Here is a 72,089-nt window from a genome sequence, read left to right as displayed (position 1 = left end):
TTTTTTACTTTTCAATGTAAAGTCACTTGTTCGAGTATTTCTTCTATTAAGGTCTAAGTGAACCTTACAAATTCATTTCACCTATTGATTGACATGACATAACTAACTAACTACGTCGATCCCATCATCTGTACGTGATAACAAGTAACTATGAGATTGCTCCAAAGACTTAGCGGGTGTTTGGTATGATGGAATCGAAAAAGGAGAAAGAAAATGGGAAAGACTTCCCTTGTTTGTTTGCATTGAAGAAAGGGAATGAGAAAGGAGAAGGAAAAATCAATTTCATTCTACCCATTCTCTACAAATTGTAAAGAATGGGTGAGAATGGAAAAATATATATATATTTTTTTCAAAATGTTATATGTAATAAATGCATTATTATTTAAAATTTTATTTTTTTTATATATTCATTCTCTATGGTTACCAAATAACGAAATCTACTTACTTTCTAAATACTCATTCTCTTTCTCACTATTTCTATTCTCTATTACATTTTCATTCTCTATGATTTCTTCTTACCAAACACCCCCTTAATTCTTTGACATCTGGGTGTCATGCCATGGTCCATCGCATAATATAATGACATCGCAAATACAGTTTATTTTGATTTTGTCGGTGAACTTGTTATTATCAACATTTATAAACCAGTTATATTAAATTAAAATTTAAAGTTATAATATTTTATTATACTAAAGCACAGTTAGGCGGTTGCCCTCAATAACTTTGAAATTGCTAGTGTAAGTGCTATGAGGTTTTAAGGTGAATATCGCTCAATCTTTCTTGATGCCTCCGACCCAAAATTTGAATGCCCTCTTCAAAACAATAAAATGATGATAAAGAAATTGATAAGCTAAAACTGATTACTGAAATTTATAAGAAAGAAGTTTGAGATCAGACATCAATGGTGGATCTGTGTTTTGTGTTCATGAGAGAACAAGGAAGACAACAGTAACTTTGGACGCTTTTCCACTTTGGCCCCCTTTCCCAACTATTTTATTAAAACGTTTTATAATTATCTAGAGTTATAAATTTTGTCCTTTTAACTTTTTAGTATATTTATTCAATGCCTTCAAATTCAATAATCATAAATATATAGAGAGATAATAATATGTGGTTGTCATGTATCTAAATTTGTGTATACAACTTCTTCATCTTAGTTTTATAATTCATAAAACATAAATTCTAATAATTTATTTAAGTATTAAAAAATTAATATGTAATGTATTTTATCTCTATATCTAAATATATAACAACCACGTATTTATTTTTCTAATATATATATATATATAGGGGTTGGTTATTGTAAAACAAATTGAACAAGATCTTGACACTTTGATTATAGTAAAATTGATGCACGAAGATTCACAAAACACACGTATATATGTTAATGCACGATGATTTTCATTATGAACAATGATTTTAAGTGAAGTGTTTAACTTTAATGCTTGTTTTATTTTACTTGGAACCTATATATATATATATATATATATAAAATGCATTTACTAGTACATGACCCATCTATCATAACATGATGCTAAAGTCTAAACCTCTAAAAACTAAATGTGTCGTTCGTTTACAGAAATTAATAAGGGTAAATTCAAAGTGTTTCTTTTAGGGCATCAAAAATCTCATGACTCGCCCTGTCTATAACTTATCGCATTCGTGTTACCATCTTTGTTATCGTGCCCCCAGTATTAAAAAATCATGGATCCGCCACTGGTTGCTCTAATAACTTATCGACTAATCACAACTCTCGATTTCTTAATTTTGACTTTTGTTTTCAATTTTGACTGTAATTTACACTTTTAACCCGATTATTTTATTATAATAAACAAATATAATAATAGCTAATATATATCCAAGTTATATTTTTTACCCGATAATTTTAATATAATAAACAAATATAATAATAACTAATATATATTTGATTAAATAATTGCTAATATTTATCTAATAAAATAATAACTAATATATATCCAATAATATGTTCTATCATATATATATATATAATTAATTAATTAAAGATAAATTAAAGTTAATGTAAATATATTAAGATTTTAATAGTAATTTTACTATTTTAATTTTAATATATACTAAAATACAGTTGAACTAATGACTTATTAACCAATCATATCGTTCGATTTATGTCATCATTTAGTTTTTTACATAATTTTATTTAATTAATAAAAAACAAAAAACTAATATAGTTAATTTTACAATGTTATTTAAATTGGTTTCTATCTACAAAGTCCGGTTTTCAGATACGAACAATTGTACATTGCAGCATCTCGTGTTAAGTCGAGAAGGGCTTTAAGGTGTTAATATGTGACAAAGATGAAAAAACAAAAAACACTACAGCAAATTTCTTCCATAAAGAAATATCTTCAACTTTGAACTTATAACCTTTTATGAGTTACATGTATTAATATCTAATATTAATAATGTCGTAAGTCTCGTGTCCAGTGTTGGATACGGATATAAAATCTAGTGTTTTAACTATTGAAGAATGCCAATTCGAAATAACTAAAGATTGTTTTAAACTTCGTCACCTTCTGTTAGCTGTGTCACCTCAATGTTACATCTAAACTACTCGTAATACATTTATGCCTACTATGACACGTACGTCATTTTATGTATCATTTTCCTTTTACTTTAACGATTAACACAATAGCTAAAAAAAATATAATCGCTAAATAATTAATGATCATAAAAAAAAATAACACTAAATAAAAAAAGTTAGCATTACATTTATTGGAGAAAAAGAAGGTACATCAACATGAACGATATTTCGGTAAGAGGTTACAAATGTGTTCAATTAAAGCGATGTTGTACTTTACCACGTTTAACTTTCAAAGACTCCTCTTTTATCCTTTTTATACAAGTAATCAAGAACAACGGGCACTTGTATCAGATCGAAACCTCTGTTGGACCAATTGTCACCCGGGACCCACCCGCTCTCCTGCACCTCGTCGCCATACCAACCACCACAACCAACGAGGTCGTGCCACGTATACTTGATTAACCTGGAAAAAAAAAAACAAGTCTACTAAACAAATATATACTTGTAGATTGTGGTATAAGTATTTATGGGGAGCAACTCCTTTAACTATGATACCCCATTGTCAAAAATGGGGAGCACAGCTTACGACTACCAAGACGCAAAAAGGGATTCGTATTCCTAGTTTACGACAATCCTCTCGCCTACAAACATAACAACTTGCTTAACATATTGCCACGTATTGACTTGTTCAAAGTGAGCTACATACTCATTGCCATATATGTGACAACTGCAATGAAACACGATTAAATTTTAGGACATTTAAAACTCACTCATAATAATCTAACAAAATACGATTACCAATTGACATCCAATATAATAAGACCCAATGTTTAAAGACCATGATTGCAATAACTAAGTAGGCTTTCCTCAAGCAGGAGCCCAGTAAGTTCAAAGCCCATTGCTTTTAAAGTACAAAAAAGTAAATGGGAGGTCGGTTCCTTGAGACTTGAGTTGCATAAAAATACTTACTACGTCACCATTATGATTTTTTTTTTTTTACAAATCCCGAGTTTGAATTCTGATAACACATTTAAAAGTTTGTTTTCCCATGTTCTTAGATGAGTATAGCGTCATAATTTTAATTGTTTATTTTCTTTTACTTTTAAATAATTGTTCGGATCTAGAAAAACACCATAGTTTCATTTAAGTTTGAGTCTTGAACTCAGGTTTCTTATCTCTTGTTATCCCACCTAAATGTGATGGCCTATCTCAATTTTAAGTTTTTTATTGTTATAATCTTTGTGGGACGGATGGAGCCAGACATGGTTCTTAAAATAACAATAATTAGTAATAATAATAATAATAACTCAAAAAAAGTAGATTACATAATGTTCAATACACCTTTAGAGTACTGTCAGAGGTATACGAATTCGGATGTCAACAACACATCAATTCCTCCATCTCACCCAGAGACACACTACTTTTACTTCCGTTATCCATCATCCACATCTTCGATGATCCCTATAAACATTTCTTATTAAACTATGAGAATGTCAAAAGAAACAAAAAGTGGTCCTCATTTTCACTTATTAATAATCAACCAAGTATCGGAAAACTTACTTTTATATCTCTCTACTATCTTTCAAGAATTAAAAACAACCTTTTGTGTAGCTTTAATTTTTTCTTAGACGTTTGGGAATTGCATTTGTAAACAATGTCTCATTTTCGTTTTACAAATTTGTGTTTGTACAGCGGATTGGACGTAAGGGTTTGAAGTGTTAGAAATGGTTCGTTGGCGATTCCCTGCTGGTAGGAGTGTTTCTCCCTTGTACGCCGGTTAGATAAATGTTGTTCTATGTTTAGGGTTTTTGCTGAGATGGTGCCTCTCTTTAGCTTTATAGTTTTCCCCCTTTTATAGTGATCTCCTTTGTGAAGGAGTCTTCTGTCTTCTTTATCTTTAGCAACGATCTCTATTATTTAAGGAAATGATATGGTGATATCTCTTCAGTGCTTATCTTCTTTCCCCAGGCTGTGTAGAGTCTAGGTGTAGCCTGGGTGAAGTCTATTCGTTGTACCCTGCGTGCAGTCAGCGTCTCTCTAGGTGCTGGAGGTCTAGGTGGGTACATCATCAAGCCTCCCAGACTAACAATATGACATGCCAAGGTTATGTTGTTAGTTTTGATGTGCGAAATCTAGCTTTAAATTTATAAACACGATTTACCGAAATACTGATTACTACACACTCATAGGCAGTGTACCTGATCGCATGCAGTATAGTTAAAACTGGTAAGCCGAGATCGTTCGCAAGGACTTAAATAAGCAATTGTAAACATTAAATGATTCAAGTAGAAAAGTGGGGGTTTTGTGGCCGGGTTGCCACGTTGCAAGTGGTTAGCAAAATTTGTTAGTAATCCTGGAGGATTAATCGAAAGAAGATTTTGTTGTTTAAAACAATAATTAAAAGGTCACCCATCTTGATTTCGCTCAACAGAATGTTAGGATTGCACTTTTGATGAAGTTCAGATTCAATTTAGTGATTTAATGACCGAGACTCAAATCTATTGCCAACCCCATACCCGTCAAGTTAATAACTTATTTTATTCTCTTGTAATAACTAGTTTCATTATTAAGACCGGTACCCCGAGACGCCTTTTTATAACTTCCCTAGTTAAACAATGGTTTTGGTCATTTTAGATAACAATTTCGTCTATCGATTGTACCCAACCGTCAACCCGTTAATTCTTATCAAATATTGATTCCCCTCTACTGTACCCGTCATAGAACCAATTGCTTCTAACTAAGCAATCAAAATAACTTATACCCAAATCCTAGTCGTCACTAAGCAATGAGCACAAATCATCCACAATCAATAATTGAATAACAAAGAATTAATAGATTAAGTTCACGACAAAACGTTAAATCAAATCACTTGAATTAATAAATATTGTGCAATCCCTACATAAAGTCTCACTCCATCAAGATGGATGAAAAAGCAATTAGTCACTCATATTAGATATGAAATAACAAATCAAAACGAAAGAATTCATTGTTACCGAATACAAATGATTGAAAAACGAATAACGAAATGATTCCGAACGAGTCTTTGATCCTCCACAATGATGAAAAATAAGATAAACCCTAGGAAAAGCTCTTAAAATCGTCTGAAAAGTGAAAGATAGGTTTTTGGAATGTTTATTGCAGTTATTTATATGCTGACTAAATTCAGTAGATTCGGCATGATACTGTGTCGCAGTCCCAAACTGCGTCGCAGTGTCATCTTTGACTTCCCTTGACTTTGACTGGCCTTCTGTCGTATATACACAAACTGCGTCGCAGTTTGCCTATGCTGCGAAGCAGTTTTAACCTCGACTTGAAATATTGCGACGCATGCCCATACTGCGGCGCAGTGTTCTGTTGACTTGCGTTGACCATTTTGACCAGCTTTGACTTTCTTCGATTCTTTACCTACGAGCCACGTGAAACATCCGTAAACACCCATTTTGCTCCAGAAACTTCGTTTTCTGCAAAATATCGCTTAGGTACCTGTTTTCCACCTGAAACACTAACAAATACCATAAACGCACCAAATGTATACGAAAATGACTCGTAATCCTCACTAATCGACACTTTAAGCTATGGGAAATGGACATAAAATACGACATATCAAGTCTCTTGCTCAAAAAGGTATCTTGCATTCTTGGGTGTGAATCTGGTCGTGTCCATAGTCTTACAGGGGTAATTATGCATAAGGATTTATCTTTGAGGGTACTTTTTCTCAATTTGGATGGTAGTGCGGTGCTTATCTCGATATAAGTTCAACGGTGGATTTTAAGTGTATCTGTGTTGGTTTATAGTCCCTATAGGCGGCTGGCTTTTTTATTTTGATATTTCCATAATGGAGTGGGGTTGTCGAAAAAAGAGGAGTGTGTTTTGTAAACATGGTCGGATAAAAACCATCGGTCGAAAATTCAAAATTGGGGCTGGTTCATATGTGGATATGATAAAGATTCGTCGGTTGGAATCAAATCTGAAATTGTTGAAGCAGCGCTTGCGTGATGTGAGTCAGAACCCAACACCAGTTGTTGAGGATGAGAAGTCGGTTGATCTACAAGATCTGAAGCGTTCACTAGACATAAAAGATCTTCAACTGCAAGTCGCTCGTGATGGGATGTTGGAGAGGGAAAATCGTCTTCAGGTATTGCAGTCGAAGTTATCTTCTCTTCAGGCTAAATATCGGAAAGTGTTGACTGAAGTCGTTCCGTTCGTTCATCATTTGACCAAGGTGAATCCCCACTCTGGAAAATCTCTCGTTGACCAAGTTGCTCGTGAAGATTTTGATGTGTACAAGTTATGCCTAGATTCTTCATCTGGCACACAGTAATGGCTATTTTTGGCCGTGTTGTAAAAATCGTGTAATGAAGGGTTTGTTTACCCGTTCCTTTTTATTATCTTTTGGTAGGCGTCCCCACCAATTTGTTGTTTCTTGTAACATGTCTGTTTTGTTATATTAGTGCACTTTGATTGAAATAGAATGTTTGTGTATTCGTTCAAAGAGAATGAAGATGAACCTTCTTTTCCAAAAATGAATATTAAATATTATAGTTTTTTTTTCCTAACAATAGAACTTACGCAGGTTCGTCGCATTCCATGTTCTACTAACCGGTTTGTCGTCTGTGGTAGAGAGTTTGTAGGCACCATTTCCGATGACTGTATCGATCTTGTATGGTCCTTCCCAGGTTGGCCCCATCTTTCCTTGATACTCCACCTGACTTGCACTGTTTAGCCTGAGGATAAAGTCGCCAACTTTAAAACTGCTTGGGTGAACTCTTTTGTTGTAATATTTCTCAATCCTTTGCATATATGTAGCTTCCCTTATCGATGCAATTTCTCACCTTTCTTCTAGGAGATCTAGGTTGACACGCATTTCTGTGTCATTGTTTTCTTCTGTGACCCTGTCATCCGGCATGTAGAGACTTGTATTTCTGCTGGTAGGACATCTTCTGATCCAAATGCTAGGGAAAATGGAGTTTCACCATTGCTTTGTTTTGGCGTTGTTCGGTGTGCCCAGAGTACCAAGGGTAACTCGTCCACCCAGCCGTTGTGTGTGCGCCCTAGCCTTTTTTCCATCCCTTTTACAATTTGCTTGCTAATTGCTTCGACTTGCCCATTGCCTTTTTTCCATCCCTTTTCCATCCCTTTTACAATATACAGATGTAAAGGATTGCTTTATTTTCAATCTTTCACACATATCATGGAATGTACCTTTTGCGAATTGTTTTCTATTATCCGAGACGATTATTTGTGGTAGCCCAAATTGGTATATGATATATTCCCAGACAAACTTTTCAATTGCTTTTCCATCAATGGTGGCTACTGGTTTTGCTTCTACCCACTTAGTGAAATAATCAATTGCTACAATTAAGAATTTTACCTTTCATGGTGCCTTAGGTAGCGGTCCTTCAATGTCAATACCCCATTTCTGAAAAGGCCACGCAGATGTTACCGATGTCATGTCATTCTTTGGTAACCTGGGGACGTTTGCATGTAGCGGGCATGCCTTGCAATTTTGTAGTAACGTAGTTGCGTCTCTGTGCATTGTTGGCCAAAAGTACCCTAGGCGTAATGCTTTTGTTGCTACCGACCTGGGTCCTGCGTGTAACCCGCAGATGCCTTCGTGTATCTCAAAAAAAATCATTTCCGCTTGTTTGGGTCCTACACAGAGGAGCCAAGGGCTTAGGAATGCTTTTTTGTAGAGGTTTCCTTCCATCAACTTGTATTGTGGTGCTTTTATTCTGATTTTTCTTGCTTCATATTCGTCTTCTGTAAGTATTCCACTGACTAGGTATTCTACTATTGGGGTCATCCAATTTTTCCCTTCTTTTTTGACCAAGTCATATACTTTCTTCTCCTGTATAGATCTTTCTTTGAGTACTTCTATTAATACCTTTTTCCCTAGGTGTGCAAATGTTAGGGAGGCCAGTTTGCTAAGTGCATTTGTTTTCTTGTTTTGGTTTCTTCATATGTGCTCGATGCTGAAACTTCCAAATTTCTCGATTAACTCCCTTGTTTTACCCAAGTATAGCTTTATCACTTCTCCTTTTGCTTCGTATTCTCCTTTCACCTGGTTAGCCACTAGCTAGGAATCTACAAAAGCCTTGATGCTTCTGATCTTCATACTTTTAGCCAGGTTTAACCCTGCTATCAATGCTTCATATTCTGCTTCGTTATTTGTTCTGTCAAATTCAAACTTCAAGGCATATGTGTATTCTTGGTTATCTGGACTGACAAGTCTTATTCCGGCCCCGCAGCCTTCTGAACTTGAGGCTCCATCCGTATATAACTCCCAGGTTTCAGAATCCACTTCTCCGGTTACTACGAATGATGTTGAATGGGTTGTCGTGTTTCCTTCTTCTTTTATTTATGTAATAAAATCTACGAGTACTTGTCCTTTGATTGCATGTTTTGCCCTATACTCGATATCATATGCTCCAAGCTCGATTGCCCATTTTGCCATTCTTCCCGATTTCTCTGGTTTTGTCAATATTTGCCTTAGTGGCTTGCCTGAGAGTACCACTATTGGGTGGCCTTGAAAGTACCTGCGCAGCCTTCTTGCTGCATGTACAGGGGCTAGTACGAGCTTCTCCATTTCTGGGTAATTTATTTCTGCTCCTTAAAGGATCCGACTTACGAAATAGATCGACACTTGCTTTCTTTCTCTTTCTATGAGCAATACTGCACTAACACATTCTGTTGAGGCAGCGAGGTATATGAAAAGGGTTTCTCCTTTCTTGGGTGACGTTAATGTGGGTAGTTCTGCTATGTGCTTTTTCATTTGCTCGAATGCCTCGTTAGCCTCTTTCCTCCATTCGAATCCTTTCTTTATCCCACAGCTCTTCAGCGTTCTAAAAAATGGTAGTTGTCTATCTGCTTCTTTTGAGAGGAAACGGCTTAACGCTGCAAGTTTGCCATTGAGGCTTTGCACTTCTTTGACTGTTTTTGGGGCTGGGAGTTCAAGTATTATATTTACCTTTGATAGTTTGCTTGAATGCCCTTGTTTGTGACATAATAACCTAGGAACTTCCCAGCCTCCATTCCGAATGAACATTTCTTGGGGTTAAGTTTAATGTTTATTTGTCTAAGAGTGTTGAAGGTTTCTTGGATATCTGTGAGTAACTCCTCCTCCGTTCTGCTTTTGATGACCATATCGTTTACATAGACTTCTAAGTTTCGCCCGATTTGCTTGTGGAAAGCTTTGTCTACGAGTCTCTGGTAGGTTGCTCTTGCGTTTTTTAAACTGAATGGCATCTTTGTGTAGCAGAACGTTCCTTTACTTGTGTGGAAAGATGTTTTTTCCTCGTCTTCTTTTGCCATTTGTATTTGATGGTACCCCTTATATGCATCTAGGAAGCATTTCCATTTGTGATCTGCTATGGATTCGACCTTCCAGTCTATTTCTGGCAATGGGTAGCAGCCTTTCGGGCATGCTTTATTTATGTCTGTGAAATCCACGCACATCCTCCAGCCTCCGTCCCCCTTTTTTACCATTACCGGGTTCGCGATCCACATAGGGTATGTGGTTTCTCTTATTATCCCTACTTTTACTAGTTCGTCTACTTCCTTGCATGCTGCTTCATCTCTTTCATTTGACAAGCTCCGCTTCTTTTGTCTTACTGGTTCCATGTTCTTCCTTTCGTTCAACCTGTGTTCCGTAATAAATGTACTTCCACCCAGGGTTAATGTTCTGGGTACTCCTGTCATATCCGCATATTCCCAAGCGAAGATGTCGATATTTTGTTGTAATAATTTTTGCATTCTCTTCTTGAAACCTTCTGATAGTCCTCCTCCTATAGTCACTGTTTGATCGGGGAAGGCTGGGTTTACCAGTACCTTGTCACTGTCCTGTGCATGATTGGATTGGTTGTGTTGCTCTTCTTCCTCAAATTCATTCTTCGCCTTCTTGACTTCATTTATTTGCTTTATTTGGTCGTAGGTTGACTTTATCATTCCCACACCCATTTTTGTCTGGAATAGGATCATGGCATGAACCGTAGAGGGTACCATTTCCATTCTTTGAATTGCTGGCTTCCCAAGAGGAGGTTGTGTGGTGATGGTGCTCGTACCACGGTGAAGTCTAGGGTTTCCGTTCGACAAAATGGTGGATCCCCAGTGTAACGTCTAGATCTATTTCCCCTAGGGGTCATACATGATCTCCGGCGAATCCTGCTAACAGGCCTGCGGGTTTCGTCATTCTTGCCCTGATTGCCTTTGGTAATTGCAGGAAACAATGCTCATATATAATATCACACTCGCTTCCGTATCGATGTATACCCTTCGTATAGAGATGTTAAATATTTGAGCATGTATTATTAATGGATCTTTACTTGCCTTTGCTTTTCCTAAAGCGGGAAAACACAAATCTCTTGACGGGATTTGTGAGTCTTCTGGATCTTTTCGTTTAATGGATGTTTGATCATTTTCTGTTGCGACGTACATTTTGGGAATCAAGTTTTACCACGAGGAATCGGGATGAGGGAAAAGAAAAATTTTTGTGAGTTCTATATTGGTAACGGATGGCGCCAATTGTTTGTACAACGGATTGGACGTAAGGGTTTGAAGTGTTAGAAATGGTTCGTTGGCGGTTCCCCGCTGGTAGGAGTGTTCCTCTCTTGTACGCCGGTTAGATAAATGTTGTTCTACGTTTAGGGTTCTGTCGAGATGGTGCCTCTCTTTAACTTTAGGGTTTCCCCCCTTTTATAGTGATCTCCTTTGTGAAGGAGTCTTTTCACGCGTCTTCTGTCTTCCTTATCTTTAGCAACGATCTCCATTATTTAAGGAAATGATATGGTGATATCTCTTCTGTGCTTATATTCTTTCCCCAGGCTATGTAGAGTCTGGGTGTAGCCTGGGTGAAGTCTATTCGTTGTACCCTGCGTGCAGTCAGCATCTTTCTGGATGCTGGAGGTCTAGGTGGGTACATCATCAATTTGTAAGTACTATACACTCTCCAAATTGTACACTTTATTTTCGCCGAAACCATTAAAACCTCTGTGTCTACAACTACTACAAACCGCTGCATAACACGGATAACCTTTTATCTAAAATATACATAAAATCCTCTATTATTATTACCTCGATCGATAAAATTTTAGATAGTGAAAAGAAAAGGGTAAGAAACTTCTTCCATCTCTTTCTTTTCATTAAACAGAAGATATGGAGTTGGGCATAATTTCTATATAAAGCAAATGAATTTAAGGTGTACAAATTTCCCATATGGCATATCCTCAAATGAATAGACTGAAGTGTCCTTGTACCTTTATGGAATGTCACATTCTAGGATACAGGTCATCCTATTCGAACTTTCTTTAATCATGATATGTGTGTCTTATTTTAAATTTCTCACATTTACATCTAAATAACATAATTTAGGGATTCGGTATCAGAACCTTACACGACTAATCTTGCTTACATATTTAATTTTGCACCTAGCTAGTTCTAGACTTCTAGTGGTGTATGACAAAGTTTGATAGTATAGATATCACCACCCATTTTTCAATTCATTTAGGTGCCTAAAGAAACTTTTGAGTTCAAGTTGTTGAACAAGAGTTTAAGTTTTGAAATATTTACGAGTATATAAACAATTGAATTCATGATGCAAACATGGATTGAATGCTTACATGACAAAAAAAAAACCATGTCGGAATCTTGGCGTAGCTTCGTTGCGGGATCAAGCGTGGATTTTCCGTGTGGTTGTGAACACGGTAGCTAGGATTAGGAAGATACAATGTTCCTTTTGTTTTCTTTTCAAGTGTATGTGAGGTGATTTGAGGTATTAATTAATACTCGTATATTTCATTACCAATCATACGGTGAAATTTAAAACAAATAAATTTTGCATTCAAATCCATGTTAACAAAATGTTCTCATGAATAAAGACAAGTTTTTTACGGCATAGGTTTCCTCCTCTGAAATTAAAGTTGGGTACATAAAAAGACATGCCAATATACCGTTAAAATAAAATTAATATATGTCATTTCTTAATCAAACACTGCAATAATTGTACTTCAACTAATTAATTACTTTATTTCATATACACTAGTATTATTATTATAACGAAAAAGATTATTATCCCGTACAACTACATTAATATCCAATAATGTTCGATGCTAGAGTTATATATGCATTCTCAGAATATAAAATTAGCTAGTAATGATTAAGTCGATCAACATATAATATTCAAAATAATTTACTAATTATATTAGCTATGAGTTGAGTATTTTAAAATAAATATTAAAGTAAAACAAATAAGACAAGATTTTAATCCTAAGATCATGATTAAATTTATGCACAAATTCACAAAGCAATTAATGTACGATGATTTTCATAATGCACGATGATTTTCAGAAGAACGAGAAAGCTCTCAATTATGTATCAAATAATACATGAATTTTTCTCACATTTTTTTTTCTTTCAAAAGAGAGATGCACAGTGATGATATGGCTAAAAATTGTGTCTTCTGAGTTATTCGAAGATCACGAGACATATTTCTACTCAGATGTGAATAATTGCACTATTGTTTAGCCAAAACACCTTATTTTTACCTATGTATGTACATAAACTTGTTACAAAAAAAAGGCCCAAATGATGGATTAACCAAAAACCCATTTGGACAGAAAGAAAATTAAAGCCTGGAAGGCTAAGATTAGAAACAAAATTAAACATAGTAACAAAAAAAAAAAAAAAAAAAAAAAACCTTGATAATTAGCTAAGCTAGGTAGGCTTAATGCCAAAATGTTCTTGGTCTCTTGGAGTTTGTTGAAGGAGGACTAATCTGAGGCACTGTGAAACAATTTCCATTATCTGATGTCCATTTTTTGCTTGCTTTTGCACCACTATTTGTATTCATCTTATTAAAATTGTCATAATTTTTATCTTGACCAAATATTAGTGATGAACCATTTATAGTTTGATCTCCAAATCCGATATATGAACTGGGTTCGAATTGTTGAACCGGATAACCACCACCATACCGCGACAACGCTTGTAGTGATTGAGCTACCTGAGGAGATGCTTGAGGGACCCATATACCCATAGATTCAGGTGACAAAGAATTGTTGAAGCTTCCATCTACTATATCATTATCCCATATTGGATCCTTGTCACCAACTAGTTTCTGTAATCAAGTTAACAAGAAAGTATTTAGTACTTATTAATCTCAATAAATAAAACTCTCTACCTCTTAGTAGAAGCAAATACCGTCTGCATCTCATCTCTCTCATATACTTTTTTACAGGAATTAGGTTATGTTGTTGTTATTGTCTCAGTAAATAAAAGATAGTAACTTTAGTTACTACAGTAATAAATTTGCTGTAAGTTTGTAACAGAAAACTCTTACCTTAATTTATTAAGTGGGAATGAAATCAATTTAATAAATCAGTGGGCTTGTTTGGCCTAGCTTGTTTTAAAGCTTATTATTTTGTTAAATTTGGTGTTTTTTCTATAAGATCCTTCTTAATATTTTTTAGTAACTTTTTTGTCAATTAGTCTATCGTAACTTAGATTTTAAAAACTAAAGTTATTTAACAGAAAGTGAGTCAAAAGAAATAAGCTTAAGTAAAACGAACTGGACCAAAATGATAAGTTGGGCCAAATACTCCTGCTAACAAGTAACAACAATGATGTAACTTATCATAATTACACATGTTCTTTTAACAATAAAATCATGTTATATGAAAAACTAGATTTAGTATGATAACAAAAGATGTTTCTATGATTATATACTACTTATGGAGAAATTATTATTTTTATGAACAACAAAATTGAGACACATATATATTTCTAATGATCAAATGATTAGCAAAAACGTACTTAGATAAATAAATCTGGAAAAAAAAAAAAGTTATATATATATATATATATATATATATAGGAGTGTGTTGCTATAAACGTTTATAATAACATAATAAAAAAAAGAAGAAAAAAGTAAAAGCGACAAAAACCTTGGAAGAAGCTGGAGATGGATCAAGAAAATCTTCAACATGCCAACCGGGTAACATATCAATCAAGTACTCGGATATACTACTAGTATCCGACCCATGACCCGACCCGTTTGATTCTAGTTGAGAGTTTGTAGTTTCACTAGTAGTATAATTATTTTTTGCTCAGGATTGGAGAAGAAAGTGGTTTCTCTTGGTGTTCAGGAACGACACCGTTTATAGTAGTATTAGTGTCTAAGGTGACCAAAGGAGGAGTTGAAGAAGAATAAAGAGAAGCTTTTGGAGATAACTTAACACCCGTGAGAAGAAACCGATTATGTTTTTGAGTATGTTGGTTGACTTTATGTATTGCACCATCACAATCTTTACATAAAATTGCTCTATCTTGTTGACAAAACAAGAAAGCTTTTTTGTCTTGACAAATATCACAAATTGGTGTTTCTTTTAGTGTAGGGTGGTGTAGGGAAAACCGCGGGTGTTTACCCGCGAGTTTGTTGGCATGGTGTACGCGTTCATCGCAGACGGAGCACAGAGCGGCTTCGTCTGCAGAACAGTACACCGACGCCTCGTTTTGGCTACAAACATCACATTGGATCTTCATGAATTGTGGTGCTCAACGGTGGTTAATAGGTGGTATGTAAAGAGGGATGGGTTGCTAAAATTAGAAATGGAGGAATGGAGGATGGGGTAAGAGTGATATAAAAATGGAAATGGGTGAGAATGAAAGTTGGAAATCCAATATAATGGGGGTGAGGTGGAAGTGGAACCAAAAGTCATAAGAAAACTGTTAAGTTTTTGTGTATTTAATTTAACTAGATCTTTATAATCTTTTTATAGTATTATTTTAGTGTTATTGTTATTAAACAAACATGTGCAAAGATGGGGTGGGCCATATTTATATCTCGGCCGGGTATTTACGTGTAAACGAGGTATGTCATCCGGGTGTTATTCCGGGATACATTACATTTATTAACGATTTAATAAAAAAAAATATTATTCAAGAGATAAGGTGCCATAAACTTTTGAAGAAAACATGTATTATTCAAATCATTAAAAACTGACAATTGTCAGTTAAAAATGAATTGTAAAAGTTTTGTGTGAAAGTCATTCGCATAAAAGTTTAGTGCTAAAAGTGTAAGAGACTTAATTGTTGTGGTGAAAATAAAAGAAAATCAAAAAGTATAAATATTTAGTACTAAAAGTATAAGGGGTTAAAATGTTGTGGTGAAAATAAAATGAACAGAAAGATTATTATTCTTTACAAGTTTTCCCGTACATTTCTTTTTAATATATGTGTTTAAAAGGTTGTTGCTAAAGTATAAGATGTTAAAATATTGTAGTTAAAATAAAAGATTATCAAAAAGTATAAACATTTAGTGATAAAAGTGTAAGGAGTTAAGATATTGTGGTGAAAATAAAAAGATTAAAAAGTTTACTAAGAATTATTAAAGTTTTGTTCTAAAAGTGTAAAGAGTGAAACTATTGTGGTAAAAATAAAAAATAAAATAAAAAATATACTATTCTATACACGTTTTCCCGTACCTTAAAATAAAAGAAAATTAAAAACTATGAAAGTTTAGTGCTAAAAATTAGAGTTAAAATATTATGGTGAAAATAAAAGGAATACAAAGTTTACTAAAAATATTATAATTTACTGCTAAAAGTGTAAAGATTGAAAATTTTGTGTTGAAAATAATAAGAATAAAAAATTTACTAAAAATTATTATAGCTTAGTGCTAAAAGTGTAAAGATTGAAACTTCTGTGGTGAAAGTAAAAAGACTAAAAAGTATACTATTACTAAAAAAATATTATAGTTTAGTGCTAAAAGTGTAAAGATTGAAAGTTTTGTGGTGAAAGTAAAAAGAAGTATACTATTACTAAAAAATATTATAGTTTGGTGCTAAAAGTGTAAAGATTGAAAGTTTTGTGGTGAAAATATAAAAAATATAATATTCTTTACACGCTAAAAAGTTTACTAAAAAGTATTATAGTTTAGTGTTAAAAGTGTAAAGATTGAAACTTCTGTGGTGAAAGTAAAAGAATAAAAAGTATACTATTACTAAAAAATATTATAATTTAGTGCTAAATGTGTAAAGATTGAAAGTTTTGTGGTGAAAATAATTAGAACAAAAAGTTTACTAAAAAGTATTATAGTTTAGTCTTAAAAATGTAAAGATTGAAACTTATGTGGTGAAAATAAAAAAAAAATAAAAAATATACTATTCTTTACACGCTAAAAAGTTTACTAAAATTATAGTTTAGTGTTAAAAGTGTAAAGATTGAAACTTCTGTGGTGAAAGTAAAAAGAAATATACTATTACTAAAAAATAATATAGTTTAGTGCTAAAAGTGTAAATATTAAAAGTTGTGTGGTGAAAATTAATAGAACAAAAAATAGACTAAAAGGTATTATAATTTAGTGCTAAAATTGTAAAGATTAAAACTTATGTAGTGAAAATAAAAATATAAAAAATATACTATTTTTTACACGCTTTTCGATACTTCGTTTTTAATATATATATATTATAATATAATTTCTTTCTTTCTTTTTCATATTAAATTAAACATCAAAGTTATAGGTTTAATTTGTGATATCTCGAGATGCAAAGTCTTTCATTTGTTTTTTAGACTACTAAAACAAAAAACAAAAGCTCATTAACAATATAAATCTTGCTTTGCATCGTATAATTTGGCTTGATAACTAGAGTTAACTACGGGAATTAATAATATTCATTATTTAATTATAAATGTATGGCTAATATTGTTACGAGGATGTCCATCCATGTTGATTAAATATTTAAATCTTACTTATGCTTATATAAATTTAGAATTAATTCAATGACACTTCAGACAGACACAAAGTTATAGTATATCTTTATTGTCGATTTAAAGAAAAATCTTAATTACAATTAGGTTATTGACTTCTTGTAGTTTTCTAAATGTCATAAATCTCGCAAATACGATTGTAGCCTCGAAGATTTTGACAGGCTAGGAAGCATCGCAAGTTGTGTTGTGCCCTGCAATATCTTTACAGGACATGCGACACGGGTTATGCAATATTCATCAAACTTATCATATTTTTTAATCCAAACTTCTTAAATTATTGCAGCCCAATTACCGGCTAATACAGGTTGCAAAGTCTATCTAAATTCCAAATATCTTTTAATGATATGACAATTATTTTAATCTTAAATCAAGTTAAAGACAAACTTGTAAACAATAACTTTCTACCTACTCATGTATCTTAAGATTAGCTCCTTGAAAACATGTTTTTTTTTTCACATTTTCACATTTACATTTTCCAAATTTTAAAAACTCAAAATTTCTCTTACCCACTCCACTCAGCTCGTCCCAAGCCCAATACCTTTTAATTGTTTTTTAATGATATAGAGAATAAAAATAAAATTTCTAATTTGAATACGTTTTCAAAACTTTCATTTTCTTTTTAGAAAAAAATCCTTCTTTTTTTAGAAATTTAGAAATAAAAAATTAAAAATATTTTCTACAACTAAATGCAACCTATATTTTTTCCTCCTTCCAATCCCATGGCCAATCTCTCGTCCCCTGCACTATGATTTGGTCATGTAATTAGTCTCAAGGTGGTGCACGCTAGTTGTACTTGCTCTGACCAACATGTATTCATCGCCTCACATCCTATATTATAAATTACACATTTAGGGATCGTTTACTTTTCAGAATATATAGGGAATCCAAACATGATTAGAAGAAAAAAAACTTTAAATTTCATTTTACCAAATTATTGTACCTTCTTGGAAGTAAACGACTTTTTATTGCCAATAATGGTTATTGGTTAACCCAGCTGGTTAAAGACAATCTCAATTTTACCCCTAAGGTCTTGATTTTTAGGGATGACAAACCTTGAGGTTTTTTCTTCGAATACTTGTAACAGCTCATGCTCAATATTTTGTTGTCTAGGATAAATGCAAGATTTTACCATTATACAGTAAGATTTTCATGATGTCATATCTCAACTGAATATTTGGAAAAAAAAAACCTTTATTGCAACTTCGAAGACGGTTTTAGCTTTTACTTTGTGTTGAACATTTAATGGATCAACGGGATGATATAATCGCTTGTTAGAGTTACGTTAGTGTGAATGTTGGAGTTATTTTCAAGTCAAACTTAAAAGTTCGTTACACGTGGAAGGGTATGTGTATTCAGTTAGAAATCACACTGCATGTGTCGCACACAACAACGTATAGTACGCTTCGATCAACACTCATCAAGACAGACTGTTTCCCCATACGTGTGCAATTATATGTCGTTTAAACCATCAACTTTAGTAGATATATATACAACTATATACAAGCACGAGAACAAAAAAGATGAGAGCATGTCTTGCGTTATATATATATATATATGGTGATACTCGAACTCTATTCAAAGATTAATTTAATAATATATATACAAATTACATATATGACGATGTGTTTTGGATCCCTAGCTAAATCAACTAAAAAATAATTGTGTTATTTATTTTTTATTGAATATTATATCTAGAAGTGGCCAGTAACTTTTTGCGCATGTTTAATTTCATTTAAAAGATCGACGAGAAAAACTTTAAGTCAAAATGAACAAAAATCATATGGCTTAACTCGACTTTTTGAAATATTGAAAGAAACGTATGACATTCCAAACAATTAACAAATGATTTATTGAATAAAAGTGGTAATTAAATACTGAAAAGTAACTACTTCGTGTTTTCAGATTTCCCATACTATTCTATTAGCCGGCCTGTATACCAACAAAAGCAAAGGGAAATGATCCTTATACAACAATTTTTAGCTATACACAACCTTATACAATACAATCATATAAGACATACATTGTTGTGTATGCCAAAAACATGTTGTGTAAGGATCTAATTAAAATATAAACATATCCACTTTCCATGTTTACTAGTAACTTTAGAATCGTTTTCCATATCTTGTACGGAGTATGAGATTTTTTTATACACGGAAGGTTTATTAGAGTGTTTGTAGTATTATCTTTTATTATATTAAAACATAGTTTTTCTATTAACTTATTGATCAATCATAACTCTTGATTTCTTAATGTTGAATTTTGTTTTTAATTTTGATTTTAACTTACATTTTTTTCTTTGTCGTCATAAATTTACATTTTCTACCAAATAATTTTAATATAATAAATTAATAATAATAGCTAATATATATCTAATAAAATAATAGCTAATATTTATCCAATAGAATAATAACTAATATATATTTAACTAAATAATCTATATATATATATATATATCTTTATCTTAATCTTAATCTTAATCTTAATATTAATCTTAATATATACTATAAGACAGATGAACTAATGACTTATTAACTAATCAAATCGCTCAATTTCATCAAATTGACTTTCGCTTATGTCATCATTTAGATTAATTATAAACAAAAAATCCTAATAATCATTATCTAAATGTATTATTATATTAGTATTTATATTATTTTATAAAAAAAAGTCTCATTAATTTACACTTTTTTGTTTTGCATCAATAATTTACACTTTTTAACAATGAATACTTAATTTATATTTATTTCTAACCATCAACTTGAGAAATTTTTTTAAAATTTATAATCATTTAATTAGTTAAAAAAAATTCTCAATATATTAAATATTGTTTACAAAAAATTATTTCAAAGCCTACTAACTTATTAAAAAATATTAGATTAGATTGTTATAAATTATAAATATTAAATATTAATATATAGTTTAATATTTAATATAAACACAATTTGAACTCTAAATACATATCCAAAACATAATAATAGATGACGATATATAACATCCTTACCCTAAACACAATAAAAATCAAAAAACATGAAACAGTCACAGAACAAAACACGATTTACAACACAGGGACTTGAATACTAAGAGGGTGTTTGGGGTTGAGTTTTGAAATAGATTTTTGGATTATTGCGTTTGGAAGTTGTAGATAATCAGTTTATAGTGTTTGGCACAAAGGTTTAAAAAAATGACTATTAGCGTTTAGAAGATCACAAAACGCAGAAACTTTAGAAGTAACCCCCACCTTACTTCAGGAAAACGTAGATTCTCTATAGCCACTTTCCTTCCTTTATTCACACCAATACTCATGAAAGGCCTTATCTACCCTTCAAATAAATTAGTAAATACGAGCATGGTACCCGCGCAATGCGGCGGTGGTGGGGAAGACAATCTGGTGGTGGCGTTGATAGGGTTTTACTTTGTTAGAGACGAAAATGGTTGAATGACATGGTTGGTATATCACGTGAGAGGGTGCTTAGCAAAGATTATTATTTAAGGGCATTTTTGTCTTATCAGGTTCTTAATTAAGTTAAGGGAGGAATCCAGTTTGCTTTATAAGGTATTATAGATTATAATTATAATTATATTCTAAACATATAATATATGTGTATAGATAGTCCGCCCTGCAAAGTCTTTATGCTTTTAGTTGATTTTTTCTTCAACGCCAAATACGTAAATGGGTAATTTGATTTAGTTATTATTATTTTTATTTTTCTAATGAATCCTTTATTAAACAACAAATATTTCGGTAAACTAATACTTAGTTTATGATGTTCGATGTGTTTTCCTTTAACAATATTATTATTGGCATCATGTATTCATGTTTCTTGTTCTTATAGTTTCACCCAGTAAACTTATAAAAAAACTCATAAGAAGTTTAAGACTCGTTAATATATTAGTTACAGTTTAATTAACCGCAATTACTTAATGTCCTCTTTTGTCAATTTAACCGTATAGTATTTGAAGTATAGAAATTTAGCAAACACTTAAAGAGTTGATTATCTGATTATTGTGATATCAAACAGCATAATCAAATCCAAACATTATCTTTCAATGGCATGTATTGATACAGTTGATTATCTGATTCCGATTATTCAAAACGCATAATCTATTTTTAAAAAGTAATCCCAAACACCCCCTAAATCGAAGTCAATATGAACTCTATTAAAGATGCATTATATCTCTCAAATTAAAAATGTACATATATATATATATATATATATTTGTATATTAGGTTTGCGTATTAATGTTTAAAGTTATCATTGTCACTCAAATCAAAAACCTAATTGTTATTAAAGAGTATGAAAACAATCTTAATTGTTATCGAACTATCATAGGACAAATGATTGAAAATAAACCTATGCGTGTTATGGGTCCGCATTATGATCACATACATATACTTGAATGTCAAATACATTATCAAAAGTATGTTTATATTTTAATGGGAAAATTCCATAAAAAGGTAACCTATTTACATGAAATTCCTATTAAAGGTAACCTATTTTGTTTTCGTCTATTTAAAGGATCTTATTTTCAAAAAAATTCGAATAAAGGATATATCGTTAGTTTTTGACAGACGGAGCTCGTTAAGTGCCACGTCACCGATGCCACGTCATCAGTTTTGATGACGTGACACTTGACTGACTTGACTTTGACCGATTCATATATATATCGAAATTAGGCCAGTCAAAGTCAAGTGCCACGTCATCAAAACTGATGACGTGACATCGGTGACGTGGCACTTAACGAGCTCCGTCTGTCAAAAACTAATGATATACCCTTTATTAAGAATTTTTTGAAAATAAGATCCTTTAAATAGACGAAAACAAAATAGGTTACCTTTAATAGGAATTTCGTGTAAATATGTTACCTTTTTTTGGAATAAACCCTATTTTAATTCTTAATTATCTTTCATAATAATATCACATTATGAGTACAACTGGTTTCAAAAAGTTATATAATAGAGAAATTATTATAACATGTGCCTTGTGGAATGAATACGACAAACAATTTCATCAATATGTCTCAGCTAATAATGACAGTGACGAACATATGATTATTGTACTACAACTTGCAAAGTGTAACACTTAAAACCTTATATCTTCAAAATTATAAACTTTTATGACTTAAATATATGTAGATCTAATATTGATAATATGGTAAACCATATGTTTATTGTTGGACACGGGTCTAAAATCTAGTATATACTAAAAGACAACTAAGCTAATAGCTTATTAACCAACCACAACTCTTTATTCTATCAAATTAATTTTTGATGATGTCATCATCTCTTATATAAATAAAATAGAATTTTATGACATCATTATTTTCTAATGAATGCTTATTTGTCATTGTAAGACTTTTTCATATTAATTAATTCCTTCTTATTTTCTTGATTTATGACATCATCATAATTAAATTTTAATTATTTTCTATTTAATTTATGATTTATTTATTTATTTAGCCTAAGTCTTATGTAAATTAAATGTAACTATTTAGGTTTTTTTTTTTTTTGAAATGACTATATGTCCTTTTTTAAAAATAGTATTATCATCTCTTTTCGTCTTAATATTATCAATCAGCCCATGTGCATTATATAAAAGACAATTTTTATGACAACATCATTTTTCTAATAAGCTCGAGTTGAACCCGGATTAATTAGCTAGTTTAACTAATATAATAAAATTGATTACGGTCGACCAAATTAATGATAGATGGATAAATACAATTTATTTTTTAACAAACTTAGTTGTTAATTAATATTAACATAGTAACATAGAAAGTCCAATCAATTTAAAAAACTACAATCTTTTCTTTTCGTTTTTCGTTTAATTTTATTTTCAACTACAATCTTATTTTAATTTTTATGTTTAAATCTATTTTTTTTTAAATTTTAATCTTAAACTTAATCTTCTATTAAGTCTTCATCTTCTTACATCCAACAAAAAACGTGATTTTTTAAATTTTGACAGATCAATGTGTTGTTAAACATTTAAATAATGATAATTAGTTATGCACTATGTTAGTTTTATGGACTTTTAATGCATCAAAATTGTGTTTTTAAGTGTTCTCACCGTTCTTATTTAAAGGATGTTTTTATTTGATTGTCCCTCATATATATATATATATATACTTAATACCTGTACGATATACGGTATTTATATAAACTATATCATAAAGAAATTCGAATATGTCTCATACATGATTCATGAGTATAAAATAAATCGTGACTAAAATAAATTGATTATCAAAGCTAAGTTATAATAAACAGTAGTGACAAATATAATATATATATATATGTAGTTAAAGTTTTGAATTTACATTAAATTTTACAATCACATTAAAATCGGAACGTGTAAACATAGTGGATGACGACAAATAACTTTGTGATTTCGAATCGTAAACTCAATTTTTTTGAAGTTTCATGTTAATAACTTATTATAATAATATAAGTAATAGGAGTTATAGAATTGAGAAAGAAAAAAAGACAATTTTATTAATGAGAAGTCGATCAATCAAATAAGGTTATAATGTGTTTGTATCTATAAGCCAAGAGTTAGAGTTTAATTCTAAGTGTAATAAAAAAATTGAATGTATATACAATTAAAAAAGCTAATTTAATAAAATAATTAAATTAAAAAGACACGTGTCGATCAAAGATTACGCCACGTGTCGTTTCAAGAGCATCTCAATTCTATCTATAAATCAAGAGTTAAAGTTTAATTCTAAATCTAATAAGAAATTGAATCCATATACAATTAAAAAAATTAGTTTATTAAAGTAAATAAATTAAAAATACACGTGTCGATCAAAAATTACGCCACATGTCGTTTAAAGAACATATCAATCATGTTTTAGTTTATTGGTAGATCTATACACACACGAATAGCATCATATGACTATGGTTTTATTTGATATTTATTAACAATGATACTAATCTTATTAGACTCTATTGGTTAGATTTTTTTATAAAAAATCCATATCATATATTAGTTATTATTATATCAAAATAAACATACATAATATACGAGATATTATAAAATATATTTTATTTTGTTTGAAAATTACATTTTTCTATGGATTTTAATGGATTAGTAATTTAGTATTACATATACCAAACCTAAATCTACTTCTAAAATTACTCCAAAACTTATGTCAAAGTTTGAAACTTCATTTTCCTAAGGTAAACCTTTATGAGATAGGCTAACATATTGTGATAAAAGATATTTCTAAATGAAACTTTACGAACCAAACACAAGTTACCTCATATAATTTATTTCACGACTTTTGTCATTAATATATTTTAAGTTTTGTTTAGCGTATAATTTATATATATATATATATATACGGGCCTAAAATCTAGTAATATAACTAAAATAGGAGGTTGGGGGTACACTTGGTAAATTATTCCAATCTTTTTTACTTAGTTATATCTTATCAATTTAAATTATAATCTTTGTTCTAATCTACAATTTTATCTATCTATATAACTAAGCGAGAATATGTTAGGGTTTTTTTTCTCTAATTTTGATAAATCACCATTTTGAATATGTATTAAATTCTTAAGTTTTTTCATCTAGTTTTTCTATTAAGATATTTTAACTCATCCAATCTTAATCCTAATCACTGATAAGTTAACAATAAATAAATGGTCAAATAATATAGTTGTCATGCCATATGACTTATGTTATATTTTTATTTGAGCCCCCCCCCCCCTTTCTAGCCTAGCAAAACTGATTATTATTAGATTTTATTATTTTTATTTAAGTTCTTATTATTATTATTATTGTTTACTATTTTTATTTTTATTAGGCTCACATATATATTTGTTATAACTTAATATTACATATATGTAATCAAGCTTTAATATATTTGACATTGACATATATCATATATTTAATCATAATCTTATTGAGAAAATGTTAGGTGAAGCATGCAGTACTTATTTTAGGTTAAGCATGGGGTTCAGGTGGAGGTTATGTATTCAGGGGGGGCTATGTATGTTTATCAAATTTAAAGGTTTAATTTGCAACTTCTTTTAAAGTGGCAGTACCTAAACTTAGGTAAAGTCTGCAGTTCGGATTATTTACTCAATCTTATTATATGCATCAATCATAATCAGATAATTTGTATAATATCATAAACTAGGAATAATACTATAAGTATCAATTTTTATATACGTTATCGGTCCGGCCCAGACAACATCCGGGTTTAATCTAGTTTGAAATTTATAAGCAGATAACCACTAGTATTGTCATTCCAGCAAGATTTGAAACATAATATTCATAAACTAAGAATATGATGCGTAGTTGCGTACTTTATTGGAAATATTTTATGAAACAAACAAAATGTTTAGAGTGCATTTAGCAAGAGAAAACACCATTTGTTTTTTATTTTTGTTTTTTAAGTAAACATAAAAAACAGAAAACGTGTTCAAATCATTTTTAAAAATGTTTTTCATAAAAACAGAAACACTGTTTTTCACTTTCTATAGGAAATTAGAAAAAAACACTTTTTTATTGTTTTCCACTTTTCATTTTCAAAAATTTGAAAACCTCAAATTGTTTTCCATTTTCTAGTTTTGAATGCGTAAAGATGGAAAACTCCTTTCATTTTTCTATCATTTTTCTAGAGAATCGGAAATGAAAACTATAAAACATTTCCACAACTAAACGTCACCTTAAATTTTGAAGGCGATATAATCAGAAACTACCATATAGAGGGCAGTTTTCAACTCTCAAAAGTTCGACAGCCAAGGGTTCTTTGCCTTGGATCCCGCCACCTCAAATAAGCAATCATTTTACACGTTCAAACTCATATACTATTTTATTACTAGTCCCTGTACGATATACGGTAGCTATATATTGTATCATATATAAATTCGAATATGCCACATACATGATTCGGAGTATGAGATAAATTGTGATTAAAGTAAACCGATGATCGAAGCTAAGGTATAATAAACAATAATGATAAATATATTATATGTTTCATTAGAGTTTTGATTTACCTAATTACCTTAAATTTTTACAATCACATCAAAATTGAATAGTGGATGACGGAAAATAGCCTTGTAACTTCGAATTGTAAACATATATTTTTTAAGTTTTCATACTAACAAATTACTATATTATTATAAGTAATATAAACAATACGACTTGAATAATTGAAAGAAAAAAGAAACAATTTTATTAATATTGTCCTTTACTGATTACCTCAGTAGTTGGACACCCAGACTTTTGTCCAAGAGGTCACAGGTTCGATACTATCGGCCTGTGATTGCCCACCAGGATTTTTTCCTGCCTTTCGTGGAGCTTTTACCGGGTGGGGCGGGCATGGGGGAGGGGATCGGGTAGGTCCACGATATCCAGTCCGGATACCCTTGATCCGGCCCTTGCTGTTCTAAAAAAAAAATGATCAATCAAATAAGGTGATAATGTGTTTTCTACCTATATGCCATGACTTAGAGTTTAATACTAAGTATAATAAGGAAATTGAATTTATATACAATTCAAAATGCTGATTTAATTAAATAAATAAATTATTAGGACACGATAAGCCAAGATGAATTTAATATACGTATATAGATATAGAAATAGAATAGGGATAAACTATTAACATTGACATTAAAATATATATATATATATATATATATATGAGAAAGATAATTTGAGACAAACTAAAAAAAGTCCAAAAAAGGACCATTAATTTTCGTAACTTACATACCACCATCATCATCTACTACGATATACAAGACTTTTTTGTAAAAACACTAAACTTACACATGTGTATTACTTACACATGTGTAAGTTAACTTACACATGATTTTCTGGTGGGCCCGTTGCCGGAAAGTTTTAGTGTTTTTACAAAAAAGTCTTGTATATCGTAGTAGATGATGATGGTGTACAAAAATCAATGGTCCTAGTTGGTCCTAAAATAAGAGGTGGTCTCAAAATATCTCACCCCTATATATATATATATATATATATGGGTGAGTTATTTTGAGAACTCCTAAAAAAAAAGAACTCAAGAACCATTCTGGACCACACATTCTTTTCCTTTTTCTCTCTCTTCAATTAAATAATAAAATTCACCCAAATCATTCAAAATGTTCTAACTCACAAACCGTAAATCGTTAGACAAAACAAAAAGCATGGGTAGTCTTAAAATTTCGTCCTCTTTCATTAGAGATCCAATTCGATATACTTTTGACGACTTTTTAATTTTCGTTTTCTTTTTGGTAGTTACACATAACTTACACATGTGTAGGTTGAACTTACACATGTGTAGGTTGAACAAAAATTATGATTCGGAACGGGCTTCGCCCTTTAGAATATTCATAAACCAAAGCTAGTGGGGGTGATAAGTCATAGAGGGTGATAGGTCATAGGGTGATAGGTCATAGAGGGTGATAGGTCATAGGGGGTGACCAGTGAGGGGTGATCTACCTAACGGGCTCCGCCCTTAGCCGATATTCCTCCGCCATGGATTGACGGGCTCCGTCCTTGGCTACCATGGCTCTGCCATGGATTGACGGGCTCCGCCCTTGACCTTCATTGTTGTGTACATATGTTCATTTACTAATTTACATGTGAAAACAATGATGTTACACATGTGTAGGATGAACCTACACATGTGTAGGATGAACGCGATGTGGAAAAAAAACCGAAAATTAAAAAGTCGTCAAATTTATATCGAATTGGATCTCTAATGAAAAAGGATAAAATTTTAAGACTACCCATGATTTTTGTTTCGTCTAACGATTTACGGTTTGTGAGATAAAGCATTTTAAATGATTTGGGTGAATTTTTTTATTTAATGAAAGAGAGAAAAAATATAAGAAAATGAGTGGTTCAGAATTGTTCTTGCGTTCTTTTTTATTTGTGAGTTCTCAAATAAACCTTCCTATATATATATAATATATATATATATATATATATAATTAAGTTAGGTATTTACGAAGGAACAGAGATATCATACCACAAAGAATTAATATATTATCAAATATAATATAACAACTTTGAATAGAATTAGGAAACTACTTGTCGCTTAATTCAAATTAGGATGTAAATTAAGTGAACATATGTCGCTTAAATATTACGCCATGTGTCAATTAAAAGATGCTACAATCTTGTAATGGTAATATCTTAGGTGAACTTTTAATATCTTAGGTCAATTAAAAGATGCTACAATTGATTAAAATTTTAATCAAAATTCACTAAAATATCCAACAATCAATTAATTAAATTAACCTAATTATACTATAATATCTAACATACCGGTAATGGTAATATCTTAGGTGAACACAATGGTAGCCCGTAGCCGATATTCATGGACACATTGCTTCGTTTTAAATGGTCCTTACACCACATATACAATCATGCATTATTATGCTTGTATAATACGCTTATATTTAGTAGGGGAGCTATGTGGTAGTCACGACTGGTCATGGCAACCCTACAATTTCTATAAAATTCTATGTTTCTAGTACTATTTATAAGTTTTTATTCTGTTTTAAAGTACTTAGCAAACTCTGACAAACGTAATTGAATTCTGCAAGTTAAATTTACACTTACTATTATCATGAAAACTGTTTGGCACCCCTGGATATAAATTCTGACTCCGCCACTGAGTATATTGTAAAAGTTCTATATTACTATAAATAATGTTAAATAGCATTATACCCACTCATTGACAGGGTAAAACAAATTTTAAAAATAATAATAAACGAAGCGCGTAATACGACCAGGTCAAACAGGGTACCCCACCACCCACTATTAGCGGCGACGTCGCCGTAAATAGTGAGTCCCAACTGATAGACTGCAGAGATTCAACGCGACCGTTTCACGTGCCATGGACCCCACTATTTGCGGCGACGTCACCGCTAATAGTGGACCCCACTAACAGACTACATAGATTTAAACGCGCAGATCTTTCTTTCCTTTCATCTATCTCTTCTTCTTCACACCTCCGGGCCATCTATCCCCTCACCTTCTATATCAACAATCCGGCCACCCCCGGCTTCCAGGCTCCTTCTCCGGCTATTTTTGAGGCAATACATCCTTTTTATTTGCATAATCCGACCATCTATCCCCTCATCCTCCTTATCAACAATCCTATTTGTTTGTCCCACGTTTTCCGGCGTCCCGACCTCCATTTTCAGACGCGGTATTAGCAGCGACTGTTTTCCGGCGAATCACGCCGACGATCTCAACTAGCGGCATGTTGTAGATGTTGGTTTTGTACGTGGAGTCTATTTCAATAACCCAGGGAAATGCGCGCCATAGGGTCATTGATGTTGGATGAATGAAAAACAGGTTCTCCAAACGTCCATTTTTTATATTTGTGGTGAATTGGTAAAAGTAGCTTTTCTCCTGCAACAGTGAGAACATAACCTGCGAAAAGTGAACAAGATATAATAAATAAGTCACTTCCAACAACGTAGTACATAATCACTAATTTGATGTTTGTACCTGCATTGGAGTACGCCCTGCTTGGCCCGACCTCCGTCTCGATTTCAGGAAGTTGGTAATGCCTCCTCTCCGAGTCAGGTTTCCCGGAAGTTCAAGTTTGAGGTTTACCAGGATCTAACGTGGGTACAAACCGCGATCCGACTGGTTCCCCACATATTCCTTTTCTTCATCCGTCATCCGTCTCGCGTACGCATTCCCTTGCAGATCGGTAGTTGGATCATGATTGTGTCTCCAGTCCTTGACAGTTACCCTCCAACCATCATCACTCCCAGGGCGGCCTATTAAAGTGAAGGGACTACCTATCTTGGTGGACCGTTTGGGTGGCCCAATTAACCTTGCATCGCGCGCTCCACCGTGGTGACATATAAGTGTCACTTTATTGACCACCTCTTTTGAGTTTTTGTTCGTCCGCCGTATGACTAGAAAATAACCCAACTCCATTGCTATTCTTTGAGTCCACTCCGTCAATTCTTCAACGGAACCGAACACCTCATCGGTTTCTAAGTCCCCAGCTTCGCATTCAAATTCACCGTCTGCATCAGGTTGTTCAAACACATTATCCGGCACTTCAATACGTACATTTTCTGGGTCTGCCCAAATATCCTCCAAACTATCCATCTGAAATAATTCAAGTAAACATATAGTTCATTAACTATTCAGAATATACACATATGTATAATATCTATATTTATATTCATAATATATATATATACGTATACGTGAATATACCTGTGCTAAATATAATTGGAATATGGCTTTGAAAACGAAATTTGTGAATGAAAACGACTGAAAAGGAAAGCTATGCGTATGAAAACTAAAAGTTATGCGAATGAAAACGACCGCTACGAAATATACAATTTATACTGCAGAATCAAGATGGGCTTTTCTTATCCTGAATGGTGGGTTGACATACTCTGGCCAATAACGAATTATTTCAGAAAGGGTTGCCATACTCTTATCCTATCCATGGCGAATAACGATTCTCGAGACTTCCTAAACGTGAATTGTCAGAGGGGGCCCCACTATTAGCGGCGACGTCGCCGCTAATACCTCTGACGCGACGATGGTAAACGTGCTTTTGTCAGTCAATGTTGCAGGTGCCAGGGGTCCGACTATTTACGGCGACGTCGCCGCTAACAGTCTGGTGGTGTTGACCGTTGACCTGGTGGTGTTACCCTGTGCCATAATAAAACACAACGCAGAAGCGAAAAAGAAGGTTGCTTCGGTAATAATACTATTGCTCACCTAGAAAACATCGTTTTTTAGGATAGTGACTTGTACACGTGATACGGGTTGCTAGCTAGCTAATTGAGAGACTATAGTGCACATGACGCCTAGGTCCCCAAGTGGCCAAGTGCATGAAATTCGGTCAGTTCAAACTCAAAGAAGGTAAGTTTATTTTTAGCATTCGCTTTGAATTTTGATGTTGACCAAGTACTTATCATGGTTGTGTATTGGTTTTGAAGGCTTGGTCGACTGGACCACAGAGCTAGCTTCGATCTCTTGCCGGCCGGATGAAGTTGGAAATTCTAGAAGTGAATATATACTTTATTTTTATAAAAACTAAAATGTAAATATGGACATTTGTTTTGAGACCGAAGACGTATTTTTTTAATCTAAAAACAAACTATAGCTCATAAATTAAGCCAACAAAAACCTATAGATAATCTTCTGTGCCAATAACGTACGGACGGTTTGGTAATATTATTGAAGGCACTGTGCCAATAGCTGCTGATCTTATCTTATCCTAACAAACATATATATATATATATATATTAAAAAAAAAGAAATTAGGGGGCCCATGATGTCCACACCATGACGGAGAGTGGAGACATCGTTACACGCATTTTTGTGATGTTTTTTGTGATGTTTTTCAGTTTTTGATTTTTGATTTTTGAAATATTCAAGCCTCCCATTTGACTAACAAAGTTGGAAAATTTTCGTATTTGTGAACTTCCCTTGAGACGGCTGTGAAATTAGAGACAAAATAATAATAATAATAATAATAATAATAATAATAATAATAATAATAATAATAATAAGAGTTAATTTCACAGATCGTCCCTGTGGTTTACCCAAAACATCACGTTTCGTCCTTATGGTTTTAAAATGACACGGGTGATCCTTTATAGGTGGATAAGGTTCTGATCCAGTCCTTTAAGTTAACGTCCATTTACTTGACTCCGTTTTCTCCCTCAAGTGCATCCCACGTAAGGATATTTACGTATTTTTACTCTTTAAAGGACTAGACTTGACAATTATAAAAGATTAAACATATCATGTCTATCAATATTAAGAAAAATCCAAAATCATTTATATAATTCATATTAAAGAAAAAACAAAAATAATTTTCATCCTGCAACAAGAATCAAATAATTGAAATGTTGAAAGTGACTCAAGCAGCACCCACTCCAGATACTTCACCAACAAAACAAGAAAATATCCATACTATATGTACTATAACCCTTTAATTCATATGCCATACATATATGATATATCATATATTCATATCCATATGAATTACTCTGTTTATCAGAAAATTAGTTTGCCATGCTAAAAAAGAGATCAATGGAGATCCGAAAATCTTGCTGAAAACCTCATCAGAAAACCATCGGACATGATAACTTCATCATCTTCACCATTTTTACCCTATAACAACACAACCCATTTATATCCCACCTCCTAACACCCCGCCATCGATTGCCACCATTGTGGCAACCCCTTGCCCTATCACTGGAAAAGCACCAACAGCGGCGCCCCATCACCACAGTGCTGCCACCTCTCTCTTATCATCTTATGCATTTTCAGAACTTGAAACACATTACTTTTACTTCACTAATTTTGGATCTAAACAAAACCCACCAACAAAAAACTTTCTTTTCAGATCTTAACAAAACCCACCAACTAATTTCGGATCTATGCTTTTGTTGTCGCTGACGTTGCTCGGAATCTGTTTCCACTGCCGGAATTTGCTTTTGCCGCTATTGCCACCGGATTCTGCTACTGTTACTGGTGCCGCGGAAGTTTGTTGCCTGAATTCGCTGCTACTTTTGGTACTCGTTGCCGCCAGAGTTTTTCTATTGTTGTTGTCGGGTATTGTTGAAGATCTGTTTTTTTTTTCTCTTGGATTTGAGTTTGGTTTTTATGATAGAATATGAATTTTTTGAAGATGTGTTTGTTTTCCTCTTAGGAAGGGGATTCCTCAAGTTCCCCAACAAGTTAGACTAGTCAATTTTGAGGGACTTGAGGGAATCTCTTCCTTGTTTTTATCTAATGTGTATGTATGAATATTGATATAGTATTTTTGGTTAAAGGTAATGGAAAAAGGAAGGGAGACAAAATACATCAAATTTGGTCTTTTTTAGCGGTATGAAAAGACGAAAATACCCTCACGTGGGATGCACGTGAGGGAGAAAACGGAGTCAAGTAAATGGACGTTAACTTAAAGGACTGGATCAGAACCTTATCCACCTATAAAGGATCACCCGTGTCATTTTAAAACCATAAGGACGAAACGTGATGTTTTGGGTAAACCACAGGGACGATCTGTGAAATTAACGCTAATAACAATAATACACGCTTTTCGAGTTGGAAAATATATATTCCTTTGCTTTTCATTTGTCATTAGTTTTGAGCTTTTTTAATTTATCAAATTTTTTTTGGCAATTGGGCAATAATCGATGATGCATAGTACGGGGTGACTGGGTGTAAGATATTGTAAATAACAACAACATCAACGACACAACAATAATAACAATAGTTAGAATAATCTTAATCTTAAGCATAATACATATTATAAAACAGTTAAATTAATAACTTATCAGCTAATCAAATCGTTCATTTTAATTAAATTATCTCTTGCTTATGTCATCATTTAGATTAACTATAAATTAAAAACTCTAATAATTGTTATCCAAATATATTATTATATTACCATTTATATTAATTTGTAAAAAAAATTTCATTAATTTACACTTTTTTATTTTCCATCAATAATTTACACTTTTTTATTTTCCATCAATAATTTACACTTTTTAGCCCTCAATACTTAATTTATATTTATTTTGGCATCAACTTGAGAAGATTTTTTAAAAAAGTTACAAAAGTTATTATATTTAATTTTTTAAAGTTTCAATTGTCACTCAAATCAAGAATCCTAATTGTTATCGAATAATGTGAAAACAATCCTAATTGTTATTTAATTATCCCAGGACAATTATTGTATTACAACTTGCAAAGTATAACACTTAGAACCGTATACATTTAAAATTATAAGTTTTAAAATTTACTATTGATAATATCGTAAACCCCTAGTAACAAACTATGGGCTATTGGACACTTACGCAAATATAGTCATATAGATATAGCCGTTTTATGTTTTTGGTCATATATCAAGTGGTTTTTTGACGATGGAATAACACTCAATGGTAACATAAGGTTTGAGTTCGATCAAATACCAAAGGTTTTTTTTCCCCCAGAAATATTGAGTTGGTGTTAAAAATAATCAATTAATACGAGTGATAATATGGTAATACTTCAATAGTTCATCTATAATCCAATAGTTGAATCGTCGTCCGGTAATTAATTACATATTCAAGTGAAATAACCTTCCTTTCATATGAAGTATAGATAGTCTTGTGTCTCAATACAACAAACATTACATGAAAGTCCACAAAAATTAGTTGATATATAGTCCCAATCAAGTAGTCTTTTTTGTTGCATAAGAACAGCCAACGAGTTAGGGTTGTTTAGATAACAAGTTTATAGTAAAACAATTATAGCAAAATGTAATGGTGAATAATTGCATCTTTAAATTAGAGGTCGATATATTGTCACTATCATAAGATGTCCGTACCTATAAGTCATTGTAGACGAAACAATTCTTGGTTGATATATACGATTCATATGCCCGCACAATGTGACGACGATGGTGATAGTGGTGCGGGGTGGTGATGGCGACTGGTAGTGGGGGTTGCAATGGTAATGAATGAAAAGTAATTGACGTTAAATAAGATAATGTAGTTATTTTAAAGATTGAGAGATTTATGTTGTAAATTATTTTATTAAAAGTATTATAAGTATATGAGGTAGAGATGTTTAAATTAATGAATAATGAAAATGAGTATTTTAGATACTTTAATTCCTTAATTAATTTTTTTTATATAAAAAAAGGTTGTTACTTTATTATGTATTATAGATTATAAATAAGATTATAGATTATAAATATACTGAAATGAAGCCAGAATAATTAAATAAGTTCATTATCAAAACTATTGGGATTTTTTTATTTTTGCATACAAATCAGTGGGTTCATAAAAAGATTTTCTTTTTAATAAATAATAAAGGTATAGTGCCTTTTTATTTTATTACTTTTCAACATCATTACACTTAATCAGATACAATACATTTCCCCTAACCAAAAGATTAAATAACACAACAGATATTCAGATATCGGTGTTTAACGTCCCTTTCAATCTTCAATTATTCTTTTATTTCGCAAAAAAACGCTTTCAAAATTTAATGATATGGCATATCATACTATGATTATACGGAGTATAATATTTTCTTAAGAACAATGTGGAAGCATACAAGACTAAAGTGCCCATTACACTTTATGCTCTAAACTATATATATATATATATATAAATAAAGGGGAACAATCAAATAAGAACAGTTTTAAAATAAGAACGGTGAGAACACCTTAAAAACATCATTTTGATGCATTAAAAGTCTATAAAACTGACATAGTGCATAACTAATTACTATTATTTAAGTGTTTAACAACACATTGATTCATTAAAATCAAAAAAATCACGTTTTTTGTTGGATGCATCATTTTGATGATTATGCATCCAAGATGGATGCACAAAACAAAAAACATGATTATTTCGATTTTAACGGATGAATGTGTTGTTAAACACTTAAATAAAGATAATTAGTTATGCACTATGTTAGTTTTATGCACTTTTAATGCATCAAAATGATGTTTTTAAGGTGTTCTCACCGTTTTTATTTTAAAACTGTTCTCACCGGAGTGTTACCCTATAAATAAATATCTATATATAAATAAGTTAAATATGATATAGACCATAATTTATTATTTAATACCCACGATAGGATACGTTGTAAAGACATATATCTAGACATGGAGTCATGTTATATACTTATATTCTCACTAAATCTTTTAGCATGGTTTCTTTTATAAATAATTGAAGAAAAATATAGCAAAAGTATCTTTTTTTTTTCTTTTTTTCCTTTTTTTTTTTGATAATGTAATGAAATTATGCTAAATATTCATCAAAGTGCAGCCAAAAATGCTCGAGAAGTGGGATCACCTTAAAAGGCCAAAAGGCCATGATGGCTCCCATAATACATGGATCGAATGGAGGACCACATTGCACAATGCAATTTACCGTCCAATAGAAATGTCAAAACGTGAGATGCAAATACGTTGTGGGTTACAAGATCATCGCCAGCAAGCCTAACAATAATACATTTCTATAACGATATCACCGGTTTAAAAATAATATCAAAGGACAATAATTTTAAGGGTTCGATCATTGATCTTTGGAGGTTGAAAGTTCATGTTGAAAGTAATTTTTTTTACCTTAAGTAGGGATAAGATTGTTTACATTTTACTTTCTCATTGTACTGTCGAAGACGATATTGGGTCTCATATTCCATGAAAAACGATATCGGGCTGGGTTTCTTTACTATTCCAGTCCTTTTTACTGATCGACTAATTTATTTATTTTTTTTGAAAAATAATATAAACTACTTTCTCATAACAAATGATGGTAAGTCACTAAACAATTTCTACATAGTTTGATATGCTATTTAATTTAGTTTAACTATTAATGAAGCATTGCATACTATTCGACCTAAAAAATCCTTTTTAGCTCTCCACTTTATGTTCTCCCAGACTTGTTATATATTAGAAATAAGATGTATATATATAGGAAACATATAACGTTGGTCAAGATGGGCGTGGGTATGGGACAAAATCTCAAATTAGGGGACAGTGGATGTGGAACACATGATTGAATGCGGGAAAAGTAGTTTTAATATTATATTTATCCTTTTACATAAATAGACAGGAGATAATCGTATATTCAAAAATAAATGGATAAGTATTAGCATTGGTCAAGTGTGCCTCAGCTCTTTATGTTTTTTCACACTTCAAAGCCGAGTGAATATTTGTATTCAGAAAGCGAATAAAAAAGAGATTCGAATTAAAATAGAAATCAAATTGTGTCACATCCGCAATTTCTAATGATCATCAGATTATTATTGGGTAACGCCAAAAATTACTGATAATCAGTACCTTCTACAAAATAAAATTACGGAGCATATCGTTATCATATCCATCTCTTTCAGCAATAACTTTTAAGTTTTAGCCTCCCGTTACTTGTACTTATAAGTCTAGCTTTCGCGTACCTAGAAATTCTGAATATCAGGTTTTAGTCTTACAATGATTATTATTTTTAGTGAGTTGAAATCACTACTGTTCGTATGCTATGCGATGCCACAACTCAACGTTTGTTTTTTTTGACAGATTTAGACAACAATTTTAGGCATTAGACGAAGTAAAACACGTAAACAATCGCAGCCTACAAACCCACAAATTTGAAGCACAAAGAACACCATCTAAACTGACTTCCAATTTTGTTTTTTTAGCCTAAAATATTTTAAAGTCAGTTTTAGCGAAGGTAATGTTCAGTTTTGGATCATGACTATATCATTTTTCATATAGATATACTTTCCATTAGGCCCAATGTAAATCAAATCTGATGGATCATCCTAGACCAAGACCATTGTAGTTTGAGCCCAAAGGCATAATACCCAGGGATTCAAAGTTATAAACCAAACATATATCTTTTTCAAGTTTTACACTTCTAATATCAAAATACTTATAAAAGTACTTTTTAGCTCTCAAAATACTAAGCAATAAGCTATAAATACCTATTTGTATGCACTGTCAAACACCCTGTTAATACAATGTGAAACAGAGTAAAAGCGTACCCTTTTGGTTTTCCGCTTCATCGCTCTCGAAATAATGCATTGACCTATATTGTTTGTAACTAGCTATGATTACCTTACTGCACAAGTGTTACTAGTTAAATACCAACACAGTTTTGAGCAAAGTTGTGTTCAGAAACTTTTTGTATCTTTGTTTAACGACAATTCGCGAAAGACTATTATAAACCAAAAGAAGCTATAGCATTTCCAGGATACAAGACACCATAAAGTAACCATGTCCAGAATCTGCCCTCAACACACCTAGACCAACACCGTAAAAAATACCTCATGAAAAACACTCCCATGCAACAACTACTCAAAAGTAAAACCTGTAAATATGCTTGCACTCTTGTGACTTGTACAGATCATAGGAAACTATTTAAAACACGTATAGTAGCAAAATCCTATTTTAGAAAACCGTTAACACTAAGATACAAGTATCGTATTATGAAACATAGAAATTTCCAATGACTAGCTAGAGATGCACTAAGCATAAAGATTACATATGATGCATTCCTTAGTAAATTTTTCCAGGGAACATCAAATTTAGTTCGATTTTCATGATATGCCCACATATACATACATACCCATAGCCCATAGAAAACACGAACCAAAGAAGTAAGAACCTTTAAAACATATTTTCAGCAACACTTACTCTTATCTGGAAATGGCAGAATAGTTGAGTAGTGGATCAAAACGGACAATTTTTGATGCAGCCATGCAGGTTAGTTGGGTTTGCCCGAAACACTTGCTAGCCTTTCTTTACGGTTTCTTGATATGTAAATAATCTAATCAGTATCAGTATAATCTAAGCCTTGAAAAATGTTTGGGGGATTATATACATCCAAAATACACATTGGGCAACTTTTGACGTACTTCCTCTTACGCAGATTCTTAACTAGGACCAAAATCACAGGTTCACATGTGACTATGTGAGCATTTGTATAAGCACTTTTGTGTTTATTTTTCTAATATGAATTTTGCATTACCGTCAAGGCGTCAACTAGATCTATATATACGTAGGTGAGAGATTGCATAAACTTGATTCAATAAGGGAGAGGTGGGATGTCATCTGTACTAAAGAAGAAAATTTTGTAGCAGTAGTAATCGAAAGAATAATACCAACGACTAGAAGAACAGAAAGTGCAGTTAAAAAGTAGCACCCTCCGAAAACCTTCAAGTCATTGAAAGCACAATACTTCACAATTTGTCCTTCATAAGGGTTTTGTTTTTGACACTATCAACATACTGCTTTATACATGCTTCATTTGTCTCGAACAGAAAAGCCATTCCCTTTATCTGTATGATTTGTCCATATTCAGTAAGTGATAATGATCCTTTTCTAAAAGACTAAAACCAGCTTAATATTGAACATAACTTATTTGATAACAAAGTGAAGGTTAACACATACCTCAATTAAACAACTTGAAGTCAACCTAATACTCTTATTGGTTGTTAGTTCCACGCAATTTACAAAAACTGGATATCTGCTAAGGTTTCTCATATGAAAGGAGCCCTCATGATCCATTCTTATAATTGCCTGACATAAAAAAGTACAACCCATAGGTTAATTTTTAGCCAACTTCCGTGTCTTTTATCTATGTCATTTAAAAGATTTTCTCGTTTTTTGTTTAGGTCAATCCCAATTAAGAAAAATTAAAATTTAATTACGCAGTCCAAATATAAATCACCTGCCGTCGAGATACTCTACTATTTCGACCTTCTCTTCCCAAGTCAATGTCAACTTTAAAATCCTCTGTTGCCCTTCCAATTAATACCTAAGATACAATGCAGATTAACATAAACAATGAAACAATATAATAATTGCATAAAAATAATTTACATGTTACGCATTTCAGATTAGTGATTGTAAAGATTTTAAATACCTCTGGTTTCTTAATGTAAAACTTCATATGCCACCCTTGTAAAACAGCAAAAGCTCCATGTGATGTCAGTTCTCTTCTCACAATAGCATTAGCAGCTTGTTCCAACCTAATGATTCTCATTTGATCGTCGGCATTCTCGTATTTAAAGGCTGCAAAAGTAAGCCAAGATTAATGCATGATACTAAATGCAAAACAAAAAACATATAGAGTCATAGACATTTGTAAAATATAAGCACATAAACAATTATGTTGGCACACCCGTTGAAACTTATGGATAACATAAGAAGATCCATGTTTTGCAAAACTGATATATATATACATGTCTGTCCGACAACGATGAAGCCATGACAGGACCCATTAGATGGGGCTGAGATATTGATTGCCAATAATACATCAAATTTTAAAAACATATTTACTATGATATGTATTGAATATGATTCTATTTGAACCCCACATCTATTTATTAAAACCACTCTACAAGAACTAACGAGAATTAGCATGTTGTTTCTTTTCCAACGTGGTAACAATCCATACACATTAACAAGAAACTGAATAGTAAGATATGAAGTAACGTACTCTGTAGATGGTTGGAACTCCCAATTCCATTCAAATATATATTTTGTTCATCTAGACTTGGATCCTCATCAAGTATCTGCAAAATAAAAAAGAGGAAGTTGAAAGAACTGAATTCAAGTTAAAAGCTTCCAAAAAATAAGGATAACTATATCATAATGAACATTATTTACCATTGCTTCGACATCTGAAAAGTTAGGTATATCATCCTCATCATCACTTTCAGATAAAAGTGGTTTCTCAAGTGTTGGCAAGTTTCTGGCAATAGGATCTGGATTAACCAATTCTGTCGAGAGTATTTCAACATGTGACGGTTCTTCAAGAACCGCCATGGCATGTTTGTCACTATTACAAAACATGGCATGTGTGTCACTGTAACCATCGATAGCATGTGTATCCTTGTTACCAACCATAGCATGCGTGTCATTTTTACCAACCATAGAATGCATGCCGTAGTTACCTGCCATAGTATGTGTGCCATTGTTACCTACCATAGCATGTATCCCGTTGTTACCTACCATAGCATGCGTGTCATTGTTACCAACCATAGCATGCGTGTCATTGTTACATACCATAGCATGTGTGCCATTTTTACCTACCATAGCATGTGTGCCATTTTCACCTACCATAGCATGTGTGCCATTTTTACCTACCATAGCATGTGTGCCGCTGTTACCTACCATAGCATGTGTGTCATTGTTACCGACCATGGGATGTATGTCATGGTTGAAAGCCATACCATTTAACCTAGTAGGACTTGTGAAGGTAACCTTACCACCTGTTTTATCCTCAGTTTTAATAGTCACCGCCATGTCAGAAGCAGGAAGAAGATTGCTTCTAGACATGAAACCCGAACGAATTTGCCTTTGATCTTGACCATCATTGCTAGAAAACTCCTGCTTAATATTATGATCTCTTAGTTTTTCTGATCGAAATTGTGAACCAATGATTGGTGAAAGAAACTGGGATTTTTCAAAGCTACTCTTTCTTGGACTTATCGGCTTGGAAACACTAAAATCCTTATTCAAATAAGCTCCAGAAACCCTGGTAGACTTGGATGCTCGGTAAGATGGAGCCTTGGAAGCTTCCATTTTCATCTCATTAGAAGTAGACGGAACAAGATTTAAAAGAAAAACATCATCATTGGCAGGTATTTCCGGGTCCTCGGTGTTTAAAGTGCAGATGATTCCTGAGGTAGACGGTTTTGTTGGCGGCAATAAGCCCTCCATGATTTTAGTTTCTGTATGATAATTATGAATGAATTCATCTGCGATGTAATCATGTTGGAGTTCTCTATTCGGAGAATCTAGCAAAGCTGAGCTGAAACGCTCGATGTAATCAGCATCCATGACAGGAAAGTCATCAACCGTACTGAGGTCCATGAGATTATGTTGTAATTCCGCTAAAAGAATGTCAGCGCTAGTAACTGCAGTTGTAGCGTAACCAAACAGTTGGCTCTCCAGCTCAGCACCACCCGAGCAACCAGTTGGTGAGTTTTGGTCTCTTCCAATTATAGAATATTCATTTGGCGATTCAATACAGGGTTGATCATCAATAGCTGGCAGTTCTGGTTCGACATCCTCAAGCATGTCATAGATTTCTTGAAATTCATCTGACTCTTCACCTACAATGTAATTTTGATGCTCGTGATGAAGAGTCTCCTGATTATCATCAAGATAGATGTCAGCAGTATGAGCAACTTCATATGTCAAAAAACCATCAGGCTCGTCGCTTTGAAGTGGCTCACCAACATCTGTAGCTGGCAAAACAGAGGGTGGAGTCAACGGATGGTCCCGCATCTTCTTTCGCATGGCATAATAGCGTTTCCGTATACTCTCGGGTTTTCTCTTGCCAGATGCTGGAATATTCTCCTCGGTGTTGCCTAGAAAATCAGTTTTTACAACTGGAGCTGAATCAGAATGCTCAAACTCCAGCATACGAGCAGATGACTCAGCAGAAACAGCTGGATCATAGAGTATAGCAAGCCAACGATCTTGAAAATCTTTATGATTAAACTTTCTTGAAAACTGCACATCTCCTCTAGCCAGCGATTCAAAAGACATACCAGTCTATAATAATAATAAACAAACACACCCGGATTAATGTCTCATACTCGCATCTCATACTAAATACAGAAGATAACAATTCTTTAATAGCCACTTATATTTGTCGTCTTTCGCCATTTTTAGAAGCATGAAAGGAATACATAACTTAACTGCTAAAAAACCAATAATAATGGAAGACTATTTATAGTTAACAATTTTGTACAATCTAAAAGTAACTAATTTCATGTTTAGATCAATCATTACAGGTATGCTTAGCGTGATAGTTCAAATATTGACAAGGATCAGTGGGTCACCGATCACCTATGGGTATCACACTATCACACTATTGGAGGGTGGTGATGGTTAATCTGTTCCACGCCCACCATAGGAGTGGTGAATCTTATAACACACAGTTAAAGAGACATGGGACTGGGATGACCACCTCCTCTACACCGTTTGTCCCCCAACACTAGGATGCTATCGTGTGGACAAGGATCACCTAACATAATGTCGCTTCCATTGTATCCTTGGTGTATTTGATACTAAATCCTCAAGACAAGCAATCAAACACACAAAAGTAACACGACTTTTTATAATCGTACACTTCATTACAGAAGATGAAATCTTAGGCCCCTATCATGCAACCTAGTTTGCTCTGAAAATGAATGCATTCAAAAGAATCCAGGTTCAAATCCTCGGAGCTCATATATCAGGTAAAGGTGGATCAATTGGTCGGGAAACATTTTGATGCTGCAACTTAATAGGCTTACTAACTTCTTACAGGGCAACGGCCGTCCTTGTGTGGTCCATTTGGGATTTTTGGAAAATAAACCTTTTTTAGAAGATAACCGTTTATTTTTCAAAACGAACGTATGGAAGAAGTATGAAGTATTAACCAGTAATCAAATTCTCCTATCTTAGTCCGTCAGTAAACTCAGGGATGAAAGCTCTAGCTTTGTATAAATCACCAATTTTTCTATATTAAAACAAACACAAAAATAAAAATAATTTACGATTTTCTGAATTAAAGTAGAATTAAATGCATCAAAAGGTATTTACTTGTAACCCTTTTTTTCTTTGTATCCAATCAAACGTATCTCCAGTCTTGATGATGTGACAACTTATATCGAAAAAAATTTGACACCTAATGCAAATATACATACAATATTAAAAAAATCTAAAATTTGATACATCCAATAAATGTATAAACAACAATAGCAAAAACTGAAAAGTCGAATACGTTTGGGTTCACGGAACACAAATTAACAAAAAATTGATCCTCAAAATAAAAAAATCTAAATAAAAAAATTCCCACACAAACAAAAAAAAACTATTTCATACCCACTAGAAATTATAACCCTAAAATAAACAAACTACATAAATATAAAAACAATAATCTGTAAATATGAATGAAAGTTATATGAAAGTTAATAAAATGTAGGTTTAGAAAACAAACCTCAGCAGCTTTTCTTAACTTGAAATCATCTTCTTTAGTCCAAGTGAGGTGGCCGGAAAGAGGTCCCATGGCTGATTTATGGCGGTGCGGCTGCCGGTTCTGGGTTTTCTTTTCTTTTTCGTGTAAAATTTTGAAATTTTTTTGAGGGTTTTAAGTGGGGCACAATTTTAAGTTTTAACCCCCCGCCCCCGTAAAAATAAAAAATACTCCGTAGAACCTATAGATATAGATATAGAAATATAAAAACCGCCTCCTTAAAAATAAAAAATACTCCGTAGAACCTATAGATATAGATATAGAAATATAAAAATATACGGAGCATATGTATAGTATTTTAGATAAAATAAAACAAGTATTAAATTAAAATAAATAAAACAATAGGTTTCTATTTACTGAAAATCACCGTGCATCATTAAAATTGTTTTGTATCAATTGTTTCATGATTCTTCGTGCATCAATCTAACCATGATCAAAGGGTTAAGAACTTGTCTGATTTATTTTACTTTAATAATTGTTTTACAATACCCAACCCTTATGTATGGTACTATATTGTAAGCCTTGACTGGACTGGACTGAATTGGACAGTGTGGTTGGTTTCTTATTGGGTGACCATTAAATAGTTTATACTATTTTGGTAAAAGATATGTACATAGTCGTTTTATGGTTTGGTATATATAATTGGAAAAAATACATAAAAAGATAACCTATTTACACAAATTTCCTATTAAAGATAACCTATTTTGTTTTCGTTTATTTAAAGGACCCTATTTCCAAAATTTTCCTAATAAAAGGTATTTCGTTAGTTTTGGACAGACGACCCGTTAAGTGTCACGTCACCGATGCCACGTCATCTGATTTGCTGATGAAACCCCCATATTCCTTACCTTTCATTTTATTTTAATTCAATCAATCATTAACAATGGATCACGATTTATTAGTGGATAGGTTGTCTGATTTACCAGTGAAAATTACTGAAACTATCTTGTCAAGATTTGATTTTCCTGTAATTGCACAGGTATTCCTCCAAGCCAATGACACATTTGGGATCCTTTAATGTAAGTAATAATCTGACTCAATTGCATGGGTTATCAATCTAAGTATGCTTCTTCATGAGGTGGCATATCCAGAAGGCCGTATTGGCTTGTTAGGTGCTCAGAACTTATTGGTGCTACTAATGTATATCAATCTCCAACAAGTCATCAATTTATTTGTTATTAATATAGGAACAAATCAAATACATATCATTAATGTCACTGAAAATATAGACGGTCATCATTTCGATGTTAATTATGTAAAATTTGTCATTAAACCTCGTATCACCATCTCGTTATCAATGATATCACATACAAATTTATAGTTTTGAAATTTTGTGAAGATAACATTGTTAGGCACTTCCGTTTTAGTCTGACAAACAGAAATAATGAGTGGAATGTTAGTCGTGTCAGATTGCTTAAATCCCAGGAAAACATATATCCTAATGGTGGTGATGATGATTTGATTAGGGATAGGAACCAAGTAATGTTACTTGTATCGACAAGGTTAAGTGAGTCAATTTATAAATGTCAATCTATTGCTGAATTTATTGAGCCCGCTTTCGGCTTTGCACATGTTATGTTTACCCAAGATGATTTGAGGCAATCAGCATGTTGGACTCCCACTGTCGCAACCTACTTCGATTTGGATGGGTAGGCGATAATGTTGCTTTGACGCACAGATCGCGCGGATGTTGAATTGACACGTATAGCTAATATATCTTGTTTCAAATGGTGTTAGATTTGATATTAATACTTTGTGTTCATATAACTAGTTGAAATAGTTGAGGGGGTATAAATGAACAATTGTTTCCCGATAAAAACCCTCTCCTTTCACTTATTGTATCTAAGCCTTCAACCTTTTGAGAATCTTAATACTAGACACCCTTTCAAAATTGAGAAAAAAAAAATTAAGTAAACACCATAAACCATATATTTCCTTTGTCACCATAAACCACAACTCCCATATTCATTACCTTTCATTTTGTTCTAGTTCAATCAATCATTAACAATGGATCACGATTTGTTAGTGGATAGGTTGTCCGATTTACCAGTGGAAATTACTAAATCTATATTGTCAAGATTTGATTTTCCCGTAATTGCACATGTATTCCCCCAAGCCAATGACACGTTTGGGCTCTTTTATTGTAGGAGAGAATCTGACTCGATTGCAAGGATTATCAGTCTGAGTAGGCTTCTTCAAGAGGTGGCAAATCCAGAAGGCCTTATTGACTTGTTAGGTGCTCAAAACTCATTCGTGCTATTAAGGTATATCAATCCCCAATAAGTCATCAATTTATTTGTTATTAGTATAGGAACAAATCAAATACATGTCATTGATGTCCTGAAAATATAGACGGTCATCATCTAGATGTTAAATATGCAAAGTTTGTCACTGAATCCCGTGTCACCATTCCTGTTATCAATTATATCACGTACAAGATTCTAGTTGCCGAGTTTGGTGAAAATAACAGCACTTCCGTTTTAGTCCTTCAAACGGAAAAAGTTGTGTCAGATTGCTTGAAACCCAGGAAAACATATATCCTAATGGTGGTGATGATGATTTGATTAGGGATAGGAACCTTGTAGTGTTACTTGTATCGACAAGGTTAGGTGAGTCGATTTATAAATGTCCATCTATTGCTGAATTTATTGATCCCTCTTTCGACCTTGCACATGCTATATTTACCCAAGATGATTTGAGGCAATCAACCCGGTGGACCCGCACCGTTGCAACCTACTTTGGTTTGGATTTGTGGGCGATAATGTTGCTTCGACGCATAGAACGTGCGGATGTTGAATTGACACATATAGTTAAGATAAGCTTGTTTCAAATAGTATTAGATTTGATATTAATATTTTTGTGTCCACATGACTAGTTGTAATAGTTGAGGGGGTTTAAAATGAAAAAAATATTCTCTATAAAAGCCCCCGCTCTCTTCACTTATTGTATTTAAGCCTTCAACCTTTTGAGAATCTTAATACCAAACACCCCTTTAACTCATATCTTCAACCTTTTTATGTATTCTTTCTTAATTTTTAAATATGTACTCTCATAGTCTCACGCACCGGATAGAGATCAAATGAGAAGGTACTTTAAGCAGAGAAGGGAGAGAAGGTCCATTTTTATTTTATTTTTTTTAGATTGTTTTTTTTTCCACTTTTTTCATCTCTTTAATTAACTAGTTCCATAAAAAAAATTTAAAATTTAAAAATATTTTTTTTTCAAAGGGCGTAGCCCGTAAGCTATAGGCAAAGCCTCACAATATATGGCGGAGCCATGATGGCTAAGGGCGAACTCCATCACCGATCACCCCCTATGACCTATCACTCATACCAGCTATTCCTTATTAAAATCTTTAAGGGTGAAACCCGTACCATACCCTTATATGTATAGCTCACTAACACGAGTTAGAAATTTTTTATTTTTTTAATTTAAATTTTTAATTTTTTTTATGAATTGAGTTAATTAAGAAAAGAATGAAAAAAGTGAAATAAAGAAAAATAATCAAAAATACAAGTAAAAAAAAAAATCAAAATCGAACCTCCTCTCCATAAGAAGCTTCTCTTTGGATCTGTACCCCTCACGCACCCATATATATATATATATATATATTATTCTCTGAACTAACTTATCATTGGAGCTTAATATCGGGATCAAGGTCTTATATATACAATTGATTCTATACCAAGAAGAGGGCTACTCTTGAGATCCAATGGATGAATTAAGTAACCAAGAAGATTTCGGTAATCGTTTTATAGTACAAGGCTTCTATCCTCTGACATATATGGCTCATAATTTGCTAATCTCTTATATATTGTTTCTAAGAGTTTTTTTCTTAGGTGGCATGCAAATATTTTTTCTAAGCTATTTTCTAGAAATATATGATGTCATAATTATTTTTCTTATTTTCAAAAACTATTTTTTATATTAGGCTCTATGTCCGCTATTTTTTTATATTAAGCCCCATGTCATGTATTTTGTCTTATTATTTTTCTAACTTTATTTATTTTTAATTAATACGAATAATGAGCGACTGTATCCTAGCTCTTTACTTTTAATTTCAAATCTATCATTGTCACACCCCACCTTAGGCGGAATCGTAGGATATGACGAAAAGATATAGCAATGGCACATGGACTTTATAACAGAGTCATACTAAATGAAATTCAAATAAATGTAAATTCCACAAACGAAAAGTCTAGGCAACACGCCTCAAATAGCAAAGAAGTAATAATTGCAAATAGCGTTCAATGTTTCACATGCAATCTAGGAGTCCATGAAGGATCTCTTTATTGGTCTTCCTAAAGTCCATAAGCTCAATCTTCTTAAGCATTGTTATTACCTGAAAATGAATGCTCGAAAATGTCAACATAATGTTGGTGAGTTCGTAGGTTTAAAGGAATACAAATGAGTTTGTTGTGCATGATATATCAAGTTTGGACAATAGTGTAAATATAAACATGTAGTAGCATACTAAATACTGATTAATGCCATCATAGTTATCCAACAACACAATCCCCATCACTCCTGCCAACAACTCAATCATGCTTTAAATACCAACAACTACCAGCTGGATTATAAAGTTGGTCGATAGTTTTCCAATAGTCTTCAATAGATATCAAAAGACATCTATTGCATCAAAGAAATCAATACAAGCAAGCTAGCATACACATTTCATAATTACACGTATTTGTCCATGAAAACAAACAAGTTTTGACACAGCTAGTAAAGAAATGAAAAGTGTTTTGAGCATCATTTTCCCCCAAAGAAATAATATAAAAAGGGGCCACGAAACTCACCTCAACAAGCAAGTAGTTATGCAAATCCAACAAGGTCGCTAGAATCTACACAACATATAAATATGAACAAGTTACAATTATCGACATAGTCAAGAACTGTCCATTGTAACCCGTATTTGATGAAATACACATATGGCTACTTTCAAAATTTTCACAACTGATTTGTCATATATTATTAAGTTACAAGTCACATAACTTAATATATAATATTTGTTTTACCGATTTAAGATTAAATTCTACAAGTTCATATTAACTAAAATTTTTGGTAAATTTATCTATTTTTTATTAGGATGAAACGAATGATTCAAGATTCCAAATCTTAACTACTGTTACCTTAGAGTGTTATATACTTACATGAATTTTTACATAATTTATTTGACACGTTAACTATTTTTAAAAATTCAATGATTACAGACTAGTCAGAAAAATCACTGTTTGCGCACAGAAAAGTTTTATAAAAGTTAAGGGCCTTCGAAGATTCAAAAAAATCCAATTTTTTTACTGTACAATCTTAACATCTCAAAAACGTTTCTGGAGAAAAATAATTGTCCAGTTCATAAAATCGACCAAGATATAACTATTTGAAGTTGACCAAAATCTGTTCGGAAAACTCAGCTTTGCGCAATTTTGTTATAAAATTTGTTTGACAACCTTAAACTTCATATTTTGACACGAAACCACTTCCACCAGAAAGTAGACTTCCTGAACTTAATTTTAGACACCAAAAAACGTGACTTAACCATCTCCCATGACCAAGATACGACTTTTCAAAGTTAACAAACCGAATCTGTCCAGGATCTGAAATAACCCAAACTTACTGTTTTAAAGACTACTACAACTAATATTTATATATAAACTTTCAAATCTTTCCAACACCTAATTAAATCTGTTATTATGATTTTCATGCCTTCATAATTGGATTTCTTTTATTACATTAATTATTATGCTTCATTAAATACTTAAACTTTTAACATTAATATGATTTATACTTCAAGCTTTTGATTTAACCCTAAAAAAACCCTTTCATTCATTATTATAAATTTGCCATAATATATATTCATCAAATAGGTTACTTATAAATAAAAATTAATAAATAAAAAAGATATGCTTATATATATATATATTAATAATTAAAAGACTAATATATGAAAAGAGAAGACAAGTGATTTTACCCCAAGATTGATGATCTTCTTCTTAGATACCTTGAAAAGAAGAATAGAATATAATCTTTAAGAATTTTATTATTAATTGTAATTTAAATCAAGATTCAATAGAATTATAATTAAACTTATCAAAGTTTGCTTTGACAATGAGATGATTAATAATAAAAAAAAATATATTTTATGTTGTGATGTTTGTTTGTTGATCGGCAAAAGAGAAGCAAAATCAAAAAGGGTTTTGTTTTTTTTTTATTATTTAGGGTATAGTTATTATATATACATATATATATATATATGGAGATAAGTGTTTTAGTTAGTTTATGATTAGACTTAATGCATCATAAGAATTCTAATGGAATTAAAATTCCTTGCTCACCATTAAATTGTTGTAATATATATATGACTAAAATTTTTTACTAAACATATGATATTTTACTATTACTATTACCATCTTACTACTTATACTAATTATATATTATTTTTATAATTATTGATTTCATTCACCACTAAATAGCGTATACTAATTTATCAATGTCTAGAAATAAATATGACTAACAACTACAAGTCTAGAAATTACGGGGATAGTTATAGTCATCTACGTTTAGGAAGATCAAATATCTCAATCCTAAACTATTGAAATTCAAGTAATAGAAATCCCATATTAGAAATGATCACCATATTTCTATGCTTGTTATACTATATAGGCATATTGACTAGTCAAGAAATTTGGAATGTAAGTTAGAGACTATTATAAATTACCAGTTTTGGTGACAGATGTCACAATCATTGATTTATGATAATTACTTTTTACGTATTGATCGCCTTAATTGGTTCATATATTAATGTTTATTTTTACAAGTATGTTGCTATCTCCATATTAAATTATAATGTATATCGACGACAAATTACATGCATAATTCTATATATTTTTTTTGTTTTAACTTTTTAATTAAACGAGTGGGGTTTAATCGGGTTGATTAGCTAGTAATATAATATTATATATATGTCATTTGATTTCAAAAGATATATCCCTTAGACATCATACTCTAGAGCAAGTACCATAATAATTAAGAAAAGAAATGCAAACATCATAATGTGACAGTGTTAGTAGTAGTACTTCTCAAAACATAATAACAAGAAATTAATTAACACGCAAATTAAGTGTCTATCATCATATACGCCAACCAAACTAGGCAAAACCTTATGAACAATTAAGTCGATACAATACAATTAAATTGTCTTGAAATTTAATGTGTTCTTAATTAATAAACTAGTTATATGTATGCGAGATCCTAACCAAGCAAGCCATAGGTGGTGAGATCGGATGCAGTGGTTGCACCAGTGACCGCATGAAGATTGTTGGAATGGTCAGGCTGCAACCTTAGTGTCAAGATATGTGGTGCCACCATATGCGGGTATCCATACACATTTTCGTATTCTACTCCATCTTCAATCATGCCGTATTGTGGATCTTCTCCTCTTATATCCTGCATAAATTATATATATATTTCCCCATAAATGTCTGGATTGTGTGTATAGTAATATTTGGTCAAGTAGTGCTAGTTATATATAGTTTGATAATTAAGTCAAGAATGACTTTAAGTTTGAGTGCTTACAAATTCATGCATGAGTTTTTTGTATACATCTTGGGCACTCCTCACCTGAAACATTAATAAAAGCAATTTTGCTAAACTTGTAGACGTACATATACATTGAATAATTTTATTATATGAAAAATGTGGTATGCAAGAAATTAAACTACCTTCTTCTTGGAAGTCTCTACTTTATTACTAATAACTTTGAGCTGCATATTTTGGTTAACATTGAGATTAGGATCAGTTTTGACATCTCAGTCAGTCAGGTATAAGTCATACGCAGATATATATATGCCTTAAATTTTATGAACAAATGGAAAAGTTTTATAAAGTTTTGGCTAACCTTCCGCTCACGGATAATGTACACAGCCTCCTGTGAATCTTTTTCGAGTGCAAACAAGTCTTCAAAGCCCAAATCTTCCAAACAATCACCAAATCTTTGCCTTGAACGAAGCGAATCAAGTAACAGAAACGAAGAATGTAATAGAGTTGAATGGATCAGAAACTGAAAAGAAAGGTGATTTTGAGTAAAAGGTACCTAATTTGCTTCCTAAGATTTCTGTTCACCTCTTTCTGCTGTCTCAATTCCTCTTGCATTTTCTGCATAAGATTTTGTGAAAGTTTAACTGGTAATAAATTTGTATCAATGATTGACATATAATAAACATCTTTAATATCTAGTCCTAATTAAGAACATTATTACAAGTACTATATATTAATCGTACAGAAGAGGATCGGCCATTACCGAAGATGCCACACAAGAGTTTTATTGCCATATATTAGCACGTTTCAACTTCTTATATGAGAAGAGTGAGCTATATATATATATAGCAGGTTTTGTTTATATAATAAGCTTAACAAATAAAAAAGTACAATGACTAAATTGAACTTTTTTCTAGAATACAATCCGTTTTTTGAAATTTTCTTAATTGCATTATGGGAATTATCTAGCATTGTATATCGATTGAAGTTGTGTTGAAATGAAGATTTTAAATGTATTGTCAAAGAATTGGGAATCCTGCTTGTTACTATGAGAGTACGTCACAGATCGAATCAAGGTGTGCGAGACTGCGAGGTGTGCAACCACAAAGGTCCTTTGGAAATCTAGGGCCTCCAAATTTTTATTATATATATGTATGTATGTATGTATGTGTAGGCCGGGCCTTGGAAATTTTAGGGCCTTAGGCCTAATGATGGATCATAACCACCCTGATCTAATGATGTCTAGGCCCCAGGGTACCTAGTAAATATAAACCAATTAACATAGTGAAGAATTGAAGATGATTCATAAAAACCACAAATTAAAAGCTAGCCTTACAAAAACTAGCGTGGAAAAAACTGAAGCTAATGAAAGCTTGTCACTAACGTACAAGGTTTTATCCCTATGATATATATAAGACGCCTCTTTGGTGATTAATGAGTACATAAGATGCTCTTTGGTAAACTGCTACTAGCTAGCTAGTAGGGATATCATTTCATATTATAGAAGATCGAATATATGATCTAAAAGTTATTTTCATATATTAATCATTCAATATTATAGTAAATAGCTAAACCAATTAAACATAGTTTGTATATTAATCTTTACAATAATATAGTCCAATTTAATTTGTATTATTAATAATAACACCTTTTATGGCATATCATTTCTATAACGTACATTCATACCTGATAGTGAGAGTTCCATAGATCGATTCCAGACACCTTTTGATACTGATCGAAAAACTGCTTCATCCTATCATCATCATCATCATCATCGATCGGAACCACAAACACATGATTCATCAATATTATTAATTAAACCATATATCAAATTCACTTTTGCTATATATATTCGATGTCTTGTCGGATTTTTAGAATATGAATAAAAATTTCTGTTAATTTTATTGTCGCAATCTTACAGATGGGTAGAACTAAAGTTTTATAACTATTTATATATATATATATATATATATATATTGAACCTTTTTTCAGTACACTAATCTTTCTACATGATTAAGTTTTTTCCGTGTTTATGAACCATCTAATTATTAAATAATCATATATATATATATATATATATATATAAAAGTATTAGCTAATATATAGATATAAAATAGATATAAATAAATACATACGTGATAGAAGGACTGATGTATTCATGAAGCTTATCAGTACATGAAACCATGATAATGGCAACTTTTGCATCACACAACACAGTGAGTTCACTCGCCTTCTTAAACAACCCGTTCCTTCTTTTCGAGTATGTTACTTGCCTGTTCGTCGAGTTTTCGATCTTTTTTATCTGGATTTTGCCTCTTGCCATTGATCGAGTCTTTTTTTTTTTTTTCCTTTGGTATATTGATCTGCTTTGTTTATAGAGTAAAGTTTTTTTTTTTCTTTTTAAAAAAAAAAAATAAAAATTCTATGGAGTAGTAGTATCAAAAATGTTGTTCTTGGTGGGTTTTTGATCAAGTTAGAGAGGAATTGAGATTGTGTGGTGTAGAGAAAACACACACAGTAAGTGTGTGTGAGGAAATGGAAAAGAAAGGAAACAGGAAGAAAGGAAGGTGGAATTGTTGCTAGAAATAGGAGGAATTTGCCTAAAATGAGAAAAAGGGTAGGAGGGATTGATAAAGCCATTTAATTACATGCTCACTTTGACAAGCCAGGGTGATTTTGTAATTTCCTTCATCTCACGTTTTTATTTCAATATATTAATAAAAACAATTACATATCAACATCAATATCGATATTGTAAAGATTTACATGTGTTTCACTAAACCTACTATGCGGGGCTCCGGGGGAGTTTACTCCAAGGTCTCGAGTTTGAACATTGGTAGGTTCTCTTCAACGGTATTTTCCAATAGAGGAGTTGGTATGGTGAGAAAGGCTATTTAAGATCCGCTTAATGCGGGACCCTTTCGTTGTGCGATTAGCACACATCATAAACGTCTGAGGTAAAATTCACTTGTAAAAAAAACATGTGTAGTTGAAGGAAATCGCATTTGACGCTTTAAATGAAGTGTTGATTCAATTCTTACATGTGCTGTAATTGTATATGAGATGGCTATAACTCCATTAGCTAATGAAAAATACTTTGGACTAATGTAGGCTATCGGAGGATAACATTGATGCTTGTTGATCATGAATGAGGTTTCTTGTTAGGCATATTTACTCTCTGGAACTTCATTCTCACATGGTGCAATATCCCACCAACAGACCCTTCCAACATGAAAAAGCTACTCGAGATACACAATAATAATCTTCACACCTTAGTCTGGTAAAATGTAGTCTCGTTAACCTGGTGATAATCACCTATCGTTGGGTGATCTGGAAATGCCAAAACGACTACTTATTCTCCAACAAAAGTCCATCAATCTGTGTTGCATCGAAAGAAATCAAAACTGAGCAACCTGTACGTGGATGACAAATCTAATAACAAAAAACCAAGTAGAATGACCAAACTGATACAAATCTAACAACAAAAAACCAAGTAGAATAACCAAACTGATATACTTATGATTTTTAATTCTCTGATGATATTCTCCAAACAATATACTATACTACTATGGATGACTTTTTTTAAACAGTAACTTAGTAGTTAGTATTTAACAGTTAGCATTCGAGACGTCATAGTGACATCCAATTGAGCAGTATGCGGAACTCGAACCACGCATGTCTGATATGAAACCCAGGATTCTCGTAAACCCCTCCAATAATCCACTCCTACAAATGTAGAAAGTGAGATTTTAACTCTAATGAATTTTTTCAAGATCAAAAACTTTACCAATAAGAAATACAATCTCCGCACTAGTTTCTTTCATATGATCATATCAATAAAATTTTTGAAATAGAATAAAATAAAAAATCGAAGGTCCAATGAGGATACATGAAAAGTGTGAAAGTCCCCCAACTTTAGCATTAATTTTTGTTAGGCAATTCGCCATATATATCGGTGTAGGACTGTAGGGATAAAACTATAAAAGGTGTTATACTTGTAAACGAAATGCAAAAGAAATTGACTTTTTATTAATTCTACTTTCCTTTTATGATTTATGACGATTCTAGAAATCACCCATCTATAGTTCTATACTATATGAACACTTCGCTAGTTCGCTTCATATTTTGTGCTACTTTTCCACGACAAGCACAACACCTCAAATATTTTTGAAAGAGAAAAACTTAGGGTGAGTTTGTAGAATATATCCTTTGTATTTTATTTTTGTTTTTTCAAAAAACATAAAAAAAAAACAGAAATGGGTGGTGTAACACCATCTTCCAACAAAAACCCTCCACCTCAAACTTCCCCAATTCATCCCAAATCACCCTAAAATGGGTGGTGTAAAACCCGTCGTTTAAAAATAAGGATTTTCAAAAACATTCGCCTAACGGCGTCAAAGAAAGCGGAATTAAACTGTAAAAGTCCAAACTAGCAAAATCTGTTTGGTTTATTCATTAAATGGTGTTACTAGCCATATCATCAAAACAAGTCTAAATGGAAATTCATCGGTTGCCTAATATTAAACAACCGACATTATAGTCTATATAAATCATAAATATCTAAACATAAATGAATGTCTAATGCGAGCAACCACTATGGGTAAACTACAGCCAGCTTCAAGATCATCTACTCATGTCTCACCTCTTCTCACATCTACATGCTCACTATTTTTGGACCTGAGGGAACAACACATTTTAAAAGAGCAAGTGTTAGCTAACGAATTAGCTAAGTAAGATGACACATAGTTTATAAATCATTTGTCCATTTAAAACATTATACAAAAGTCATATATCATCTTTAAGGCACATATCATCACAAGTCATCACATATATCATATCACATCTTGCATTTCACATCTTTCAAATAGGATGAGTCATCCTAAATGTGCCTAGTCATCTTTCGCATCTCACATATATCATTTAAACATCTTTGTAATTGTGACATAAGTCACGCATCTCATATAACATAAACATCTCGTAAGGGTGACATAAGGCACACCCGACTAGATGGACAAACCTTACGGATGTACATCAATGTCGTTAAGGAATGACAAGTCAATCCCGGAGTAATCAGTATGTTCAAGACAAATGGGGCTGGTCAAACCTCCCGTATTACTCTTCACATCTCAAACCATGTTGCAAGGAGCCACCCAAGCAACCACATCTACATACCCGCCGGGCAAGGGCAAGTACGAGTTAAGCTTAACACTTTCATATCTAAATTACGAGCTCGATTTCACATCTCATATAGTTTAGGTTTCCACATTACCTAAACGTCATAACATAATCATCTTTTACGTTTGGGCCCTTAAACGTGCATGTGTCATGGCAACTTAATAAGTCTAGTGAACTAGATGAACAAGCCATGTAATCATGCACATTTCTCATATCATCAACATATATCACATTTCAATTCATCTCAAGACCTTACATAACATTTCATAGCATCTCATGGCACCTCATCTAAAAACATATCATATCATTGCATATCATAACACTACATATCACCTCATGTCATTACATAACAATACATATCATCTCATATCACTGGGGTAGCATTTGAGGCTTCATTATTCATCTACATAGCCCATATTACCTCCCGTATAATCCTGAATACCCATAAGAAAACAAAATATCATTCGGGGAAGTTATTATATGAAAACTATCTTTTTGTTGAACCCTCAGCGTGACAAAATAGTGTATCTTACCTGATGACGAAAACAACGATACACCAAACACAAGTTAACAAGCTTCACAATTATCCCGAGTGACCTATATCGAGTTCATTGTCATTAAACTTGCATAAATCCATCCTCATAAGGTTACAAAACCATCTATTAACTTAGGTACACTTATAGGACCCTTAAACACTTGTTTCAGACCTCAAACGGACTCACATACACTTTATGCGGCACATGCTTTGAATATGCGTCGCATATTTGCTTCAAAAATCATCCAGAACCCTCCCAGGCCCCGATATGCGCCGCACATAAATTATATGCGCCGCATATGGGGTGCTGGTCGAAAGACTGACTCGCGCTCTTCACTTGCAGGCAACTTTTTGACCTCTAGACGACCAAATGAGTCAAAACTTAGTTCTTATGAAATGTAGGGAATTTAAAGACCTTTCCAGAAATATAAAGTTTGACTCTTGAAGTTCTCTAATGAATGATTTATGACGTTTTCAAGACAAGTCTGCAGAATTCATCCGAAACCTTACCATTGTTGAGTTCATATCGAATTTAGGGGACACATAGAGGTTTTCATAAATGTAAGATTAATCTCCTAATACGTTCATATAAAGAAGATATGATTTTTGCAATACGACTGAATTTTCAGATCTAATAAACCCTTTGTTTTGCAAACAATATCCACCATCAAACATCCATGTCAAACCACCATGACCTCTACAGTTCATACACATCAAATTAAGGCTTAATTATCATTATCAAATCATCAATTGATTCATGGATTCATTATACTCATTTTACAATCGATTTGACATCTGAACGACCTAAATTGACTCACAAACGCAATCGAATCCAAATCAAACCTCAAGATCAGATGTGACACTCATATGAAATACATAATATCATCAAAAAAAATCATCAATATCACGTTCATACCTGTAGGAAATCACTAAACCTCAATTGATCGAAATAAGGATTACCGAACGACCCGAAATCACCGATTCTAGCAGTGAAACACAAATAACCGATCAAGTTCAAGTATGAACGAGATGAACACTTAGGAATGACCTAAAATCAGTGGAGAATACAATCCTTCCCTAGAAGATGATTACCGGATCGATATACAAGTGATTAATTGCTCATAATGGACCCGAAATTGATAGAAAATCAAATAGTGGATTGATATAGGCTAGGGGGTGGTTTAGAGTTCAAAGAGAGGATTAATTTTCTGCAATTAGGGGCAAATAAGCTGATACAAAACCCTTAATCCCGTTTTTAGGTTTCCACCTATGTCAAAACTAGTCCCTGAACTTCCAAAGAGCTCATATTTGGCTCAAAGCTCCTATTGGGAATACTTACAACACATTAAACACTCTAAGCACCTTTAAAGGTATTAAAATATACCTTTATACACTTATAACATCAATCATTAAAGCATTAAAGACTTACACATATAGCACATTAAACACATATAATCATCAAATCTCCTAGAGACTTAACGGACACGCGATGTTGACTTAACGACTTAAGTCAACTGTTAAATAAAAGTTTTGGGATGTTACAGGTGGCGCTACTCACCCCAACCCCAATTTCCACATCATCTTTTTTATTTCCATTTATTTTTACTTTACCAAAATCACAAACTATATTAAAATTAAAAAAATACTCTTTTATTATATTTAAAAAAAAAAGAAACATTACATAATACTTAAAAAAAAAAACATTACATAATACTTAAAAAAAAAAAAAAACATTACATAATACTTAAAAAAACTAATCATCGAGATATGCCAAATCTTGAGCCCATACGTACTCCGTAAGATCAAATCGAAGGCGATGGTGAACTTCTTCGTCTATCAACTCCGCATACATACTTTCGTCGAAGACCGGTTGCACTGGCGGGTCCATTATATGGATTGGTGAGATTAGTGATGAAAAGGTTGGGTGTTTGAATTTTATAAAAATGTAGTGAAAATGGGAGTAGTTGTGTGTTATTTTGGGAAGAAAATAGTGTATATATATATAGACAAAGAGGTAAAAATAAAATAAAAAATGGTGATTGGTTTTCTTTTTTTTATAAAGATGGGGTGTTTGTTTTCTATAAAAGTGATGGGTTTTGGATTTGAAGTGTTGTGTTGTTTAAAAAAAGTGTGGGTTATATATAGTGATAAAAGAAAGAGATGGGTGAGGTATTTAAAAAAAAACAAAAAACAAAAGGTAACATTTACTAGCCGTTGGGCTTGGTCAAACATCCACATGGCGTCCGCTGGTTGGCTTCTTTTCCTGCGCATGGCCCCCACGTCGATTCTCTCTCTTCAGTGAAGCAATCCCAAATTCCTTCCATTTTTCCCCACCCCAAACCCCCGGCGGCGGTGTGCCCGCGTGGGGTGACTCGGGCCCGTGCTCTTCCCCGCCTCCACTACTACCCCTCTTAAGGTTTGTTCTTATTGCGACCGTGTATTCTTGTATTGACTAGTTTTTTCTTAACATTTTTCTTTTTTCTGATCCTTTGATAAAAAAAAAATTTTCATTCTCTCCATAAAAAATAGGAAGTAGATATAATTTAAATGCCATTAAAAAATAAAAACCTATGTTATATTCTATCCAACGTACCAAATATATCATTTATAATAACTTGAAGTTGTTCACGACAAATGATATTACATTACTTATGTTTAGGTTGAGATTTTGTGGTGAATATAATGATGTTTATAGCATTGTCTAGTTTTGTGAAGCTGTTCGATTCGTGTTTATAGCGATAACATTTATTTGTTTTATTATAGAGTGATTTACTGCAAGCCTGATTAATCGTTGAGTACTTGTTACAAGGTCAGTGAGCTGATTCACCCACAAATATTGGTCTGGTCAAACTCTAACAAAACCTAGTTAAATCGGTCAAAACTCGGCCAATTCTGTATGAAGTTGGTGTGGAAATGGTCATAAATAAGCCATCGGAATATTTCTAGAGTCTTATGAACATGTCGTACCTATATTTTCGAGTACAGCCTATTGAGTTTTACAGCCATGATATTGATTGTAGACCACAAGAACTTATATATTTGTTTTGTTTTAATAATAATAATAGCATGATGCAAATATAGGACACATATGCATTTTGCCCTGGCTAAATTTTATATGAGAGTTGAACTATTGAATTGTATGATATACGGATTTTTTTTATTTTTGTTGTTGTTGTTGTTTAGTTGTTACATTTTGTGAAATTAGTAATGTAGAAGACAACGTTGTCATGTTTTATGAAGTTACTTGGGTCTGCCTGCAATGTAATTTGACTACATTGAAGTAGGACCATAAAGGTCAACTAAAGATGAGGAACAAGTCACCAAGTCAGAGGATTTGTCTAAAGGAGATGTGTAACAATGTCCCAATATCTCAAAGAGTATCTCTCCAATAGATACGAAATCTACGATACATGTGAAAGTAATCTACCTTACTTTGGGAACAAATGAATATCAGATCCTATTGGCATGGTTTTGGGAAACACATACCCTTAATTTTGATTGTGTAGTGTATTTGTCTTAGTCATGTAATTTGACTGATCTGAGTATTGGCTGATTTGCATCGTTCTTTAGCTAGAAACTCGTATAATTTATGGTGATTTTGATGAGTAGAACTTCATTACTGTATACATTCTCGATAGCTTTATCACGGCATTACTTTGTTATGATGTATGTAATATGGGAAAAACAGGGAAGCTACTTGGATCAGTACCTTTACGTTAGATTTTTAGATAATACATCTTTGTAATTGTCATTGGCTATGAATAAGTGATTTACACATAATTTATGCATGACTGCATATAAGTCCTTCATATCCGTAAGTTCATGTGTAAGTTCTTTAAGAAGCATTTTTGTAATAAAGCTGTAATAATGTATGCAGAAGATGATTACAAGATCAAAGTTTGGAACTAGAAATTGCATACCTGTTTGTTTACACTACTTGGACATCTTGATTACATCAGAACTGTACAGTTTCACCATGATGCCCCCTGGATGATCAGACTATTAGGATATGAAAATGGCAGTCTTGTAATTGTGTATCTCTATTGACAGAACACAATCATTATGTAATGTGTGATATGTTCCATCTGAAGGAGGACCTTGTTATATCAGCATCATTAGATAGAATTGTTTGGATGGGCTATTAGTGCCCTGAGGAAGAAATTTGTTTCTCCTGCTGATGAGATTTTTCGCCTGGGTCAGATAAATACTGATTTCTTTGGCGGGACCGATGCTATTTTGAAGTTTATCTTAAAGGGTCCGAAATGAGGAGTTAATTGGCCTTCATTGCATCCTACTCTCCCTCTTATCATATTAGTAGTTGATGATCGCCATGTGAGATTTAGGGATCTCTCTTGTTCATAGATCTTGAAACCAGATCTATCGTTGGAAGAACCAACACTTAAAGGGTGTAAGCAATGGAAGGTTCTCACGCTGTCCCCGACATTGTTCTCCGACGATGCCCCCTGGGAGAAAGGGGACGCCATTCTCTTTCTTTCTTCAATCGTTCCGATCATCTGTCTAGTGAATGGTATGTTTTTAATTGTTAGGCCTCATTTGTTCGTTCTAATTTTATTTTTGTGGACCCATTTTAATGATTATATATTTAATGTTCTTAATTTGGTATTAACTCTGACTCAGAGGGAAGAACTGATAGAGCAACCTTATTGTACATTTTTGGAATATAAAAATAATAAATAAGTCCACGGCCCTTCGGTGTTTAAATCTATTGTGTTAAAATCATTTATTTCCTGACCGCGTAGACCAAATATGCTTTGTAAATAGGCAGCCAAACCGAATGACTTATATAGTGTTACTATTCTTTGTTTGTCCACTTCAGGGGTCTTGTGTGCAAGCAGGTCTCTGGGATTAAACTTGTTTGTCGAAATGGTTTTGTAAGATGTATCAGGTCACTGGTGGTGGATCGAAAGTTTTAGAAAGAAGAGGCTGTTTCTTTTTGCTGAATTTTAGTCCGCAGAACTTGTTATGCATGACATTTTGACCTATATGATAACTGATAAATCAATAGGCTGACTATGACCAAAGGAATAAGCAATATATATAAGCACACAAGGATAAAGAAACAAATCAAGATAGCAGACACTTAGCCATTAGTGAATCTATGATAACCTTTTTTTCAACGGTTTATTTGCACATAGGTATTTCGTCTTTAAACAATGTGACATGCTTGAAGTGTTATTTGGGAAGTGTAGTTTAGTTGCACATTAAGGAGAGCATCAATTCCCTTCATAATATATTCTTTTGTGAATGTTCCCTAAATATGAGGTTAAGTGAAGGGAACAACTTCTTAGTGAAGCCAGGCATGGTCAGTTTTTCATTGGCAAGCTTAGGCTTGCCTATATTAGAATGCAGTGGTTATGGTGGTAGCCGGTTTCCGTGTCTTCTTAACTTCTTTGTTCTTTTACTAAATGTGAGGTCTGTTGCATAAACAATCTTCCGCGTGTGCTGTTAGAGAAGGAAAAGTTAAATGTTGCTAACATCAGGCTAATATGAGGGTTGATTTATTGCCATCTCTTGTGGCCTTTCACTTGGTATTAGTTACCATGCATATATGTAGCAGCTGCTGTGTTCCGTTACTCTCAGTTAGTGCACCCCCCCCCCCCCCCCCCCCCCCCCCCCCCCCCTGTCTGCAGTAGAACTAGGATGTAGACTGCATTACTTTTAAAACTCGTTGAGGTATAAACATTTGATATACTATTGTGTCCCTAAAATCAAAATATCTTAGGCAATGTTTACCGATCATATAATTAAGGGATTGATTTTCGTTGATCATTAGTTGATCTGTAAGCTTCCTAACTCTTGATTGATATATGATAACCTTTCTTTTCAAACTAACCAATGGGGGGGGAGGGGAGAAGAAATCTTAATTTACTAGCTTTTTTTGTTAAGTTTTCTTCAAATGTTGTTACTTTTATGTACTGGCATATCATAATGTTTATTTTTCGTTTTTCTGGAATGAAATGGTACAATGAAAATTTCTGAATTGAAGTTTCAGAAAACTAAATACTGGCCCGCTGTAGATTTGAGGCTCTTCAGAAGAGCACTAATCAAGTGTTAATCAAGAACTTGAAAAATGAACTTGTGAAGAAGACTGGTGCCGCTCCAATCGCCACAAATGCAATATTCTTTGCTGGCATGGGTAACTTGCTCTGCAGGGCAGAGAACCGGGTATTCATATACAGCCTTCAAAAGCGTATGAAACTTGGGGAACTTTAAACTTCCTTTATAAGGTATGTTGTTTGGTCAAATGACATGGAGAGTGCTGCGTTGCTTAATTCCAAGTGAAAGGACACTATAGCTTTTATAAAATTTGGGGAACTTTAAACTTCCTTTATTAGCAAGCACTCTATAGTCTGTTCACTCTGTTGTCTTAATTCCAAACATCGGTCTGTTTGACATGAAACCATTTACCATCATCGACATGGATACCACACTATAGCTTTTATAAAATTTGCACTTCATGACTGGATTAAAATATCAACGTTTCCTTCATTTTGTACTTGCATGATTTTGAAATGAACCTTAAATTTGGTTACTAATAAGTGATAATCATTTCACAACGAACCTTTGTTACTTGTTAAACAATGGCTTTAGTTGGCATAATATGAAGAAAAAAGTAGGAATCTGAAAATCACAATTGTATATTGTGAAGACAAGTATGAAGTAAAACAAGGGAAACAACCTAGAGGGTAAACCCCGAATCACTTCTATCCCTCTAGCTATTTTATGTATGTTCCCATTAATATATTATTTACTTTAATTATATTCTATCGTAAAACCTGACTTCATTTTATGGAGGAGGTTTCAATTTTAGTGCCATGTAGTGAAAACTTCTTAAGCACTATGCTCATTAAGTATCCATTTATTTCAGAGAAATAGCAGATTTGACCATTAATCAAAAGAAAAAAAAAAGAAACTTGATTTCGATTTATATCCAACGGGCCAAATGGTTAAGTTACAAAAGACATGTTCAAAAAGAAATGGGTTGATAGTGTGATGTGTTTCACCGAATAATATGATGTGCAAATCTTATTTGATACATTAACTCTGCATTTAGTTTTTAAGAAAGAATGACACAAAAGGCTGGCTGACCAGCCTTAACTTATCCTGTTTTAAAAGTTACTTGTTTTGAACTAACCCCGTTTCGACCTGTTACTTGACCTACTCTCTAGTTTGCACCTGTAGTTATTCAATTGTCAATCAAGCATTCTTTTACCACTTAGAGAGTACAATGGTCCATTCTGTAAATTTTTGCTTCAACACAGGCATATCCCATTAATGGTATCAAGACCTATTAATGACCTATCAAGTATTCCATATGTTTTCTATTTGTTACCACTTACCAACTTAAGTTCTAATCACTTGTTAGCTGGTAGTCTGCTATCATCTACTTCTAAACAGTTTTTATTGACTTAACTTTTGCGTGAAAATTGTTATATAAGATGTTGTATTTGTTTTGTGCAGTTCTAGCAAAAGTTTGGGTTGCAGAATCTCAAAATTACCCAGTAGTCTGTAGTACCATTTCGGCTTCTCCATGGAAATGTATTGCCATTTTATCTTGATGTCTAGGTTGTTTACTTGTTTAGGTGCTAGTCATAGTAAAATGGGTTACAGATTTTCCCATTTTTGATATGATTTTAGATTTATAGGTTTTACAAGGCTTGAGGTGGTTTTGCAAAGAGAATTTCTTTTGTTACTAAAAAGGTTGGATGGGTATTTCATCTCTTTTTCCTAAGAAAGAATGATTCTTTTACGGTTTTTTCTTTTGTTTATGTTTTTATGGTTACATGTTATTGAAGTTGGTTACGGTTATGGTCTTATATCTAAACCCGATAATGGTAAGTATGTACGCCCAATAGTCGGGCTTGATCTGCTTTAGCATTTTGACTCGTGATCCGTAAGTGGAGTTGATCAACAATGTATATGATCAAATATACGGATTGTGTTCAATATTGTAACCACCACTGCATTTGGTATCACTATTATGTATCTATATCTGATCTAATCATCTAAAACGTTAATCTATTTTATCATAAAGCTCAGCATCAGCAATTAAGTTTTTTCAAGTATTTTTGTATTTGAAGAGTTGTCATAATTATATTGAGATCATATATGGATGTTCATCAATCAACTGAGCATGTATATAATAAAATGCATCAAATTACATTAAATCGATGAGAACCATCTCCTTATTTTGTCGATATATAATAATTTTGTAAGACAAATGACCATGTCGAATATTTAATTGTTTATTCACAACAGTGGTAAATTAAATGGTAAATACAGTAAATATTCTGCTGAAATCAACAGTTGGCTTTAGGCTTATGCGTCGAAAATATTCTTTTATCCCATGCCCATAAATAAAGGAAGAATAAGCCATGTAGCGGTTCTTACTTTCAGTCAAAATAATATATGTTTATATCAAAGTTACTGTACGTAGTAAGTACACCTACGATATGTGCGAGTGTGCGACGTTTCTTTCAGTCTCTTTTTTATTTACATTCTTATTCTTATTTTCACTCATTGAACATTAATTAGATGATCACTCATACCATGGAAAACAAAAAGCCGTCGCTTTTGGCTTTAGGTAAATACTTTGGTTTGATGCCCGTGTGACACGACGCCAATGCTGATAGTAACGATGGGTGGCGGCGACGGATGGTGACATCGACAGTGGTGGCGGCGGCGGCAGCAGTAGTGTTGTGGTAATGAATGTAAAGTAATTGATGTAGAATGGGTAGTATATAGTTATTTAAAGGTTGAAGGATCTATATCGTAAATTATTTCATTAAATGTATATATACCAAAAATGTTTAACTTATTAAATAAAGAAAATTATAGCCATTTCAAAGCGTGAATGGCTTAAAGGAAGAAAATAGTTTTTTATATAGGAGTAAAAATATATAGTTCAGTATTTTATATTTTGAAATTAATGTTTAACAACTTAGAACATTATTATGACGATATATTAACATGATATATAGCAATATATTTAATTATTCGGTTTTGATTTATTTAGACAAATATTTTGCAAATAAATTTTTACAAACATCTGGCATGCAAAGTGATACAATCGACAAAACAAAAGAGAATACACAAATATGATTTAATTGATGATAATATATTTGTAAAATATTTACAAACTTAAAACTATTATGTAGTATTTTATAAAATAAATATCAATGAACATACATAGAAAACCAAACTTGTTCATATATGTTGTATCAAATATTATAGAAAACAAACAAATTATTTATGATCGCTAGTTATTTTTTTAAATAAAAGAAAACTAAAAAATCAAAATTGAACTCATAACATTGACAAAAAAAGAGAAAGGTTTCCCTCAAATTACCCTAACATGATAATGTATTTGTAAAATATTTACAAACTTAAAACTATTTTGTAGTATTTTATAAAATAAATATCAATGAACATACACTTTTAAAACCAAACTTGTTCATATATATTGTATCAAATATTATAGAAAATAAACAAATTATTTATGATCACTAGCTTTTTTTTCCTCTAAATATAAGAAAACTAAAAAATCAAAATTTAACATGGACAAAGAAGGGAAATGATTCATTCAAAATACCCTAACATGACTAGTCATGTTGAGTAATCTTCACCCTTAAATGAAAATTAAATGCCAAGATTCAAAGATTTTGAATCTTGACACTTGATTTTCAATCAAAGGTCAAAATTTCTCCAATTTGACTTAAGTTAGGGAATTAACTTGAAAAAATCTCATCCGACAAAGATAGGATCCAACTTTATTTTATTCCAAGCTAATACGGAGTATAATTTATAGGTATAATTTCACACACTTACCACACTATGATCTCTATAACCAATGATTAAAAGGAATTGATTGACAAACAGATATTACCCAACGGTTACAAAAGGAAAAAGAAAAACATATATTCAAAAAATCAAAACCAAATAACTTATCAATTGTAGATTTGCATTCAGAAAACGTATTGAACGGATTTTTAATCAAATATGTTAATACTTATTGATAAGATTAAAGAGGGTCGCACATAGTTTAATATAAACTTTATACTAAATTATGTTAAAACTATAGTGATAAATCAAATCATTTGAATCCTTTCAAAGTGTATGGAGCTTTGCTCTTACACTTAATTGTTTCTTAAAAAGATAGGTACATCAAAATGTATGTAATTAAAACCGAAAAGTTATAGTATGTATAAACTATTTGAAACCTCTATTATATGCACGAACTTTGTAAAAATGTACAAATTATGTAACATAGTATAGGTGACACCTAATATGAGTTGTCACGTGCAAATTTTTGATTGGTCAATTATAGTTAATTACACAACTTGGGCATTTTTACAACGTTCGTGCATACAATAAAGGTTTTAAACAGTTCAAGCACATTATAATTTTTCGATCTTAGTTATCAACATCTCCACGCAATTATCCCTTCTTAAAACTTCATACAAAAACTATGATAATAGTCAATTTGTCAGTAAAGTTTAAAACAATTAGCAATTGCCTAAAGACTATTGTAATGGAATAATTACAGCCTTTTTAAATCTAAGATAATGTTTTCACCTACAAATCGAGCTTAAAAGTTAAAATCTGAATCGGTCTCGAGAAGTATTTCCATTAAAATTTAATGGAATAATTACAACTTTTTTAAAATCTTTTATAAAATAGTCGTCTAAGACTTTTCAAAATTACAAAATGATTAATAAATCTAAAAAAAACGTGATCTGCATACCATTTTTTAACGGTATATCACTAAACAAGTAAACACGCTTAAATGTATTAATGTCCCGCTAAAAAAATGATATACGAGTAGTACGGATCATCACCCACATGTAAAAGATAATTGATATTAGTGTTACATCTTTTAATAATTTTACCACAACTGCACATCATTACTGTGTAATTTGTACAGTCAGCTGTAAATATGTATGTTGTGATATATTTATTAAAAATCGTGATACGAATATCACCTCCATGTAAAAAGGTTCGGATGGAACACAACTGTTCATGGATGTGCATATGTCCCCAACTTCACCGGCCCGTTTTACATGCTGAAACTGAACTACGACCATGGCGTTGACTCTGATATAAAAGTAGCTTAGTTGTGACTGATCGATTTGACCCGGTTTGTAAAGTTAAAGTAGAGATGTAGCGAGTTTTCCGGTACAAGAAAAAAGCTGACGTGTTTTGACACGTGGAGGGAGTAGAACGCATGTGATTAAAATGGGACGGATTGGATTGGATTGGATGGTTTTTTATTATATCAACTGGTATACGTACGACTGACTGTATATATAGGAAATGTGTATATATATATTGGGAGATGGTGTATGTATATAGACAAATATATAGATATAAGATTTTGTTGGTTGTATTAAAAATTAAAGAGAGGTGGCAGTGAGTGACAGAGAAGAGCAGTTCTGTTGGCGGCGTTTGCAGAGGGGCGTGATTTTAATGTATCCTATTAACCAAACATTTTACCATCCCATCTTTTCTTCTCACTTTTATAATACCATAACTTACGAAATAATAATGTGTATCATTTTGGTATCTTAAAAATCGTTGTAATTGTAAGTACTGTAATATATATGTCGTACGTTAACAACTAAATTTATAATCATTGTACTAATAAATATACTAGTAATGAGTAGGTGAGTTATCTTTTCAAGAATAAAACATGATAGAAATGATCCGAGCTAGGGAAATTCGAATAAATATTACTCCGGATTGTTTTATATGCTTAACTTAAAAATACGATTATTATATATAAAGTTATGTAAGAAATTAATGATACTGAGACAATTACAAAACTAGATAGTGAACTCGGCCTTGTGTATATTATTGATATTAGTCTAGAATCAAACACAAAGACATCGATTATGTTTGTATGTCTACTTTTTCTTTGGCAATTTTATAGAGAAAAAAAATGTATATAAAAGATCTTATATGTACCGTTTAACTTTAAAATGGAATGTGATATAACTATGAATTTGTTAACCTTATTTTTCTTATATATGGAAGAACCTTATTTGCTTGTGGTTTTTTATGGTCGCTGAGTCAACACCATTAAGGTTGACTATTATTCTCTCTAATGACATAACCATATAACTTTTTGGGAAAAATAATGTATTTTTTTTTATTATTATTACGGGTCAAATAAATATGATACATCAGTCAATGTAACTAACTTTAACTTTTAAAACTTTTTCTTATCGATATAACTTATAAAGATTTTTTTTTATTTGTGCAAACGAAAACGAAAATTAATACGATTAAAAGTGCAAAAAATTCTTAAAACCCACTAAAAATAGAAATAAAGTACTTAAAAATGCTTTAAAAAATTGTAACGATCTAGTCATTATTGTTACATTACGTCATAACAAGGCCAGTGAAAAAATTTGTGTTCCAGATCGCATTCAATGCTGGTTTTGGCACTGATTCGCTCATAAGTGTTCGACGCTAATGATCGACTTCCTTTAGCACTTAAATTCGTTCAGTGAATCCTTAGTCCAAACGTTGAACCAACAACAAAGTCAACACGTGACAAAACCAAATCCATTGTAAGTCAGTTAAATCTAATATGTACGTAGTATTGTAGTTTCGCACATATATACACGAGAGTTGCATTTGGCAAATTTGTTACTTATGTTTAATTTGTTAGTTGCTTAATTTACGAAACGTGGTTTAAGATTTTTCCTTTTGTTTAAATCAGATCTTATCTAGCACAGGAAATAAACATAAACATAATATATATAAATATACGATCTAAAAAGTGATAATAGAGTCTATAGCTCACTCACAAAGCTCACAGTATAGTCACACACACAAGTAGGAAAGAAAGAAAAAAAAAACGATCTAGAAGTTAACCCCCACCCTAGATCTTTGAGTAGTTGACACTATCCGACCCCTACACTCTTCATTACCACACAAATTTACAACCTTTTAAAAAAAAAAATTTTTTTTGTTAAATTTTAGTTCTACTATGGATTTGTGTTTGATCATCTTTGAGCACAAGTTTGTAAGTACCCTGTGTTCTAAAGAATGTCAAGTTTTTTCTCATTAGAAACAACAGGATTTAGTAAAGTTGACAAACAAAACCAATATCAGCATCATCATCATCATCAAGATCAAGATCAAGAACATGATGATGATATAATAATTAGCCCATATAGTTTGTATCTATTCAAGAATAATAAAGAGATCTACAACAAAGGTTTTGAATTATGGCAACAATATTATCAACTTCACCAGCAACAACAACAACATTATGGTGGTTGTGATCACCGAAAAAAAAGTACTAGTACTAGTAGTGAAGGAGGTGGTGGTGGAATGATGAGGCAAGGTGGAGGATACGGCGGTGGAAGTAGTAGTGGTGGTGGTGGTGGTGGAGTGAATTGTCAAGATTGTGGTAACCAAGCTAAAAAAGATTGTCAACATATGAGGTGTAGAACTTGTTGTAAAAATAGAGGGTTTTTATGTCAAACTCACGTGAAAAGCACGTGGGTTCCGGCGTCTAAACGCCGAGAACGACAACAACAACTTATGTCTTTAGCTTCACAACAAAATTTAGGTACACAAAACCTTAGTTTGATGATGAGAGCCTCTGGTAGCAGTGGTGGTGGTGGTAGTGATCAAAACCCTAAAAGACCAAGAGAAGATCATATCTCTGGCACTGGTGGTGGTGTCGGCGGCAGTGGTGGTGGCAGCGGTGTCAACTTGCCGGTTGCACAACATCACAACACTTCTTCATCAGGTAAAGTATTGTATGTATACACTTTTATAATAATAGATATACATATATAATAAAATGTAGAAAGAAACAAAAGTTTTATAAAACCTATATATATGATTGTATATTGTAATTATTCCATTCAATTATTGGGTTGGGTTTGGAAAAAAATTCTCTTTTTATCTTTACCAATCTTTGATTTATGATTTGATGTTGTTCGTATTTATGTGTGTATATATATGTGTAGATTAGCTTCATATATCAAGACCATATAGTTTATTTAGGCGTTGAAATCTGGGCTATTGTCTCTATATCTATAAAGTATAAACCCTATAGTATAACTTTAGATATAATCTTGGAATATGAATACACACAATGATTGTATCACTATGGGTAAATAATAATACTAATTTCATACTTTTAATACCCATAACTTTGGCTTTAAAATCTGGGCTAGTGTCTCTATATCTATAAAATAAAGTCACATATAATTATATTCAAATAGAGTACTCTTGGTTAGTGAGTGTCTAACTAAGTGTAGTTGATACTATATATCTTACTATACTTTATTTGACCATAATTTCTTTGTTCATGTTCACATAAAAAATATATATCTTAAATTCTAAGGAATTGTTATATGACTATATGTCTCTTGGTTGGCTAGGGTTACAAGTGAGTCATTTTCCGGCGGAATTGAGTTCTCCGGCGGTGTTTCGGTGTGTTAGAGTGAGTGCAATGAATGAAGCTGAGGAACAGTTGGCTTATCAAACGGCTTTAAACATTGGTGGTCATGTTTTTAAGGGGATTCTATATGATCATGGACCGGTCGATAGTGGATATATGAACCACCCTGGTGAAGGTAGTTCATCTGGTGGTGGTGGTGGCGGCGGCAGTGTTGGTGGTGCACAACTACATAATCTTATAACTTCCGGTACAATGGGCGCTACGACCGCCGCGACTACTACAAGTATTAATCAAGGGGTTAATTTTATTGATCCTTCTTCAAGGTATCCAACTCCTTTTAGTGCTTTTATGGCGGGTACGCAATTTTTTCCACCACCAAGATGATCTTGTGAAAAAGGAACACAAAAAATGAAACTCTAGAAAATGCTAATTATTGGTGAGGTAACTTTTGTTAATTATTCTAGCTAACTTAAAAGGAAAAGAAAAAAAAAGAGGCATCAATACCACATTGATCGAGTTTTTAACTAGATGCTAGCTGTTAATTAATGTCTTATTTTCAAGTTTTGAATACTCATTAAAATCAGGAGAATTATGC

General features: G+C 32.4%; 3 protein-coding genes and 1 pseudogene across 3 annotated transcripts; 1 reads left to right on the top strand and 3 right to left on the bottom strand.

The window, feature by feature from the left end:
• Positions 1-12,995: 12,995 nt before the first annotated feature.
• LOC122579494 lies at positions 12,996-15,267 on the bottom strand (annotated as a pseudogene).
• A 23,589-nt stretch (positions 15,268-38,856) lies between these two features.
• Positions 38,857-43,869, bottom strand: LOC122579970. The gene is made up of 7 exons (XM_043752237.1): positions 43,767-43,869; positions 40,439-42,334; positions 40,269-40,344; positions 39,693-39,841; positions 39,498-39,584; positions 39,218-39,346; positions 38,857-39,105 (listed from the first exon to the last, which is right to left on the bottom strand). The coding sequence occupies exons 1-7, from the start codon at positions 43,833-43,835 to the stop codon at positions 39,007-39,009; spliced, it is 2,505 nt and encodes an 834-aa protein (XP_043608172.1). The 5' UTR covers positions 43,836-43,869; the 3' UTR covers positions 38,857-39,006.
• A 7,047-nt stretch (positions 43,870-50,916) lies between these two features.
• Positions 50,917-53,868, bottom strand: LOC122578364 (floral homeotic protein DEFICIENS-like). The gene is made up of 7 exons (XM_043750313.1): positions 53,474-53,868; positions 53,025-53,091; positions 51,895-51,956; positions 51,700-51,799; positions 51,524-51,565; positions 51,378-51,422; positions 50,917-51,248 (listed from the first exon to the last, which is right to left on the bottom strand). The coding sequence occupies exons 1-7, from the start codon at positions 53,659-53,661 to the stop codon at positions 51,054-51,056; spliced, it is 699 nt and encodes a 232-aa protein (XP_043606248.1). The 5' UTR covers positions 53,662-53,868; the 3' UTR covers positions 50,917-51,053.
• Positions 53,869-70,105: 16,237 nt separating this feature from the next.
• On the top strand, positions 70,106-71,953 carry LOC122580283 (protein EXPRESSION OF TERPENOIDS 1-like). The gene is made up of 2 exons (XM_043752560.1): positions 70,106-70,834; positions 71,475-71,953. Exons 1-2 carry the CDS (start codon positions 70,123-70,125, stop codon positions 71,876-71,878), a joined length of 1,116 nt encoding a protein of 371 aa, XP_043608495.1. The 5' UTR covers positions 70,106-70,122; the 3' UTR covers positions 71,879-71,953.
• Positions 71,954-72,089: the final 136 nt, after the last annotated feature.

Source organism: Erigeron canadensis, chromosome 8 (genome assembly GCF_010389155.1).
Source record: "Erigeron canadensis isolate Cc75 chromosome 8, C_canadensis_v1, whole genome shotgun sequence".
NCBI lineage: Eukaryota > Viridiplantae > Streptophyta > Magnoliopsida > Asterales > Asteraceae > Erigeron > Erigeron canadensis.
The sequence above is the reverse complement of the archived record's forward strand: the minus strand, read 5'-3'. Positions and strand labels throughout refer to the sequence as shown.

Excerpts from the sequence above, each read along its gene's own strand:
- LOC122579970 (XM_043752237.1), bottom strand. The coding sequence starts at position 43,835 with ATGGGACCTCTTTCCGGCCACCTCACTTGGACTAAAGAAGATGATTTC. Across the intron at positions 42,335-43,766 it reads AGTTAAGAAAAGCTGCTGAG|ACTGGTATGTCTTTTGAATC; the intron begins GTTTGTTTTCTA and ends TTATTATTATAG. Across the intron at positions 39,842-40,268 it reads GAGTTCCAACCATCTACAGA|CCTTTAAATACGAGAATGCC; the intron begins GTACGTTACTTC and ends TTACTTTTGCAG.
- LOC122578364 (XM_043750313.1), bottom strand. The coding sequence starts at position 53,661 with ATGGCAAGAGGCAAAATCCAGATAAAAAAGATCGAAAACTCGACGAAC. Across the intron at positions 51,957-53,024 it reads TATGGAACTCTCACTATCAG|AAAATGCAAGAGGAATTGAG; the intron begins GTATGAATGTAC and ends AATCTTATGCAG. Across the intron at positions 51,423-51,523 it reads TAGAGACTTCCAAGAAGAAG|GTGAGGAGTGCCCAAGATGT; the intron begins GTAGTTTAATTT and ends TTAATGTTTCAG.
- LOC122580283 (XM_043752560.1), top strand. The coding sequence starts at position 70,123 with ATGTCAAGTTTTTTCTCATTAGAAACAACAGGATTTAGTAAAGTTGAC. Across the intron at positions 70,835-71,474 it reads TCACAACACTTCTTCATCAG|GGTTACAAGTGAGTCATTTT; the intron begins GTAAAGTATTGT and ends TTGGTTGGCTAG.